Source organism: Chiloscyllium plagiosum, unplaced genomic scaffold, assembly GCF_037043375.1.
Source record: "Chiloscyllium plagiosum isolate Xiang-an unplaced genomic scaffold, Cpla_swu_hap1 HiC_scaffold_8, whole genome shotgun sequence".
Lineage (NCBI taxonomy): Eukaryota > Metazoa > Chordata > Chondrichthyes > Orectolobiformes > Hemiscylliidae > Chiloscyllium > Chiloscyllium plagiosum.
This window is the reverse complement of record NW_028270146.1, coordinates 2551697-2623785: the sequence shown is the minus strand read 5'-3', so window position 1 is coordinate 2623785 and position 72089 is coordinate 2551697. Positions and strand designations below refer to the sequence as shown.

The 72089-nt window shown below is 46.3% G+C and overlaps 1 protein-coding gene and 1 long non-coding RNA gene across 2 annotated transcripts; one reads left to right on the top strand and one right to left on the bottom strand.

Moving 5' to 3' along the window:
* Positions 1–47339: 47339 nt before the first annotated feature.
* LOC148149331 (uncharacterized) lies at positions 47340–48655 on the bottom strand. Its single transcript, XR_015757818.1, has 2 exons — positions 47967–48655; positions 47340–47521 (listed from the first exon to the last, which is right to left on the bottom strand). It is a non-coding gene; the product is annotated as an uncharacterized LOC148149331 (long non-coding RNA).
* A 150-nt stretch (positions 48656–48805) lies between these two features.
* LOC122555597 (protein c-Fos-like) lies at positions 48806–51584 on the top strand. Its single transcript, XM_043701628.2, has 4 exons — positions 48806–49072; positions 49738–49911; positions 50193–50300; positions 50684–51584. The coding sequence occupies exons 1-4, from the start codon at positions 48944–48946 to the stop codon at positions 51176–51178; spliced, it is 906 nt and encodes a 301-aa protein (XP_043557563.2). The 5' UTR covers positions 48806–48943; the 3' UTR covers positions 51179–51584.
* The last annotated feature ends 20505 nt before the right edge of the window (positions 51585–72089 follow it).

Here is a 72089-nt window from a genome sequence, read left to right as displayed (position 1 = left end):
ACACATAATCTTCCACCTCAGGACCCTGCAACCAAAAGGCATCGATGTGGACTTTGCCAGTTTCCTCAGTTCCCCTCCCCCCACCTTATCCCAGACCCAAGCTTCCAACTTGGCACCGGCCCCATGACCTGTCCATCCTGTCCATCTTCCTTCCCATCAATCCGCTCCACCCTCCTCGCTGACCTATCACCATTACCCCCCACCTTCATCCACCTATCGCATTCTCAGCTACCTTCCCTCCAGCCCCACCCCCTCCCATTTATCTCTCCACCCCCGAGGCTCCCAGCCTCATTCCTGATGAAGGGCTTTTGCCGGAAACTTGATTCTCCTGCTCCTCGGATACTGCCTGACCTGCCGTGCTTTTCCAGCACTACGCTCTCAACTTAATGGTAAGGTCCTGGAGAGTGTTGCTGAACAAAGAGACCTTGGAGTGCAGGTTCATAGCTCCTTGAAAGTGGAGTCGCAGGTAGATAGGATAGTGTGGGGCCTTGTCATTAGCAATATTGTGGTGTGAGAACCTTTGGGGCAGAGTGACCATAATATGGTAGAATTCTTCATTAAGATGGAGAGTGACACAATTAAATCTGAAACTAGGGTCCTGAACTTAAAGAAAGCTACCTTTGATGGTATAAGGCATGCATTGACTAGGATAAGCTGCCCAAGCATACTCAAAGGGTTGACAGTGAATAGTCAATGGCAGACATTTGAAGAATACATGGATGAACTTCAACAATTGTACACTTTAACCCTATCACTGACTTCCCTTGTTAGTCATGGTTGAGCCACCCTCTCTGGTTTTCAGACTATGTATTCAGTTCAACAATTTTGGATCACAATGTGTTGCCCCATTTTTCCAGACAGCAGTCATTGGTAATTATTCCAGTTATTTAGTTATTCTTCCTCGATGTTGTTTCTTTACGATACATCCTTCCTATAGTGTGGGGACCAGAACTGCCCACAGTACTCCAGCTGTGGCCTCACTATAGTCCTGTACATCTCCAGAATCACCTCCTTGCTCTTACAATCTATGTCACAACTGATAACGTAGTGTCCCAATGCCGCCTTAACCAGCCTATTAACCTGCTGTACGTCGTACAGGGATCTGAGGACAAGCTCCCCAAGATCCCTGTGTCCCTCTGAGATTCCCAGTGTCCCTCTGAGATTCCCAGTGAACTTCTGAGATTCCCAGTGTCCCTCTGAGATTCCCAGTGACCCTCTGAGATTCCCCGTGACCCTCTGAGATTCCCCGTGTCCCTCTGAGATTCCCAGTGTCCCTCTGAGATTCCCAGTGACCCTCTGAGATTCCCCGTGTCCTGCCATTCATTGAGTGCTCTCTTGTCATGTTAATTCTTCCAAAGTGCATCACCTCACATCAGTCAATGTTAAATCCCACCTGCCACTGATCCCATCTGACCAATCCGTTTATATCCTCCTGTAACCTAACACCTTCCTCTCATTATCAACTACCCAGCCAATCTTTGTGTCATCTACAAATGTATTTATCATCACCACACATACCCCCCCTCCATATTCTCATCTCCATCATTTATGAATATCACAAACAATAAGGAACCCAGCATTGATCCCTGTGGGACACCCACTGCACACCGAGCTCCAGTCACACAAACAGCTGTCTATCACCACCCTCTGTCTCCTGTCAGTAAGTGAAGTTTGGATCCATTTTGTTATATCTCTACCTTTTTCCTGTTCTGATGAAAGGTCACCAACCTGAAACATTAGTATATCTGGTCAAAAGTCCAATATAGAATCAAAGAGATGTGCAGCACAGAAACAGACCCTTCAATTCAACTCGTCTATGCCAACTGATATCTTAAATTAATCTAGATGCATTTGCCAGCAATTGGCCCATATCCCTCTGAACTCTTCCCATTCATGTACCCATCCCAGATGCCTTTTAAATGCAGTAATTGTACCAGCCTCCAGGGAAGATCTGGTCCCACCTGGGGCAGGGGGTGGTGGCTTGCTGATGATTGCAGAATGTTCAGCACCATTTGTGATTCTTCTGATGCTGAAGCAGTCCATAGGGATGTTGTGAAACTCGAAAGGGTTCAGAAAACATTTACATGGATGTTGCCAGGGTTGGAGGGTTTGAGCTATAGGGAGAGGGTGAACAGGCTGGGGCTGTTTTCACTGGAGCATCAGGGCTGAGGGGTGACCTTATAGAGATTTATAACATCATGAGGGACATGGATACGGTAAATAGACAAAGTCTTTTCCCTGGTGTGGGCGAGTCCAGAACTAGAGGACATAGGTTTAGGGTGAGAGGGGAAAGATATAAAAGAGACCTAAGGGGTGGTGTGTGTATGGAATGAGCTGCCAGAGGAAGTGGTGGAGGCTGGTACAGCTGCAACATTTAAGAGGCATCTGGATGAGTGTGGACGTTAGGGGCTGAATGGCCTCAAACTGCACTGTGGGAATTCAGTGGTTCTACATAAAAACAGTAGCTATGAAAGCAGGTCAGAGGCTAGGAATACTGCAGTGAGTAACTCACCACCTGACTCCCCAAAGTCTGTCCACCATCTACAAGGCACATGGCAGGAGTGTGAGGGAATACTCCCCACTTGCCCTGGATGGGGGCAGCTCCAACAACACTCAGGAAACTTGACACCATCCAGGACAAAGCAGCCGCTTGATTGGCACCACATCCACAAGCATCCACTCCCTCTACCATCGAATGTTCCAGATTCTAGGAAATTGCCGATTAGAAGTTTTAATTTGTCAGATAATTCCCTCGGAGTCTGTTACGTTGATGATGCCACGAGACTCTTGACATGTAACTACACTTCTTCTGCAAGAGTGACTGTCTGAGCATCGGCATATCCCAGTTGTTAGCTCTCTCCCTCTGTTTCTCTCTCTCTCTCTCCCTCTGTTTCTCTCTCTCTCTCTCTCCCTCAGTCTCTCTCTCTCTCTCTCTCCCTCAGTCTCTCTCTCTCTCCCTCAGTTCCTCTTTCTCTCTCTGTTTGTCTCTGTTTTTCTCTCTCTCTCTCTCTCCCTCAGTCTCTCTCTCTCTCACTCTCTCCCTCAGTTCCTCTTTCTCTCTCTGTTTGTCTCTGTTTTTCTCTCTCTCTCTCTCTCTCCCTCAGTCTCTCTCTCTCACTCTCTCCCTCAGTTCCTCTTTCTCTCTCTGTTTGTCTCTGTTTCTCTCCCTCTCTGCACAGCGGCCACCTGACCCATGAGAATTCACATCATTTTCGGAGTTGGTTTGACATCGCCAACACCCAATAGTTTGGTTGTTAATATTTAAGTGGACTGTGTTTTCTGAACACGGCCCACAGTTACCACGAGTTAGTGTTGAGCTTTTTCTTGCTTCCACGCTCATTTTATTTCCTCCATATTTCTCGGTAAATATCCCACTCCCATCCTCTCAGCCTGAAACGTGTTGCCTCTGTGCTGTCAACATTGCCTCATGTGTTTGGTTAGTTTTCTTTGCCCAGAGACACATTCCGTCAGTAATACACCCGCCTATTCGGCTCTGATGCCAAGACCTAATCCATGGCAACATAACATTCCCACCCCAAACTGGAGACATGTTAATTGATGGGAAAGGGGTGCAGACTGACTGTAACCAGATCTGGCCTGGAACTGCACAGACACAGAGGTTACAGCAGCATTGAAGGTAATATTCAGGACCTGAGTGTGTGTGTGTGAGAGAGAGACAGGGACAGAGAGAGAGGCAAAGAGATGGAGAGAAAGATGTAAAGACAGGAGAGGGAGAGACGGAAAGGCAAAGAGGGGAGAGGCAGAAGGCAGGAGAGAAAGAAGGAAAGACAGAGGGAAAGACAGAAGGAGAGAAAGTTAGGGAGTGGGGAAAGAGAGGAAGGGAGAGGCAAAGGGACAGAGAGATCAGTCGACATGACGTAAATAGGCCAAAGTAACACCCACACCCACCTTCAGCAAAAATACCACCTTTTCCCAGTTACTGTTATTTATAGGATCACAGAATCCCTCCAGAATCGAGGCAGCCTTTTGGCCAATGGTGACCAGACCAGCCCTCTGAAAAGCATCCCACCCACACTCACTCCCCTACCTTCTCCCTGCAGCCCTGTATTGCCCATGGCTAATCCACCCAGCTCACACCTCCCTGGACACTGCAGACAATTTAGCACGGCCAATCATTATTTTTCTTTTATTTTTCTCATTTTTGGTTTGGAACTATGAATTGCACTTGAGAACTGAACTTTGAGCTGTGAACAGCAGTTTGTTTTTGTAAAAAGATGATAACAATAGATTAAGGTTTGCTTTTGGGAACTGGCTTGGAAAGATAATTCAAGTTAATTATTGCTGTTGGAACAGTATTGACAGTCCAGTTCTGTAGAAGGGTCTTAGACCTGAAACATTAAGTTGCTTTCTCTGCACAGACCTGCTGAGTTTCTCCAGCAATTTCTGATTTTATTACAAAAGTAAGTTAGTGCAGATGCTGGAAGATTGAAGCCAGCTCAGGGAATGCTGGGAATATTCAGCACGCACGGCAGTGTCTGTGGAAGCGGAGAGTCCGGTAAGGAGCATTCTTTCCCTTCTCTTCTTCCTAGACATTCCCTCAGGATTGAGGGCAACTTCTTCCACTGCAGCTGAAAGGATTCTGGGATGGGTGGGGTAGGTTAAAGGCCAAAACAGAGCCTGCTTCACCACTCCCCACCCCAAATACACACAGCACATGGTGTCCAAATGGTTAGTTGAGGTTTCATCACTTGTCCCATGCCTCAAATTGATCTCTGCAAATTAGTGATGAGATCTATCTGTGCTCAGTGCGGTTCTGAAAGAGTCTGCTTCTATGTGATTGGTTACTAGCCTATTTCTCCTGGGAGTCAGTGAAGGGTGTTTGACCTCTTTATGGAAGCTGTGAGGGCACTCTCCATTTTGCAGGTCCTGCCTGGGAGCATCCTGCTGAGGTCCAGTTCTGAGTTGAGTCCTTGCTTCGGGAAACTGACATCAGGTACACGAGTGGCAAGTCCGTCACAGCATAGCTGGTTTGGAGTGATTAGAACCTAAAAGTGTAGTGCTGGGAAAGCACAGCCAGTCAGGCAGCATCCGATGAGCAAGAGAGTCAACATTTCAAGCATAAGCTCTTCATCAGGAATGTGTGGGGGGAGCCCGAGAGCTGAGAGATAAATGTGGCGGGGGTGGCGGGTACTGGGAAGGTAGATGAAGGGGGGATGATGGTGATGGGTCAGAGAGGAGGGGGGAGCAGATAGGTGGGAAGGAAGATAGACAGGTAGGACAGTTCAAGAGGACAGTGCCAGGTCGAAGGATTGGAACTGGGATAAGGTGGGGGGAGGGGAGATGAGGAAACTGGTGAAATCCACATTGATCCCATGTAGGACAGCAGATGTTGGAGATCAGAGTCCTCACTTTCTCCTAGTGATTAGAACCTGGATGCTGGGCACCTTTCCCTCATGTAGGTGCAGCAGGCAGTAAAGAAGGCAAATACTATGTTCATAGTGAGAGGATCCGAGTACAGGAGTAGGGATGTCTTGCTGCAATTGTTCGGAGCCTTGGTGAGACCCCACCTGGAATACTCTGCGCAGTTTTGGTCTCCTTATCTGAGGAAGGGTGTTCAGTTAGGAGAAACTTGTTCACCCAGAAGAGTGTTGGGCCTGTGGAAATTCTTGACCACAGAAAGCAATTGGAGCCAAGCTTTCAAGAACGACTTAGACATAGTATTTGGAGTTAAAGGGGTCAAAAGATATGGGATAAAAGCAGGCACAGGCTATTGAGTTGGATAATCAGTCATCAAACTGAATAGCACAGCCGGCTTGAAAGGCTGAATGACCCACTGTGGCTAGTTTCTATGTTTCTATATTCTAAAGCTTTGTACAGAATCTAGATTTTTCTAATCTATTACAAAATTGTGGTGAACAAAACATCTTTTTTTTATTTAAAGAGGTTGAGGAATCCAATAATGTGTGTGGGTGGTGGGCATTACGTGCAGATTCATTCCTGCTCTTATAAGGTTCTTGTGGCACAGTAGTAGTGTCATTACCTCTGGGCCAGGAGTATATGTACTGGGTTTATGTGCAACCTGTTTCAGAGGTATGTCATAACACACCTGAACAGCACAATTACAAAATGTAAAAACCATGCATGAGCAGGTGGTCTGTGCTTATACTATCAAACTCTCTAAATACCTGTATACTGTATATGAATGCTAAAACCTGGCTACCATCTCCCACCACCGCCCCCCCACCCCCCCCCTCCCAACCAACCCGTTTTCCACAACTGAACATTGGTATGGGGATGGTCTTTCTCTATCATCAGAATTCCCCTTCTCTTTCACAGAATTCCCTCTGTCTGTGTTCGGGATTGCCCTTCTCTCTAATTGGGACTCCGTCACCCTCTGCTTGGAATATCCTCTGGAAGAGGTTCCTTATCCCTACACAGCCAGCACTTTGTCTTTATCTCTGTTTGGTATTCTGTGTTTGTTTATGTGTCTGTGTTAGGTGTTCCCCACATATTGGCTAGGATTTGGCATCGTCGACTACGTCTGGCGGGAAATTGTGGTCCTTGAAGAAGGAGGCCATCTGGGTTGTACAGTTTTGAAGAAGGGCTTATTCCTGAAGAAGGGCTTATGCCCGAAACATCGATTCTCCTGTTCCCTGGATGCTGCCTGACCTTCTGCGCTTTTCCAGCAACACATTTTCAGTTCCCCACATATTGTTAACCAGATTTATTAAGATGTGTTTGTGTTATTGTTCAGGTTAAAGGGTATTAATTGTCCTTAATTATATGTAAACAAAGGGTGATGGGGGCTAGTTGCATGGGAGTAGTGAGACTGCTTCTCAGTCAGAAGGTCCAGATTCACATTCCTGCTGCTGGGGTGTGACATAACATGTCCACAAAGTTGATTAAAAAGAATTATAAATACAGTGTACAGGTTAGCTGAAATACTGGCTGGATGAGGTATGTAAGTTTCAGCAAGTCAATAAGCCCTCTCCACAAAGAAAAGGTTCATTTTTGTTTCAGTCTCACCAGCCAGCTTGGAATCTGGGGTCCATTCTCTCTCACACACACTCTCTGATCAAGATTTTAGACAATTCTCCCAATGACCCTAAAGGACTGCCCATCCTCTTCCCAATGACTGTAAGAGTCTTCCTCCATTCCCTGCCACGATTATGAAGAACACCTCCAGCCCAGAGGAAAGTGCTGAGAAATAAGCAGATTCTCTTCCCCTCCAGCAGTTTTAAAAAGTGCTGATCAAATCTTTCACAGTTACCCTGAAGGACAGGCCACGTGCTGTACTTGGGGGACATCCCAGAGCCTCCCTCAGTGCCTGGGTGGGACTTCCCCAATTGCTCCTGGTAACTGAGGGACTCCCCTTTCCACTTGCTTTCAACCTGATACTTTAGCTGCAGAAACATTCCCTGTTTCCTCATGTTGAAATGGACTCCCTGAATTCCTCATTCTAGGCAGGAATTATGTGGTTTTCAGTTTAATGAGCAGTGTGTGAACTACGAGCAGGAAACAGGTAATGTTGGGTTATTTGTGCCTTGCCTCGGGCTAATAGCACATTCTATTCGGCTGTCTGACAAGGGAGGCTGAACAGGCACAGGCAAATCGGGTCTGCAAGGTACAGATAGCTGGAGGCCATTCTCTTAGACACTGATGCAATCAAAGTGCAATTGGCAAGGAGCCCTGATCTTCGGAAGGTACCGGAAGAACGGGATGTGGGGTTTGAACAGTTGTGGTTGTAATATTTCTGTTTGGGGTTTGGTCAGGGTGTGCCTTACTCAAGTACGTACCGTTCTCATGTGGGCACAATTTATTTTCATCTACAATCCCAATCACTGATTGTGTATGGAATCAGACAGAAGAATCCATTTCTCTACACCATTATAAACAAAACACAATCACTCATCAGACAGTGTTTAAACGCTCCCATTGCTGAGAAACCTACAGCACAGTTTGAGTTTTTGTTTGCCCAATCAAAGCTACTTCCTAAACCTAAGCCCAGAGATCACAGGAACAGTTAATGACAGGAGATCTTTTGGATCACAAATCTGTGCACAGCTCAGTTTATCCTGCTCAATCTACACAGCTACCAATGGGGTTTAACTAGTTCAAACCACAGCAGATCTGAGGCCAGGTTGGAAGCCTCCAAGGCTCCATTGTAAGGTTTACTCCCACAGACAAATGGTCTAGTTGACTGCAGTGCTACAGTTATACCCTGCCCAGGTCCAGAACTAGATTAACCATCTCTCACACCAGTAACTCAAAGCTTCCAATTTTGAACCAATTTGTAACCCAAAGAGATTCTTACAGTATCTCCTATGTGAGTTTGCTTGCTCAACTGCCAAGCAGTGTCTATAGGAGCTCTTCATGATTACGACAACTCATGTAGGAGTGACCTGTTTGCAGCAGAGACACACACACACATCCCAGTGAAGAGGGGTTACACCACATTGGTAGTGCATATTTCAGGAAACAGCTGTTTTCATGTCAGATGCTGATCTCTTCATTACCTCAAACACTGGACAATGGATTTCAGCCAGGAGATCTTGCTTCATCACTGTCACATTGAAACTCATAGATTGTGCAATACACACCGGCCCAGCCACCTGAGAAATAATGTTTTAAAACTGCTGGAGGGGAAGAGAATCTGCTTATTTCTCAGCACTTTCCTCTGGGCTGGAGGTGTTCTTCATAATCATGGCAGGGAATGGAGGAAGACTCTTACAGCAGGAGGCCATTCGGCCATTGTGACTACACTAGTCAACAAAGATCCAGCAAACAGTTCTGGCAAAACTTCAAATAAATGCAAAATACTACAGACATGGGCAATCTGAAACAAACACAATGTGTTCTGGAGAAACTCAGCGGGTCTGACATAATCTTCTGCAATGCAGTTCTGAAGAAGTCTTATCAGACTAGAAGTATGAACTCTATTTCTGTCTCCAAATTGGCTGCCAGATCTGCTGAGTTTCTCCTGCATTCTCCATGTTTGTTTCAACATAACCTGCCTGCTCTTGTATTCTATACCTCAGCTAATAAAGGTAAGTATTTCAATTGCTTTCTTGTGGAGGTGCTGGTGTTGGACTGGGGTGGATATGGTCAGATGTCAGACAACAACGGCTTATAGTCCAGCAGGTTCATTTGAAATCACAAGGTTTTGGAGCATTTGCTGCATGCCTTCTTAACCACTTTATCAAACTGCCCTTCTATCTTCAGTGCGAATGCTGCATCAAGGACCCTTTGATCTTCAATATTTTCCAGGGTCCTACATTCACAGTGTAATCTCTTGCATTGCTTGCCCTCCCTAATGCATTACCTCCCACCTTTCCAGGTTGAGTTCCATTTGCCCACCTCACCAATATGTTAGACACCTTATCACAAGTCTTGCTAAAGTCCATGTAGACCACATCAAATTCATTACCCTTATCGACACTGCTGGCTACCTCTTCAACATGTTCAATCAAATCTGTCAAACATAATCCTCCCTTAACAAATCTATGTCATCCATGAATAATTCATGTCTCTCCAAGTGCAGATATATTCTGACCCTCGGAATTCTTTCTAATACCCTCCTTACCATTGAAGTTAGACCGACTGGGCTGTAATTTCCTAGTGTATCCCTCCCTCCCTTTTTAGCAGAATGGGACGATGTCAGCAGTTCCAACTGCAAAAGGTTTTATAGATATGTGGAGAGAAAAATACTGGTGAAGACCAATGTAGGTCCCTTGCAGTTGGAATCGGGTGAATTCATAATGGACAACAAAGAGATAGCAGACCTGCTGAACAAATACTTTAGATAAATCTACACTAAGGAGGGAGCAGGGAGAGAGAAAAAGCAGGGAGAGAGAAAATGGGTTATGAAAGGCTGGTGAGCCTGACATCAGCATGGGGACATTGCTGGAGTCAATCATTAAGGATATAATAACGGAGCATTTGGAAAGAGGTGACAGAATCAGGCCCAGTCAGCATGGATTCACTGAAGGGAAATCATGCTTGACAAATCTTCTGGAATGTTTTGAGGATGTGACCAACAGAGTGGATGAGAGTGAATCAGTAGATGTTATGTATCTGGATTTTCAAAAGGCTTTTGACAAGGTTCCACATAAGAGGTGAGTTAAAAAAATATTAAAGTTCATGGTATAGCAGGTAATGTATTGACATGGATAGAGAGTTGAAATACACGGTTCCTTTTCAGAGTGACAGTGATGATGGGGTACCGCAGGGTTCAGTGCTGGGACCCCAGCTGTTCACAATATACGTTAATGATTTGGATGAAGGAGCTGAATGCAGTTTCTCCCCATCTGCAGATGACACTAAGCTGGGTGGCAGTGTGTGCTATGGGAAGGATGCTAAGAGGCTGCAGGGTGACTTGGACAGACTGACTGAATGGGCAGATACTTGGCAAATGTAATATAATGTGGATAAATGTGAGGTTATCCACTTTGGTCACCAAACAGGAGGGCAGATTATTATCTGAATGGTGGCAGTTTAGGAAAAGGTGAGTTGCAGTGAGACCTGGGTGTCATGGTGGAACAGTTGATGAAGGATGGCCCGCAGGTGCAGCAGGCAGTGAGGACAGCTAATGGCATGTTCTCTTTCACAGCAAGAGGATGAGAGTATCGGAGTAAGGATGTCTTGCTGCAGTTATACAGGGCCTTGGTGAGGCCACACCTTGAGGATTGTGTGTAGGTTCGGTCTCCTAGTCTGAGGAAGAACATCCTTGATATTGAGGGAGTCCAGCGAAGGTTCACCAGACTGATTCCCGGGATGGCAGGACTGACAGATGGGGAAAGACTGGATTGACTGGGCTGGGCTTGTACTCACTGGCATTTAGAAGAATGAGGATGGAATCTCACAGAAACATAAAATCTTGATGGGTCTGGACAGACTAGATGCGGGAAGAATGTACCCGATGTTGGGGAAGTCCAGAAGGGCCTCAGTCTAAGGATAAGGGGTAAGCCATTCAGGACTGAGATGAGGAAGAATTTCTTCACCCAGAGAGTTGTGAACCTATGGAATTGTCTTCCACAGGAAGCTGTTGGGGCCAGTTCATTAGATAGACTCAAGAGGGAGCTGGACATGGCCCTTGCAGCTAAAGGGATCAAGGGGTATGGAGAGAGAGTGGGAATGGGATACTGAGATTGCATGATCAGCCATGATCATATTGAATGGTGGTACAGGCTCAAAGGGCCGAATGGCCTACTCCTGCAGCTATTTTCTATGTTTCTCCAGTCCTCTAAACACCTCATATTTGATCAGAGAGAATTTGACAATTACTGCTCGGGCCTGATTATCTCCTTCCTTGCCTTCTTCAATAATTTGTGATACATCTCATCCAGGCCTACTTTGAAGCTTGCTATAACTACTAGTACATCCTCTCTCTCTCTCTCTCTCCCTCTCACTCTGTTAATTTCTTCCACTTTCTTAGTGAGGACCCTGGTGTACAATCCAAAACCATGCATTAATTTTATTTGCCTGTTTAATCTACGTCTTTACATGAGATGTTTCCATAATTGAAGCTGACCAGCCATCCAAGGCCCTCCTCTGAGCAACCACTCTGCCTGCTGGAGCTGATCTGCCTTGAAGACTGAACTGGGATGTCATACCTGAACTGCAGAAAGACTTACTATCATATGGTAGTACGGGACTTGTGTGTTGCTGAAAAAAAAAATTTTGTTGAAGCTTTTCATCTTCACTCATCAGGACACCTTGCAAGAATACCAACTCATTGGGGGAAACCAATGTTCAATGTTTGAGAGAAGAGTGCTGATTGGTTGGGAGTTATACTCTGATCGATAGAGGCATTGCCATGGAGAATGCATCTATTAATGACAATTAAGATTTGGAGTCCTGAGCCTTTTGGAGAACTTCACTGCTTTCTGTGTCACAAATTTACAGGAGGAACAGTCAAACATGGGTTGAAAGACAAAATTGTCATTCATCTCTTGATTGCTGAGAACAGTATAGATTCAATTTGTCAGCTACTGACTTAACTCATCAATTGGAACAAACATCCCAGCAGATTCTAATTAATATCGTTGTGACCTTCTCTTGCAATGTGTAAATGCTGCATCACACATGACTGATGTGGGTAACCACAATCTCCAGACTGCAGGTTGCCTCTTTACCCAGAGAAACACAGCAAACTGTGCAAAAACTGCAAACCATGACGAAATGGTTCCACGCATAACAGGGGTACCCAGGTAACAGAGAAACAACTCTTCTGTGGGTTAAGGCAAGGCCCTATGTGTGATGGGTGCTAAACATAGGGGAGAGCTGCAGTCAGATCTTTTACTTCCTGTGTGTAAGGGTAGTTTTTAGTGTGTATTCAAAACTAGAATTATGTGAATTTCAACAAGACATTGCAACATCTCAAAGAGCTGGGCTGTGGCCAATTACTGAGGTCTTCACCAGGATGTGGTTTTTCTATTGTAGCCGGATCACCAATACTGATTCCGTCAGTTTGACCCATTCAGATTCATTCCAAACAGCTGATCTTTAAGCACTTTCTGCTATTGGCTGCCCTGTAATACAGCATTTGCAAAACACAAATGGGTAATATCTCCCTAGTTGCTGTTTGAGTAAAGTCAGAAGTCATACGTCATTAGGTTATAGTCCAACAGATTTATTTGAAATCACAGGTGGCGAAGGAGCAGCACTCTGAAATAAACCTGTTGGACTATAACCTGGTATCGTGTAACTTCTGACTTTGTGCACCCCAGTCCAACACTGGCACCTCCACATCATGGCTGTTTGAGTAGAAATTGGCAGAACCAGAACGATGCAGAGCATAAAGATATCCCGATTCCCTCTATGTTGTGTTATTTAACAGCTCATGGTCTTCACTATGCCCCTGGAAATTCAAAGGCAGTTTTTTACAGATTCCTTAGTGGGATGTGAGTCTCGCTGGGTGGCCAGCATTTATTGCCCTTCCCTAGTTGCCCCTTGATTTCAAAGCAGGTTGACTTGGATGATCCCTGACATGGAGGATTGCCTTATGAGCAAAGGTTAAACAGGTTGGGACTCAAATCGATGGAGCTTAGAAGAATGAGAAGAGACTTAATTGAAACATATCAGATTCTTAAGGGGCTTGACGGGTTAAATGCTGAGAGGGTGTTTCCCCTCATTGGGGTAGTCTAGGACCAGAGGGTATAGTCTCAGTTTAAAGCAGCACCAATTTAAGACTGCGATAAGGAGGAATGTCTACTCTCAGAGGGTTGTGAGTCTTTGGAACTCCTTGCCCCAGAGAGCTGTAGGGGCAGAGTCCTTCTGTATATTTAAGGCTGAGACAGATAGATCCTTGATCAGTCGAGGAATCAAGAGTAAATGGAAAAATGTAGGAAAATGGAGGTGAGGAATGTCATATTGGCCATGATCTTATTGAATGGCGGAGCAGGCTTGAGGGACTGAACGGCCAACTCCTGATCATATTCCTGATGGTCTTATAGAGTATTAAAAAATTCATTTCACTTATTTATACAGGTGATCACTCCTTTAACAGATTTAATCCTATTTTTCTGTTTTAACGTACTATATTTTATTTTGAACAGGGATAAATTGATCATCAAAAGATGAAAACTTCAGGGCTCAAGAGAAAATGCAGAAAAACACTGTAATACTTGGAAAGGAATGTTCTAGTTTACTGGACATCCATTTTGAATGATACAAGTTGAGTATTCCTTATTTGCCAGGTTTTTTTTATTCACTTGCAAGATGTGGGCCTTTAGTTGCTTGGCCAGCATTTATTGCCTCTCCCTAATTGCTGAGAAGGATATTGTGGTGACCTTTCATTGCTTTCTCCTTCTGGTGGAGCAAAATGAGCATGAGAAACAGTCCTACCTGGGGTTAGAATAAGTGTAGGTTGAGAGAGAAAAGAATAAAATGAATCAAAATGATCTTTGAGGTCCATTGTCCTTCTATCTAGTGGTTTAATCCTCCCATTGAAGAGCAACCCTCTGAGGCTGGGAAAATTGTGGAAACACCTGCATGATTTATTTTCATCTCATCTTGTTAGATTGATTAGGAGAAAGTGAGGTCTGCAGATGCTGGAGATCAGAGCTTAAAAATGTGTTGCTGGAAAAGCGCAGCAGGTCAGGCAGCATCCAGGGAGCAGGAGAACCGATTGATTAGATGGATTGTCTACCAGTGTTGATGGGTGCCTTTACCACTAAATATTTTGTAAAGTTTATCACAGAATAGAGATTTTAAATTCGCTTTCCCATGGTTTTCATAGAGACTGTTACACCCTATTGTACGCATGTTGCAATGTAACCACTTTACGCACGGCGCTGAAACTAATTTCAGCACTTACATCTGCTTGCAGCCGGAAGAAGCAGAACATTATGTACATTGAGTCTTACACAACTCAGAAAAATCCTTCCTCTTTACCCTCCAGTTCTCCCTAGTCTGTGACATAAATCAGTGTTACATCATTCCACCAAATGTCTCTCTGGCCTGCTCACAGGGTGCCTTAGAGCTGCACAAAATCCTGGTAACTCCTGGAAAAGACTGCAAATGTGTAGCATCAGAGACATTAAAAGCAGGCTCAGGGTCATCAGTGCCTCAACGTGTTCACGAAACACTATCACAGATGCAAGTCGTCACATAATTCAATTCATTCCACATGATATTAAGAAATCTCCGAAGGCAGCAATATTCTGGCAATGGTACTGAGGACTTGTGTCCCAGAACCAGCCATGGCCCAAGCTAAAAGCTGAATTCCGAAGGTGAGGTGAGAGTGACAGCCCTTGATATTAAAGTTGCATTTCACCAAGTGTGGCATTAAGGAACCCGAAACTGGAATCAATTGGTATCAGGGGGCAAAGTCTCCAGTGGTTGGAATCATATCTGACACATAGGAAGATGGTTGTGGCTGTTGGAACTCAATCATCTCAGTTCCAGGACATCTCTGCAGGAGTTCCTCAGGTAGTGTACTAGGCCCAACCATCTTCAGCTGCTTCATCAATGACCTTCCCACCATCAATAAGGATATAACTGGGGATGTTCGCCAATGATTGCACAACGTTCAGCACCATTCACAACTCAGATACTGAAATAGTCCGTGTCCATTTATAGCAAGACTTGGACAATATTCAGTTTGGGCTTGTATGTAACAAATAATGTCTGTGCCACACAAATGCCAGGCAATGATTGTCTCTAACAAGACAGAATCCAACTACTACCCCTTGACATCCAGCAACATTATCATTACTGACACCCTATATCATCATCCTGAGCAATACCATTGACCAGAAATTAAATTAGACACACCACAGAAACTCAGTCAAAAATCACACAACACCAGGTTATAGTCCAACAGGTTTATATGGAAGCACTAGCTTTCGGAGTGCTGTTCCTTCATCAAGTGATTTTGGAGAATAAAATTGTAAGTCACAGAATTTATATTAAAAGTTTCCAGTGTGATATAACTGAAATTATATATTGAAAAAGACCCAGATTGTTTGTTAAGTCTCTCATCTTTTAGAATGACCATGTTGGTTTCAGTTCTTTCACATGTAAATTGCAAAACCTTTTTTAAAAGTTAATCCTCAAGGGAACTTTAACAATTGGTGTCATGTCGGCCCAGATAAGGTATTGAAGGTGTGAGCTTCCCTGTGTGAGGTTGTCTGTGCCACAATGGTCAGACTGATTCTCATCTAAAAAATGAATCTTACATGGGTTCATGCAGTTTTTGAGCAAAGTAAAATATAATTTGCAAGTATAAAGGACCTCCAACCAACATTGTACACCAGGTACATTGATGACATTTTCTTCCCCTGGACCCGTGGCGAGGAGTCACTGATAAAATTACACAGTGACATCAACAAGTTTCATCCCACCATCAAACTCACCATGGACTACTCTTGACTGTCTCATTGTTGGACAGATAGATCTCCATCAAGGATGGACACCTCAGCACCTCACTCTACCACAAACCCACGGATAACATCACGATACTACACTTCTCCAGCTTCCACCTGAAACATATTAAAACTGCCATCCCCTATGGACAAGCCCTACACATACACAGGATCTGTTCAGATAAGGAGGAACGTGATGGGCACCTGGAAGTACTCAGGGATACCCTCATAAGAACGGGATACAATGCTCAACTCATCAACCGCCAGTTCCGATGTGCCACAGTGAGGAACCATAATGACCTCCTCAGGAGACAGACACGTGCTGCAACTGACAGGGTACCCTTCGTTGTCCTGTATTTCCCAGGAGCCGAAAAACTACACCATGTTCTTTGCGGCCTGTAACACATTATCAATGAGGATGAGCACCTCACCAAGACCTTCCCCACACCTCCACTGCTCGCCTTTAAACAACCACCAAACCTCAAAGAGATCATTGTTCGTAGCAAACTGACTGGCTTTCAGGACAATACCATACAACCTTGTCACGGTAGACACTGCAAGACGTGTCAGTGTCGACATGGATACCACCATTGTGCGCGGGGACATCTCCCACCATGTACGTGGCAGGTACTCATGTAACTCAGCCAACATTGTCTATCTCATACACTGCGGGCAAGGATGCCCTGAGGCTTGGTACATTGGTGAGACCGAGCAGAGACTATGGCAACGAATGAATGGGCACCGCACAACAATCAACAGACAGGAGTGTTCCCTCCAAGTCGGGGAACACTTCAGTGGTCCGGGGTATTCGACCTCGGACCTTCGGGTGACCATCCTCCAAGGCGGACTTCGGGACAGGCAACAACGAAATGTAGCTGAGCAGAGGCTGATAGCTAAGTTCGGTACCCATGGGGATGGCTACAACCTGGACCTTGGGTTCATGTCACATTACAGGTGACCCCATTGCACTATACACACATACAGACAGATGGACACACACACACACTCAGACCCTCTCTCATGTACTGACGCATACATTCCCACACACACCCTCTCACAGACTTAAACCCCTTTACACTCACGCTCACACACATACACACATCCTCTCACAAACACTCATAACCCCACCACCACCCCTCCCCCCTCCCCACACACACACACACACATACACATATAAGTTTGTGGGTTGAATTTGTACTTGCAGAATTACATTTTACTTTGCTCAAAAACTGCATGAATCCATGTAAGATTCTGTAAATCCATTTTTTTGGTTAGAATCAGTCTGGCCATTGTGGCACAGACAGTCTCACACAGGGAGCTAACACTTTCAATACATTATCTGGGCCAATTTACAAATGAAAGAACTGATGGTCATTCTAAAAGATCAGAGACTTAATAAACAATCCGGATCTTTTTCAATATATAAATTCAGTTAAATCACACTGGAAACTTTTGCTATAAATTCTGTGTCTTACAATCTTATTCTCCACAAACACCTGATGAAGGAGCGTCGCTCCAAAAGCTAGTGCTTCCAATTAAACCTGTTGGACTATAACCTGGTGTTGTGTGATTTTTAACTTTGTCCACCCCAGTCCAACACCAACGTCTCCAAATCACGTAAACATAGTGGCTGCAACAGAGACTGGAGATTCTTCAGTGAGTAACTCACCGCCTGACTCCCCAAAGCCTGTCCACCATCTACAAGGCACAAGTCAGGAGGGTGATGGAATATTCCCCACTTGCCCGGATGTGCACAGATCCAACAACACTCAAGAAACTTGACACCATCCAGAAAAAGCAGCCCACTTGATTGGCACCACATCTGCAAGCATCCATTCCCTCCACCAATGCTCAGTAGCTTCAGTATGTACCATCTACAAGGTTCACTGTTGAAATTCACCAAAGATCCTCAGACAGCACCTTCCAAACCCACAACCACATCCATTTAGAAGGACAAGGGCAGCAGATACATGGGAGCACCACCTCCTGCAAACTCCCCTCCACACTACACATCATCCTGACTTGGAAATATATCACCATTCCTTCATTGTCACTGGGTCAGAATCCTAGAGTTCTCCCCCTAAGGGCATTGTGGGTCAACCAACAGCACATGGACTGCTGCAGTTCAAGGAGGCAGCTCACCCCCACCTTCTCAAGAACAACTACATTAACTCACAGTCAGGCAACGCGTCTATTTTACAACCAAATTTGTTTCCAAGTCCCTCTGTGGCCTGTCTTTATCTTTTCTATCCCCACAATGCTCTGAGATCTTTGCACTCTTTGAATTCTGAACTTTTGGGCATCTTCCATTTCCTATTCATGGCTGAGCCTTCAGTTGCAGAAACCCTCAACGTTGCCTTCCTTAAATCTGTCTCTCTACCCCTCCTCTTGTCCACCAGTCCTTATGGCCATCTGCCATTAAATCACAACAATCCAGAGTAAGAAGAATTAGTTGGCATAGAGCCAATTTCAGTGGGGTAAGAACTGCGCTGAGCAGGATGGACAGAAACAGGAGGTTTGGCAGGAAAAACATTAACACAACAAAATGTCACCGTTAAAAAAGAATGCTTTAGGTACAGTCAAGATATATTGCATCAAATGGGAAAGATATGAAAGGACATAGAAATAAGGATAATGAAAATGTATGCTTTTGATAGGTGTCAGGCTGAAAATACAACTGAAATACAGAAGGTTCGGAGCAGAGGTGAGAAACAAATAAAAGAATCAAAGAGGAATTAGGAGAAAGGATTGGCAACCAACAGAATGGGTGTCCAAAAGCATATCAATAGGCAAAGAGTCATCTGAAATCGGTCAAGTGTCAGGAGTCAAACTGGATGCAATGGAAACTGGTTGTAGCCAGGCAGCACTGTTGATGAAGGGCTTTTGCCTGAAACGTCAATTTTTCTGCCCCTCGGATGCTGCCTGACCTGCTGTGCTTTTCCAGCACCACTCTAATCTAAGCACTGCAACAATTGATCATGGAAGTACATCCAATCATCTTCCATGATGCAGTCCTGACCTTTCCTCCATCAAAAAGTCACAGAGTCATAGAGATCTACAGCACAGGAAAGGGCCCTTCAGCCCAATGCATCCAAATTAGGGTTTTTGTGATGATTTCAGGATTCAGTTTAACAGACAATGACCATCTTCAGTAGACCCTAACTTTTCCCTTTTTGCCTTCAACAGCGCAACCTCCCTCCACCCTTATTCATTTCTCCAGCTTCTAGCCCCATAACACTCCAGCACTACTGTATTATTTAAAGTGCAGGCTCCCGTGATTATATTCACTCCATCATTGAAATGTGTGTCATTGTCTGCACCCAATGTCCTGCAATTCCCTCCCTAAACCTCTCCATGTCATGTTCCTCTGATTAGATGCTTACTTCTTGAGCCAGGCTTTTGATCATTGGGTTCTAAAATAAGGAGAAAGTGAGGACTGCAGATGCTGGAGATCAGAGCTGAAAAGGTGTTGCTGGAAAAGCACAGCAGGTCAGGCAGCATCCAAGGAGCAGGAGAATCAACATTCCTGAAGAAGGGCTTATGTTCTAAAATGTGACCAGTGTCAAGCTTCATTTGATGTAGCACCTATGAAGAATCATGCAGTGTTTTTACCATATTAAAAAGTGATAGAAATGTAACTTGTAGATAACTAAAAGGTGAGAGGCAAGATTGCACATTGAAGCACAGGAAACTGAGGCTTAAAAAGTAGTAATAGGGAAGAAAAGAATGGCAGAGGAACTGAATAGGTACTTTGAATCAGTTATCACAGTGGAAGATACCAGCAGCATACCAGAACTTCAGTAGAGTCAGAGGGCAGGGTTGAGTGTAGTGGGGGCAAAGTGGGAGGGAAAAAAATGCTGGGGAAGCTGTAACATCTGAAGGTGAACCAATCACCCAGTCCTTACTACACCCAGAGTTCTAATAGAGAGAGCTGAAGAGATTGTCGAAGCACTGGAGTCAGGGAGGGTCCCAGAGGATGGGAAAATGGCTAATGTAACACCCCTGTTTAAGAAGGGAGGGAGGGAGGCAGAAGCCAGGAACCTATAGGCCAGTTAGCCTGACCTTGGTCATTGCTAAGATATTAAAGTCCATTATTAAGGATGAGATTGCAAAGTACTTGGAAGTGCATGGTAAAATAGGGCTGAGTCAGCATGGCTTCGTCAAGAGGAGGTTATGCCTAACAAATCTGTTACAATTCTCTGAGAAGGTACTGAGCAGATTAGACAATGGCAAGTCAGTGGATGTAATGTATTTCGATTTCCACAAAGCCTTTGGCAAGGTATCACATGGGAGGCTGCTAAAAAAGATAAGAACCCATGGTGTTAGGGGTAAGGAGTTGGCATGGCTAGAAGATTGGGTGACCGGCAGAAGGCAGAGGGTAGGGATAAAGAAGCCTTTCTCAGGATGGCACCCAGTGATTAGTAGAGTTCCACAGGAGTCAGTGTTGGGGCCGTAGCTGTTCACGTTATATGGGCGAAAGAGCAGAGGATTTGTTGCTAAGTTTGCAGATTACACAAAGGTAGAAGGACAGTGTTGAAGATGTAGGGAGGCTGCAGAAGGACTTGGACAACCGAGGAGAGTGGCCAAAAAAGTAGCAAATGGAATACAATGTGTGTGAGGTCATACACATTCGTTGGAAGATAGAACGTAACAACGCCCATAACAGTACAGGCCCTTCGGCCCTCGAAGTTGTGCTGACCTATGGAACCAATCTGAAGCCTACACTATTCCATTCTCTTCCATATGCCTATCCAATAACCATTTAAATGCCCATAAAGTTGGTGAGTCTACAACGTTCCACACCCCTATACTTTTGTTTAGATTAGAGTGGTGCTGGAAAAGCACAGCAGTTCAGGCAGCATCCGAGGAGTAGGAAAATCGACAGTTCGGGCAAAAGCCCTTCATCAGGAATAGTTGAGGACTCTTAGAATCATGGAGATGTAGAGCACAGAAACAGACCCTGCAGTCCAACTTGTCCATGTCGACCAGATATCCCAACCCAGTCTAGTCCCACCTGCCAGCACCCGGCCCATATCCCTCTAAACCCTTCCTATTCATATACCCATGCAGATACCTTTTAAATGTTGCAATTGTACCAGCCTCCACCACTTCCTCTGGCAGCTCATTCCATACACACACTACCCTCTGCGTGAAAATGCTGCCCCTTAGGTCTCTTTTATATCTTTCCCCTCTCACCCTAAACCTATGCCCTCTAGTTCTGGACTCCCCCACCCCATTTGTCCATTTATCCTAACCATGCCCCTCATAATTTTGTAAACCTCTATAAGGTCACCCCTCAGCCTCCAACGCTCCAGGGAAAACAGCCCCAAACTATTCGACCTCTTGCTATAGGTCAAATCCTCCAACCCTGGCAACATCCTTGTAAATCTTTTCTGAACCCTTTCAAGTTTCACAACATCCTTCTGATAGGAAGGAGACCAGAACTGCACGCAATATTCCAAAACTTGATGAAGTTTAGAAGGATGACGGGGGGGAATCTGATTGAAACTCTCAGAACACTGATACACCTGTAAGAAGTGGATATGGAGAAGACATTTCCACTAGTAGGAGAGACTAGGACCGAAGAGCACAGTCTCAGAGTGAAGGGACAACCCTTAGAACTGAGATGAGGAGAGAGTTCTTCAGCCAGAGAGTGGTGAATCTGGGGTACTTAGGCCAAGTCATGGAATGTATTTAAGACTGAAATTAATAAGGGGATCAAGGGTTATGGGGAGAAAGCAGGAGGATGAGGTTGAGAAACCTATCAGGAGAAAGTGAGGAACTGCAGATGCTGAAGATCAGGGTCAAGAGTGTGGTGCTGGAAAAACACAGCAGGAATTCCTGATGAAGGACTTATGCCCGAAACGTCGATTCTACTGCTCCTCAGATGCTGCCTGACCAGCTATGCTTTTTCAGCACCACACTCCCGACTCTGACTCCCATCTCCCTACAAGTGTATTCTCTTTCCTTGACTGCATCTCCCATTGATTCCTCTCTCGCTCCATCCTTTTCATTGCCGTCTTCCCCCATCCTCTATTCTTCCCCCTCTTCACCAACCTCCTTAAAGGGTGTCACAGTGGCTAAGTGGTTAGCGTGGCTGTTGGTTTGTGTGCCGTTATGAGTCCTAGGGGTCGCAGTGACTGCCAGACTACTGCGACCCCGAGGACTCATAACGGCACACAAACCAACAGCCACGCTCAGACAACTCACCAGAACGAAGGACCCGATACCCAACATGAGCAAAACGAATGTAGTGTACAAAATACCATGCAAGGACTGCACTAATCACTATATAGAACAAACAGGAAGACAGCTAACAATCCGCATACATGAACATCAACTAGCCACGAAACGACATGACCAGCTATTCTTAGTAGCCACACACGCAGACAACAAGCAACATGAATTCGACTGGGACAACACTACTATCATAGGGCAAGCCAGACAGAGAACAGCCAGGGAATTCCTAGAGGCATGGCATTCATCCACAAACTCCATTAACAAACACATCGACCTGGACCCAATATACCAACCACTACAGCGGACAGCTGAAACTGACAACCGGAAGCGGCAGGGACAGACCACTATAAACACCGGAGGAAACATCAAAGAAGCGCTTCGCAGGAGGCTCCCAAGCACTGATGATGTCGCCTAGCCAGGGGACGAAACGTTTGCAACAAAAACTTCCAGCTCGGCGAACAGAACCACAACAACGAGCACCCGAGCTACAAATCTTCGCACAAACTTTGAACACTCAGAGGTAAATATAGGGTAGGAGAATGGGTCTGGGTGGGTTACTCTTCGGAGGATCGGTGTGGACTTGTTGGGCCAAAGGGCTTGTTTCCATTGTGTAGTGAATCTAGTCTAATCTAATCTAAATGTATTCCGTTTTCTAGCAGTTCACTTCATTGGCAACATATTCACAGGGATCCAGACCCTCCACCACTGATCCAGTAGCAGCAGTGTGTACTGTTGACAAGATGCAATGCAGAAATTCACGAACAATTCTCAGGCAGCACTGCCAAAACTTACAACAACTTCCAACTCGAAGGACAAAGGCAACAGACACGTGGGCACACCATCACCTACAGGTTCTCCTCCAATCCACTCACCATACGGACTTGAAAGCATAATGCTGTTCCTTCATTGTCGCCGAGTCAAATTCTTGGAATTCCGTCCTTAACAGTATTGGGGATCAACCTATAGCATGTGGACTGCAGTGGATCAAGAAGGCAGCTCACCCCCACCTTTGACCAGTGAGCCTGACCTCAGTGGTGGGCAAGTTGTTGGAGGGAATCCTGAGGGACAGGGTGTACATGTATTTGGAAAGACAAGAATTGATTTGGGATAGCTAACATGGCTTTGTGCGTGGGAAATCATGTCTCACAAACTTGATTGAGTTTTTTGAAGAAGTAACAAAGAAGATTGATGAGGACAGAGCAGTAGATGTGATCTATATGGACTTCAGTAAAGTGTTCAACAAGGTTCCCCATGGGAGACTGATTAGCAAGGTTAGATCTCACGGAATACAGGGAGAACTAGCCATTTGGATACAGAACTGGCTCAAAGGTAGAAGACAGAGGGTGGTGGTGGAGGGTTGTTTTTCAGACCGGAGGCCTGTGACCAGTGGAGTGCCACAAGGATCGGTGCTGGGTCCACGACTTTTCATCATTTACATAAATGATTTGGGTATGAGCATAAGAGGTATAGTTAGTAAGTTTGCAGATGACACCAAAATTAGAGGTGTAGTGAACAGCAAAGAGGGTTACCTCAGATTACAACAGGATCTTGATCAGATGGGCCAATGGGCTGAGAAGTGGCAGATGGAATTTAATTCAGATAAATGCGAGGTGCTGCATTTTGGGAAAGCAAATCTTAGCAGGACTTATACACTTCGTGGTAAGGTCCTAGGGAGTGTTGCTGAACAAAGAGACCTTGGAGTACAGGTTCATAACTCCTTGAAAGTGGAGTCGCAGGTAGATAGGATAGTGAAGAAAGCATTTAGTATTCTTTCCTTTATCGGTCAGAATATTGAGTACAGGAGTTGGGAGGTCATGTTGCGGCTGTACAGGACATTGCATATTGCATGCAATTCTGGTCTCCTTCCTATTGGAAAGATGTTGTGAAACTTTAGATTAGATTAGATTCCCTACAGTGTGAAAACAGGCCCTTCGGCCCAACCAGTCCACACCGACCCTCCAAAGAGTAACCTACCCAGACCTATTTCCCTCTGACTAATGAACCTAACACTATGGCCAATTTTGGACTGTGGGAGGAAACCGGAGTACCAGGAGGAAACCCACGCAGACACAGGGAGAATGTGCAAACTCCACATAGGCAGTTGCTCGAGGATGGAATCGAACCTGAAACCCTGGTGCTGTGAGGTAGCTGTGCTAACCACTGAGACACTGTGCCGCCTTGAAAGAGTCAAAAAAAAATTACAAGGATGTTGCCAAGGTTGGAGGATTTTGGGGGGGGGGGCGGTAGAGTGGTGCTGGAAAAGCACAGCAGTTCAGGCAGTATCCGAGGAGCAGGAAAATCGATGTTTCGGGCAAAGGGACGGCTGGAAAATGGGAAGCCTTCACAAATGAGATAACAAGAATCCAGAGAAAGTATATTTCTGTCAGGGTGAAAGGGAAGGCTGGTAGGTATAGGGAATGCTGGATGACTAAAGGAATTTAGGGTTTGGTCAAGATAAAGAAGGAAGCATATGTCAGGTATAGACAGGATAGATCAAGTGAATCCTTAGAAGAGTATAAAGAAAGTAGGAGTATACTTAAGAGGGAAATCAGGAGGGCAAAACGGGGACATGAGATAGCTTTGGCAAATAGAATTAAGGAGAATCCAAAGGGTTTTTACAAATATTTTAAGGACAAAAGGGTAACTAGGGAGAGAATAGAGCCCCTCAAAGATCAGCAAGGCGGCCTTTGTGTGGAGCCACAGAAAATGGGGGAAATGCTAAATGAATATTTTGCATCAGTATTTACTGTGGAAAAGGATATGGGAGATATAGACTGTAGGGAAATAGATGGTGACATCTTGCAAAATGTCCAGATTACAGAGGAGGAAGTGCTGGTTGTCTTGAAACGGTTAAAAGTGGATAAATCCCCAGGACCTGATCAGGTGTACCCGAGAACTCTGTGAGAAGCTAGAGAAGTAATTGCTGGGCCTCTTGTTGAGATATTTGTATCATCGATTGTCACAGGTGAGGTGCTGGAAAACTGGAGGTTGGCAAACGTGGTGCCACTGTTTAAGAAGGACGGTAAAGACAAGCCAGGGAACTATAGACCGGTGAGCCTGACCTCTGTGGTGGGCAAGTTGTTGGAGGGAATCCTGAGGGACAGGGTGTACATGTATTTGGAAAGGCAAGGACTGATTCGGGATAGTCAACATGGCTTTGTGCGTGGGAAATCATGTCTCACAAACTTGATTGAGTTTTTTGAAGAAGTAACAAAGAGGATTGATGAGGGCAGAGCAGTGGATGTGATCTATATGGACTTCAGTAAGGCGTTCGACAAGGTTCCCCAAGGGAGACTTATTAGCAAGGTTAGATCTCATGGAATACAGGGAGAACTAGCCATTTGGTACAGAACTGGCTCAAAGGTAGAAGACAGAGGGTTGTTTTTCAGACTGGAGGCCTGTGACCAGTGGAGTGCCACAAGGATCGGTGCTGGGCCCTCTACTTTTTGTCATTTACATAAATGATTTGGATGCGAGCATAAGAGGTACAGTTAGTAAGTTTGCAGATGACACCAAAATTGGAGGTGTAGTGGACAGCAAAGAGAGTTACCTCAGATTACAACAGGATCTGGACCAGATGGGCCAATGGGCTGAGAAGTGGCAGATGGAGTTTAATTTAGATAAATGCGAAGTGCTGCATTTTGGGAAAGCAAATCTTAGTAGGACTCATACACTTAATGGTAAGGTCCTAGGGAGTGTTGCTGAACAAAGAGACCTTGGAGTGCAGGTTCATAACTTCTTGAAAGTGGAGTCACAGGTAGATAGGATAGTGAAGAAGGCATTTGGTATGCTTTCCTTTATTGGTCAGAGTATTGAGTACAGGAGTTGGGAGGTCATGTTGCGGCTATACAGGACATTGGTTAGGCCACTGTTGGAATATTGCGTGCAATTCTGGTCTCCTTCCTATCGGAGAGATGTTGTGAAACTTGAAAGGGTTCAGAAAAGATTTACAAGGATGTTGCCAGGGTTGGAGGATCTGAGCTACAGGGAGAGGCTGAACAGGCTGAGGCTGTTTTCCCTGGAGTGTCGGAGGTTGAGGGGTGACCTTATAGAGGTTTACAAAATTATGAGGGGCATGGATAGGATAAATATACAAAGTCTTTTCCCTGGGGTGGGGGAGTCCAGAACTAGAGGGCATAGGTTTAGGGTGAGAGGGGAAAGATATGAAAGAGAGGGAATGAGCTGCCAGAGGATGTGGTGGAGGCTGGTACAACTGCAACATTTAAGAGGCATGGACAGGTTGGACCAAAGGGTCTGTTTCTGTACTGTGCATCTCTATGACTCTATAACATTTCATGCTTATATTTACCTTAATATAACACAAAGAATTGTGGATGCTGAAGATCTTAAACCTGAACAGAAAATGCTGTGGAAATTCAATAGGTCTGGTAGTATCTGAACGGCCCACTCCCAGACAGATCTACCTGCACAGATACCACTCCCCCCCCAAAGACAGTGCCTCCCATCCCTGAGCCCTTCCCCCATCACCACCCCTCAGACACCAAAGCAAGGGTGAGGGGTGGGGGAGGTTGTGAGTGAGGACTGTGGGGGTGGGTGAGGGCTGTGGGAGTGGGGGAGGGTGGGGGAGGGTGTGGGTGAGGACTGTGGGAGTAGGGGAGGGTGAGGGCTGGGGGGAGTGGGGGTGAGTGGGGGATGGGGGGAGTGGGGGTGGGTGGGGGATGGGGGGAGTGGGGGAGGGTGTGGGTGAGGACTGTGGGAGTAGGGGAGGGTGAGGGCTGGGGGGAGTGGGGGTGAGTGGGGGATGGGGGGAGTGGGGGGTGGGTGGGGGGATGGGGGGAGTGGGGGAGGGTGTGGGTGAGGACTGTGGGAGTAGGGGAGGGTGAGGTCTGGGGGGAGTGGGGTGAGGGCTGTGGGGGAGGGAGTGGGTGAGGACTGTGGGAGTAGGGGAGTGGGTGAGGACTGTGGGAGTAGGGGAGTGGGTGGGGGCTGGGGGGAATGGGGGAGGGCTGGGGGGAGTGGGGGAGTGGGGGAGTGAGGGAGTGGGGGAGGGTGGGGGATGGGGGTGTGGGGGAGGGTGTGCGTGAGGGTTGTGGGGAATGGGGGAGTGAGGAGGGGGGCGGGGGAGGGGCGAGGGCTGTGGAGTGGGGGAGGGCTGGAGGAGGGTGGGGGAGGGTGTGGGTGAGGACTGGGGGGGAGGGTGGGGGCTGGGGGGAGTGGGTGTGGATGAGGACTGTGGGAGTAGGGGAGGGTGGGGGTTGAGGGTAGGGGGAGGGTGTGGGTGAGGGCTGGGGGGGAGTGGGGGAGGGTGGGGGTTGAGGGTAGGGGGAGGGTGTGGGTGAGGGCTGGGGGGGGAGTGGGGGAGGGTGGGGGTTGAGGGTAGGGGGGAGGGTGGTGGGTGAGGGCTGGGGGGGGAGTGGGGGGAGGGTGGGGGTTGAGGGTAGGGGGAGGGTGTGGAGGCAGTGGGGGAGGGGGAAGGGAAAGGGACGTGACAAAGCCCCGCCCTCGGTTGCTGAGCGACGGCGCACACCGTCTGCGTCACGTGCCCTGACGGCGACGTCACACGGTCTAAACGTCACAGTCTCCATGGAAACACGGAATGACGACAATGAGGTGTGCGCCGAATGAACCATCTCCAAGGCAACAGGATCAACAGAGACACAGCAACCCCCACCCCCACCCTCACAGGAACCCCCACCCTCACAGCAATCCCCACCCCCACCGTCACAGCAACCCCCACCCCCACCCTCACAGGAACCCCCACCCTCACAGCAAGTCCCCACCCCCACCGTCACAGCAACCCCCACCCCTACCCTCGCAGCAATCCCCACCCCCACCCTCACAGCAATCCCCACCCCCACCGTCACAGCAACCCCCACCCTCACCCCCACAGCAACCCCCACCCTCACCACTACCCTCACAGCAAACCCCACCCTCACACTCACAGGAACCCCCACCCTCACCCTCACAGCAACCCCCACCCTCACCACTACCCTCACAGGAACCCCCACCCTCACCCTCACAGCAATCCCCACCCCCACCGTCACAGCAACCCCCACCCCCACCCTCACAGCAATCCCCACCCCCACCGTCACAGCAACCCCCACCCCTACCCTCGCAGCAATCCCCACCCCCACCGTCACAGCAACCCCCACCCTCACCCCCACAGCAACCCCCACCCTCACCACTACCCTCACAGGAACCCCCACCCTCACCCTCACAGCAAACCCCACCCTCACCTCACAGCAACCCCCGCCCTCACCCCCACCCTCACAGCAAAACCCACCCTCACCCCCACCCTCACAGCAACCCCCAACCCCCACAGCATTCCTCACCCCCAAACCTCACAGCAATCCCCACCCTCACAGCAACCCCCTCCCTCACCCCCACACCCACCCTCACAGCAACCCCCACCCTCACCCCCACACCCACCCTCACAGCAATCCCCACCCTCACCCCCACCCTCACAGCAACCACCACCCTCAACCCCACCCCCACCCTCACAGCAATCCCCACCATCACCAACAATCTTCACCACCAACACCCACCGCAATTTCCAATCCCGACAGCAATCCCACCCTCACCCCATCCTCACAGCAATCCCCACTCACCCCAACCCTACAGTAACCCCCACCCTCACCCCATTCCCACAGCAATCCCCACTCACCCCAACCCTACAGTAACCCCCACCCTCACCCCATCCTCACAGCAATCCCCACTCGCCCCAACCCTACAGTAACCCCCACCCTCACCCCATCCCGACAACAATCCCCACTCACCCCAACCCTACAGTAACCCCCACCCTCACCCCCACAGCAACCCCCACCCTCACAGCAACCCCCACCGTCACCCTCACCCCCACAGCAACCCCCACCCTCACCCCCACAGCAACCCCCACACTCACCCTCACAGCAACCCCCACCCTCACCACCATCCTCACAGCAACCCCCACCCTCACCCTCACAGGAACCCCCACCCTCACCCTCACAGCAAACCCCACCCTCACCTCACAGCAACCCCCGCCCTCACCCCCACCCTCACAGCAAAACCCACCCTCACCCCCACCCTCACAGCAACCCCCACAGCATTCCTCACCCCCAAACCTCACAGCAATCCCCACCCTCACAGCAACCCCCTCCCTCACCCCCACACCCACCCTCACAGCAATCCCCACCCTCACCCCCACCCTCACAGCAACCCCCACCCTCAACCCCACCCTCACAGCAATCCTCACCCTCACCAACAATCTTCACCACCAACACCCACCGCAATTTCCAATCCCGACAGCAATCCCACCCTCACCCCATCCTCACAGCAATCCCCACTCACCCCAACCCTACAGTAACCCCCACCCTCACCCCATCCCGACAACAATCCCCACTCACCCCAACCCTACAGTAACCCCCACCCTCACCCCCACAGCAACCCCGACCCTCACCCCCACCCTCTCCCTCACAGCAACCCCCACCCTCACCCCACCCTCTCCCTCACAGCAACCCCCACCCTCACCCCCACAGCAACCCCCACCCTCACCCCCACACTCACCCTCACAGCAACCCCCACCCCCACCCTCACCCTCACAGCAACCCCCACCCTCACCCTCACAGCAACCCCCACCCCCACCCTCTCCCTCACAGCAACCCCCACCCTCACCCTCACAGCAACCCCCACCCCCACCCTCACCCTCACAGCAACCCCCACCGTCACCCTCACCCTCACAGCAACCCTCACCCCCACACTCACCCTCACAGCAACCCCCACCCTCACCCCCACAGCAACCCCCACCGTCTCCCTCACCCTCACAGCAACCCCCACAGCAACCCCCACCCCCACCCTCACAGCAAACCCCACCCCCACCCTCACAGCAACCCCCACCCTCACCCCCACAGCAACCCCCACAGCAACCCCCACCCCCACCGTCACAGCAACCCCCACCCTCACCCCCACAGCATCCCCCACCCTCACAGCAACCCCCACCCCCACCGTCACAGCAGCCCCCACCCTCACCCCCACCCTCACCCCCACAGCAACCTCCACCCTCACCCCCACAGCAACCCCCACCCTCACCCTCACAGCAACCCCCACCCTCACAGCAACCCCCACCGTCACCCTCACCCCCACAGCAACCCCCACCCTCACCCCCACCCTCACAGCAACCCCCACCCTCACAGCAAACCCCACCCTCACCCTCACAGCAACCCCCACCCTCACCGTCACAGCAACCCCCACCCTCACAGCAACCCCACAGCAACCCCCACCCCCACCCTCACAGCAACCCCCACCGTCACCCACACCCCCACCCTCACCCTCACCGCAACCCCCACCCCCACCCTCACAGCAACCCCCACCCTCACCGCAACCCCCACCCCCACCCTCACAGCAACCCCCACCCTCACCCTCACAGCAACCCCCACCCTCACCCTCACCTCACAGCAACCCCCACCCTCACCCTCACAGCAACCCCCACCCTCACAGCAAAACCCACCCTCACCCCATCCTCACAGCATTCCCCACTCACCCCAACCCTACAGTAACCCCCACCCTCACCCCATCCCGACAACAATCCCCACTCACCCCAACCCTACAGTAACCCCCACCCTCACCCCCACAGCAACCCCCACCCTCACAGCAACCCCCACCGTCACCCTCACCCCCACAGCAACCCCCACTCACCCCAACCCCCACCCTCACCCCATCCCCACAGCAATCCCCACTCACCCCAACCCCTACAGTAATCCCCACCCTCATCCCATCCCCACAGCAATCCCCACTCACCCCATCCCCACAGCAATCCCCATGCTCACCCCATCCCCACAGCTACCCCACTCTCACCCCCAACCCCGACAGCAACCCCCACCCACACCACCAACTCCCACAACAACCCCAAGCTCACCCCCCACAGCAATCTCCAATCCCCAAAGCAATGCCTACCCCACGGTGCCTACCAATCCTCACCCCCACCCCTACAACAATCCCCACCCTCACCCTCATCCCCATAGCAATCCCCACCCTCACTCCCAGCAATCCACACCCCAACCCCATTCCACACACCAATCCCCACCCTCACTCCTCACCTGCACCCCTTACAACAGTCCCCACGCTCACTGCCCACCCCTACAGCAATCCCCACTCTCACTTCCAACCTCCCACATCCACCCTCACCACCATCCCCACAGTCACCCCCACTCCCACCTTCACCTTCAGTCTCTCTCCCACTGCATACCTGACCGCCTCACTCATCCTCAATCTAAACTCCACCCACACCTTCATGCCCAACCTCACGCCACTACCTTCTTAAGGGGAAGTAGGGATGGGCAATAAACGTGGCTCTGCCAGTGACGCCCACATCCCACAAATGAATACATAACTTACAGGTATACACCCATCCCCACTGTCACCTTCTCCCCCATAATTAACATCACCTTTGCTCTCAGCCCATCAATAAACCCACCAACACACACCACCACCCTCAAAACCTGCGCCCAGACACTCAGTACTACCCTCACTCTCTCCCTCAAACCCTCACCCTGTCACTGACTCTTACCCTGACCCTCACATTCAACCTCACTCTGACTCTCACCGTCAATCTGATCTTCACCCTCACCCTGACCCTCAGTCTCACTCTAACCATGACCCTGATCCTAATCCTAAACCTCAACCTGAGCCTTTTAATTTCTTTCATGGGATGTGGGCATCGCTGGCTGGGCCAGCATTTATTTCCCATCCCTAGTTGCCCCTTGAGAAGGTGGGGGTGAGCTGCCTTCTTGAACCACTGCAGTCCAAGTGCTGTGGGTTAACTCACTCCCTTAGGGAGGGAATTCCAGGATTCTGACCCAGCAACAGTGAAGGAACGGTGATATATTTCCAAGTCAGGATGGTGAGTGACTTGGAGGAGAATTTGCAGGTGGTGGTGTTTCCATGTATCTGCTGTCCTTGTTCCTGATGGAAGTGGCCATGTGTTTGAAAGATGCTGTCTAAGGATCTTTGGTGAATTTCTACAGTGTATCTTGTAGATAGTAAACACTGCTGCTCCTGAGTGTCAGTGGTGGAGGGAGTGGATGTTTGTAGATGTGATGCCAAATGGTGTCAAGCTTCTTGTTGGAGCTGCACCCATCACACTCCTGAATTTTTTTTACCTTCATTCATTCATGGGATGAGAGCGTCTCTGGCTAGGCCAACATTTATTGCCCATTCCCATTGCCCTGAGGGCAGTTAAGAGTCATCCACATTGCTGTGGGTCTGGAGTCACATGTTGGCCAGACCAGGTAAGGATGGCAGTTTCCTTCCTGACAGGACATTAGTGACCCAGATGGGTTTTCCCAACAATCCACAATGGATTCTCAGGCATCGTTAAACTCTTAATTCCAGATTTTTATTGTATTGAAATTCCACCATCAGCCGTGGCGGGATTTGAACACGGGTACCCACAATATTACTTGGGTTTCTGGATTAACAGTCATGAAATGATACTACGAGGCCATCAACTCCCCACTTATATCTTGTAAAAGGTGGACAGGCTTTGGAGAGTCTGGAGTGAGTTACTTACTACAATATTCCCAGCCTTGATATGCTGTTGTGGCCAATGTGTTTATCTTCTGAGTCCAGTTGAGTTTCTGGTAAATTGTAACCCCAAGGATGTTGGAGGATTCAGTGACAGTAACACTATTGATGTCAAGGGCGATGATTAGATTGTTTCTTATTTGTGATGGTCATAGCCTGTCATTTGTGTGACGTGAATGTTACTTGTCACTTGCAAACCCAAACCCAGATATTGTCTAAATCTCATTGAACGTGGACTGCTCAGTATCTGAGGAGTTGTGAGTGGTACTGAACATTGTGCAATGATCGGCCAACATTCCCACTTCTATCCTTATGATGGAGGGCAGGTCATTGATGAAGACACGACCCTGAGAACACGACCCTGAGAAACTCCTGCTGAGATGACTGACCTCCATCAACAACAACTCTTCCTAGGTGCCAGGTATGACTCCAATCAATGAAGAGTTTGCCACTGATACTCATTGATTCCCATTTTGGTCAGGGCTCCTTGATACCACAGTTGGTGTAATGCAGCCGTGATGTCAAGGGCTGTCCCTCTCCCCTCCCCTCTGGAATCCAGCTCTTTTGTCCATGTTTGAACCAAGGCTGTAATGAGGTCAGGAGCTGAGTGGCCCTGGGGGAACCCAAACTGGGGGTCACTGAGCAGGTTATTGCTGAGCAGATGCTGCTTGATAGCACTGTTGATGATACTTTACTGATGATTGAGAGTGGACTAATGGGACGGTGATTGGCTTGGTTGGATTTGTCCTGCTTTTTTGTGTTCAATTTTTCACATTGTTGGATGGATGGCAAGAAGAAAGAAGTGACAGAGAGTTAAAAAGACAGAGTGAATGAGACACACAGGGAAAGTAAGGAAGGGAGAGGGAGGAAGTTAAGCAGACAGAGTGAGACAGAATGATAGGAAATGGGAAAGACATAGAAATAAAGGCAAGTGAAAGGCATAGATAGGGAAAGAAAGCTGGAGAGAGAAAGAGATAAGGGTTTAGAAGAGAGTCCAAGTACAAACAAATGAAAGGTGACATTAGGCAAATCGTATAAATTAAGTAGGGTGTGACTTGGCTAGCTATCAGTGTCTATGTACATTATCCTCTGTTGTTATATACAGATTTGTGCCCAGAAGCCTCAGTGACGTCTTTAACGCAGGTTATGCACACCACTCCCTTTTCTTCATGACTTATCTAGAGCACCAGCACACACTTCATCCATAAAATACTTGCACAATGAACACTTTGGTCTGCTTAGCCAGCTACATTCTCAGCAGTTACTTATCAGCCCAAACCTAGGGATGTGTGTACATGGGGGATGAGTTGAGAAATCCTTACCGCTGGGAGCTGTCGAGGTGGGGTCATTAAGTATGTTCATGGCTGAGATAGACAAATATTTAATCAGTAAAGGCTATCAAGGGTTATAGGGATGAGGCAGGAAAGTGGAGTTGAGAACAATGAGATCAGCCATGATCTAATTGAATGGCAGAGCAGGCTTGATGGGTTACATGGACAACTTCTGCTCCTACATCTCATGGTTTAAGTGGCAAATAACATAGAACATAGAACATTACAGCGCAGTACAGGCCCTTCGGCCCTCAATGTTGTGCTGCCCTGTCATACTAATCTGAAGCCCATCCCACCTACACTATTCCATGTACGTCCATTAAATGCCCAGGTGCCAAGCAGTGACCATTGGCAACACAAGAGAATCTAACGTGCCCCTTGACATTCGGTGATCTTATCATTACCAAACCTTCTCAATGTCAGCGTCTTGGGAGATACCTTTGACTAAAAGTTAACTGGATTCGCCATACAGATACTGTTGTAGTCTTAACATCTGAGAAGCAACTCAAAATCAATAAGTGCAAGGGAGGGACAGACTCAAGAAAATCACCAGGATTGTGGTTCTAAATAAAGTGATGGAGCTGGGATCCATCATATGCCAAGTGCCCAGATCCTGATGAACTTCATCCTAGGGTTTAAAAGAAGTGACTTGTGAAATAGTTGATCCGTTAGTTATCATTCCACAAATTCTGTAGATTTGGGAAAAGTTCCATTCAATCGGGAAATAGTGAATATAATTCCGTTATTTAAAAAGGGAGGGAGAGGGACAGCAGGAAATTATAGTCCTGTTAGTGTAACATCTGTCATCAGGAAAAGTGTTAGAAGCTGTTATTAACGTATAATGTGGATAAATGTGAGGTTATTCACTTTGGTAGCAAAAACAGAAAGGCAGATTATTATCATCGCTAAGGATGTCTAACTGCAATTACAAAGGGGTCTTGGTGAGACCATAACAATGTGATACTGTTATTTAAAAAGGATAATAGGGATAAACAGGAAATTACAGGCCAGTGAGTCGAGCATCTGGGGCAGAGAAACTTTTGGATAAAATTCTGAGGGACAGAATTAATCACCACTTGGACTGGTAAGGATTAATCAAGGATAGTCAACATGGCTTGTCAGGGGAGATCATGTCTGATAAGTATAATTGGGTTTTTTCAGGTGATTAGACGTGCGGATGGGGTTAGTGCAGTTGATACTTTCTACATGAAAATAAAACAAAGAACTACAGATGCTGTAAATCTGAAACAGTTAATCAAGGCATAGTGAGACTATATCTGGAATACTGTCAATCGATTCATAGAGATAAATGCGAGGTACTGCATTTTGGGAAAGCAAATCTTAGCAGGACTTATACACTTAATGGTAAGGTCCTGGGGAGTGTTGCTGAACAAAGAGACCTTGGAGTGCAGGTTCATAGTTTCTTGAAAGTGGAGTGGCAGGTAGATAGGATCATGAAGAAGTATTTGGTATGCTTTCCTTTATGGTCAGAGCATTGAGTACAGGAGTTGGGAGGTCACGTTGTGGCTGTATAGGGCACTATTGAGGCCACTTTTGGAATATTGCATGCAATTCTGGTCTCCTTCCTATCGGAAAGATGTTGTGAAACTTGAAAGGGTTCAGAAAAGATTTGCAAGGATGTTGCCAGGGTTGGAGGATTTGAGCTATAGGGTGAGGATGAATCGACACTGGCTGTTTTCCCTGGACCGTCGGAGGCTGAGGGGTGACCTTATAGAGTTTTATAAAATCATGAGGAGCATGGATAGGATAAATGGACAAAGTCTTTTCCCTGGAATCGGGGAGTCCAGAACGAGAGGGTGAGAGGGGAAAGATATAAAAGAGACCTAAAAGGCAACTTTTTCATGCAGAGGGTGGTACATGTATGGAATGAGCTGCCAGAGGAAGTGGTGGAGGCTGGTAGAATTACAGCATTTAAAAGGCACCTAGATGGATATATGAATAGGATGAGTTTAGAGGGATATGGCCCAAGTGCTGGCAAATGGGACTAGATCAACTTAGGAATCTGGTTGGCATGGACGAGTTGGACTGAAGGGTCTGTTTCAGTGCTGTACATCTCTAAGATTCTATGACTCTTGGTCACTTTATTTAAGGAAGAATACAAAATGAATTGGAAGTATATGAAACATTTTAGTTCCTGAGGGGTCTTAACCAGGTGCATGTGGAGAGGGTGTTTCCTGGATGTAGGCTTGCTCGCTGAGCTGGGAGTTTCATTTCCAGATGTTTCGTCACCCTACTAGGTAACATCTTCAGTGGGCCTCAGGCGAAGCATTGTACATGATTCCTGCTTTCTATTTACATGATTGGGTTTCTTTGGGTTGGTGATGTTATTTCCTGTGGTTCTGTCATTTCCTGTTCTTTTTTCAGGGGATGGTAGATGGGGTCTAACTTGATGTGCTTGTTGGTAGAGTTCCAGTTGGAATATCATGCTTCTAGGAATTCTCATGCTTGTCTCTGTTTGGCTTGTCCCAGTCGAAGTGGTGTCCTTCCTTATCTGTATGTAAGGATATTAGTGAGAGAGGGTCATGTCGTTTTGTGGCTAGTTGGTGTTCATGTGTCCTGGTGGCTAGTTTTCTGCCTGTTTGTCCAATGTAGTGTTTGTCACAGTTCTTGCACGGTATTTTGTGAATGACATTAGTTTTGCTTGTTGTCTGTATCGGGTCTTTCTGGTTCATTAGCTGCTGTTTTAGTGTGTTGGTGGGTTTGTGGGCTACCATGATGCCAAGGGATCTGAGTAGTCTGGCAGTCATTTCTGAGATGTCTTTGATGTAGTGGAGAGTGGCTAGGGTTTCTGGGTGTGTTTTGTCTGCTTGTTTGGGTTTGTTGCTGAGTTAGCAACACATCAAGTTAGACCCCATCTACCCTGAGAAAAAGAACAAGAAATGATATCACCACAGGAATAACATCACCAACCCATAGAAACCCAATCATATAAATAGAAAGTAGGAATCATGTACACTGTTTTGCCTGAGGCCCACTGATGATGTTACCTAGTATGGTGACGAAACATCTGGAAATGAACCTTCCAGCACAGTGAGCAAACCTACATCCAGAACCTCAACCTGAGCTACAAATCTTCTCAAAACTCGCTAGGATGTTTCCTTTTATGTGAGAATCTAGAAATTGGGGACATAGTTTAAAAATCAGATGTCACCCATTTAAAACCGAGATTAGGCAAGTGGTTTTCATCTCAGAGGGTCATGAGTCTTTGGAACTCTCTTCATGAAAAGAAGATGGAAATAGAGTCTCAGAATATTTTTAAGGCACAGGTAGATAGATATTTGATAAGCAAGGTGGTGTAATCAGATAAACCATGAGCATATTTGATAGCACACTAAGATCAAGGGGCTGAGAGGCCTACTCCCACTCCTAATCTGTGTGTTCATATGTATGGCTACAAGTGCACGTCAGAGGCTAGCAAATAAATCATTTCCTTACCCCCTCGCCAAAGCCTGGCATAATTTCATAAGAGATTAATGTATAAAATTAAAGCCCATGCGATTGGGGGTAGTGTATAGAAATATAGTGTATAGAATAAACTTTCCAAATGACAGGCAGTAACTAGTGGGGTACAGCAGGGATCAGTGCTTGGACCCCAGCTATTCGTACTATACATTAACGATGAGGAAACTAAATGTAACATATCTAAGTTTCCAGGTGACACAACGCGAGGTGGAAAGGTGAGCTGTGAACAGGATGCTGAGATGTTACAGTGTGAATTGGACAGGCTGACTGAGTGGGAAAATGCATGGCAGATAATTTGGATAAATATGAGGTTATCCAGTTTGGCAGCAAAAATAGGAACACAGATTATTAACTGAAGGGCTAGAAATTGAGAGGGTGAATGTACAATGCGACTTGGGTATCCTTGTGCTGAATGTAAACCTGTCAGTGCGGCAGGTGATGAAGAAGGCAAATGGCATGATGGCCTTCATAGCAAAAGGGTTTGTGTGCAGGAGCAGGAATGCCTTGCTGTAGTTATACAAGACCTTGGTGAAACCACACCGGAAATATTGTGTGCGGTTTTGGTTAACTTATCAGAGGAAGGATGTTCTGGCGATTGAGGGAGCGCAGCAAAGGTTTAACACTGATTCCTGGGATAGTGAAACTGATATTTGAGGAGAGGTTGAATTGGTTAGGAGTGTATCTGCAGTCCTCACTTTTGCCTAGTGTATTCACTAGAGTTCAGAAGAATGAGAGATATTTCCTAGAAAATTCTAACAGCATAAACATAGGAGGGATGTTCCCAATGACCGGGGCTTCCAGAACCAGGGGCTCACAATTTAAGGATACAGGCTAGACTATTAGGCCACATGGATTGCAGTGGTTCAAGAAGGCAGCTCACCATCACCTTGTTGAGAGCAACTGGAGTCATGCAATGCTGACCTACCAGTGACACCCAGGCCCTATGAGTGAAAAACAATTAGCGTTGAGGTGTGGAGGAATGTCTTCACCCAGAGAGTGGGGAGTCTGTGAAACTCTGCCACAGAAAGTAGACGAGGCCAAAAAATTTTCTGATTTTAAGAAAGAGGTGGATATAGTATTTGAGGCTTAAGGGCTCAAAGGATACAGGGAAAAGCAAGAACAGGCTATTGAGTCGGACAATTGGCCTTTATTATACCAAATGGCAGTGCAGGCTTATTTTCTGTGTTTCTACGTAGTTCCCTGATTCTACCAACCTCTCAGTCAATGCGTTCCAACTCATTGCATGACAAATTTATATATTGTCCAACAATACAAACCTGTGTTCTCTGGTTATCATCACACTCAGAAGTGGAAATGATTTTTCTTTGTTAACGCCATCAAAACTTTTCTAATATGGATATCTTGAATAAATCTCCCATTTAACCTTTGCTTTCAGGAGAATAATCCCTCATCTGCTGCCATTCTGGTAAATCTCGTCTTCACCCTCTCTGTGGTCTTGACATCTTTTCTAAAGTATGATGTCCAGTATTGAGCACAATATTATACTAGATTACTTTTATAAAGGATTGGAGTACAAGAGTAAAGTCTTTCTGCAATTATACAGTAACTTATCGAAACCACACCTAGAATATTGTGTACAATGTCGCGGTCTGTTCCTCAGGAAGGAATTATTTGCCTTAGAGGGAGTGAAGTGATAGTTATCTTGACTGTTTCCGGGGAGGAGGGGATAAGCCTAGTCCCATTGAAATATAAAAATCATAAGGAGTTTGATGTGGGGGGGGGGGGGGGGGTGGTGCTGGGGAGGTGAGGAGGAGGAGAGGTGTTTGCCTTGACGAGAGAGTCTAGATCATAGGGTACCAGATTGTGACAGATGCTTTCTTGATGAGATTTGGATCAGCAGGATTATGTTTATAATGTGGGATGGTGGCGTTGAAGTAGATTATCAGACATTTATGTTTAATGGCAGAACTGGCTTAATGGGCTGAATGGCCTACTCCTGCTCCTACTCTGCTAGTGCTTCTAATGCATACATTGCATTACATCGACTGATCCCTTCACCACAAAAATGGGCCAATTTCAACTGGTAAATGCCTGTAAATTTCCAGAGTATCTAGGGCAAAGATTTATAGGATTCAATTTTCATTAACTTATGAAGGGCTCAGGATCTATGAATTACTTCCATAAAACGTACATCTACAATACAATACATCAAGTTGCATTCATATGAAACCTTTACTAAATTAAATTGCCACATAAGAAGATATGAAAGTAGATGAGTCAAAACCTAGTCAAAGAGGTAAGTTGTGAGAGCATCTTGAAGGAGGGCAGAGATATGGAGAGATTTAGATTAGATTAGATTCCCTACAGTGTGGAAATAGGCCCTTTGGCCCAACCAGTCCTCATCGACCCTCCAAAGAGTAACCCACCCAGACCCATTTCCCTCTGACTAATGAACCTAACACTATGGGCAATTTCCCATGGCCAATCCACCCTGACCTGCACATCTTTGGACTGTGGGAGGAAACCAGAGCACCCAGAGGAAACCCACGCAGACACGGGGAGAATGTGCAAACTCCACACAGACAGTCGCCCGAAGCTGGAATCGAACCTGGGACCCTGGTGCTGTGAGGCAGCAGTGCTAACCACTGAGTCACCGTGCCGCCCCTATTTAGGGAGCGAGTTCAAGATGTTGGAGCCAAGCAGCTGAAGGCATGCTCTCTGATAACAGAATGATTAAAATCCAGGAGGTTCAAGAGCCCAGAGTGAGGAGAGTGCAGAAGAGCTGAAGGAGGCTACAGAAAGAAAGAGAACTGTGGGGCAATGGAAGGATTTGAGCAAAGAATTGTTAAAATCAGACATTGCTATAAATGGAAAGCACAAGAATGATTGGTACAACTTGGTGCCAAAGAGTTGGCTAGGGATGGATTTAGAAACCATGATGAAAATGTCAAAATTGGGCTATTACTTAAATGGAAGCCAGCACAGAAGGTTATGGACAAAAAGGAACTACTGCAAGTTTAGACACATCCAGCAGTTCCAGTGGAACTACAACCAGCAAGTTCCACTCGAAGCCACATATTATCTCCATTCTTCCATATTGTTTTTCCATTATGTATGTCTAAAGTCAGCGCACAGCACCAACTTCCACATGCTGAAGGCAATTTGTTGGCATGCCAACCGGTGTTCACAAAACCTTCAACTAGCAGTCACACAGCATACAAATAATGTTGTACACCATCTTGACTTCACAGAATTCCTACAGTTTGGAAGGAGGCCATTCGGCCCATCAAATCCACACCGACTCTCTGAACAGCATCACACCCAGACCCACTCCCCCACCCTATCCCCATAATGTCACATTTCCCATTGCCAATCCACCAAACCTGCACATCTTCAGACTGAGGGAGGAAACTGGAACATCCAGGGGAAACCCACACAGACGTGGGGAGAATGTGCAAACTCCACACAGTTGCCTGAGGGTGGAATCAAACCTGAGTCCCTGGCATTGTGAGGCATCAGTGCTAACCATTAGGCCACCGTGCCACCCAACGTAGAAATATTTTAATGTTCCTTCATCACGGCTGGGTTAAAATGCTGGAAATGCCTCCATAATAACATTGTGAGTGTCACAATACCCCAGGCTCTGCAGCAGTTCAAGAAGGCAACTCATCACCACCTTGTCCAGAATAACAGCAGAAGGGAATAAATGTTGGCCCAACCAGTGACTCCCACATTATAAATGAATAAATAAAAGGTTGGGTGAGAATGAGAGTTTTCAGGCACACTTAACACATGGTCAAAGCATGCTGAATAATTTATGTTTGATTCTGGTAATCAATAAAATATGTGCATACATAATGACCAAGACAGCCTCATTAACAGCACAGTACACTGTATGAATATAAAGTTTTACCGCACGGGACTTGGTTTACTGTTAGTGAAAGTTATTGGACAAATATTTCTGGCATTACTTGTTTAGCTCTAATTAATTCCACATGTCGGTCTCATTCTTGCTGCTCTTTACACGATACAGTGTCATTTGGTCAGATTATATTCTGAGGAAGTGCAGTTTTTCAATTTAATGTTTACCAGCTGCTTACAACTCAACCACAGGAGGAATTTCTCCCTGGGGTAAGGCTGGACACTGCTAACACAGTTGATGTATTGCTGTGATCATTGTAAATGTCTGGGATTGGAGCCAGTAATCGAAGCTTGTGTTGTGGTAAAGATTGGAACTCACAGACTATTTCTGGTTCTCCTGGAGAGGGATTCCCAGAAAACACAAGGCTGTCAGTCAGGGAGTGCGGTTGGAGAGGCCCAATCTGGGGCCAGTATGCTTACTCCTGCCAGACTGCAGTTACTGGCAGCTGCTGGTTCCTGGGAGCAGATAAACCTAGTACTCAGACAGCAAAAACTACGAAAGATAACCAGGAAAATTTCAAAGCCCACATACACAAACTTGCACCCCTCAAACTTCTACAATCTCAGTGCAGCCCCATCTCCTCTCATGTAAAACCTCACTTCCCTGACTATATCCTCCCAAATTCCCTCTGCCTCAGACCCTGTCAACGCTCCTTGTCTCCTCAAATGCCACATGCCGCCACCCCAGAAGCCCACCACACAACACAACCCACTTCCATCCTACACTTGCCCATGTGCTCCCCCACTGCCCTCGTAGTCTGCCCATACCCATTCCCCTGTTGGTATGTACTCTTCCAAACACACTTCCAGCTCTTGCTTCTGTAACTGTGCATCTTACCTCTTGAATCATTTCCCCTTTGTCCAAAGCTTTTTCCAGTTGGTGCCAAAACATCGAATGTAGAAATTAGCCACTGTTCTTAGGGCTATAGGGATCAAAGAGTATGGGGGAAAGTGGGAACAGGAGTCTGAGTTGGATGATCAGTCCTTGATCATATTGAATGGTGGAACAGGCACGATGGGCTGAATGTCCTACTCCTGCTCATTTGAGAATGTAATGCTGGAGAAGCACAGCAGGTCAGGCAGCATCCGAGGCAGAATCTTTGTTTTAGGCATAAACCCTTCATCAGGAAGCCCGTAATTCCTGATGAAGGGCTCTTGCCCGAAACTTCGATTCTCTTTCTCCCCGGATGCTGCCTGACCTGCTGTGCTTTTTCAGCACCACACTCTCAACTCTGATCTCCAGCATCTGCAGTGCCTCACTGTCTCCACACGTGAAGGCCTCTTCTGACATGAAGGCTGCAATAACTCTTAGGTGTGAAGCCATGGCAAAGTGCATTAGAATATCCCAATGGGCAGCTGAAGTTTCCTTTCCAGTTTGTACACAATGACCTATGTCTGCATCCTGGCCAAAAACATTGCAGATGAATAAATTTACTATCAGCTTCCACAGATTCAGCCAGCTGATGGCATAAGTAACCATCAGAGGTCACTGAATGACAAATCACCTGGTTAACATTGTAATTTCACCTACTGCAAACGCTATCACTCAGACAGAAACAGTGAGGAGTAAGGGAAGAAGCAAACTAGGTAACAGATACAACCTGGCAGGATGTTGTACTTTAAGTGAAAAATGAGGCGTACATAACTGGAATATACACTTAACAGGAATATATATTCAATGAGTGCATATACTCCATAGGAATGTGTATTCACTGGCATTATTGTCTCAAGTAGTGTGTATATATTCAATGCAAATATATACTCAAAGGAAATTTACAGTTGATGGGAGGATATACTTCATGGAAATATATACATAATAGGAATATACACTCAATAGGATTACACATTAAGTGAGGTTCTAAGTTTGCTCGCTGAGCTGGCAGGTTTGTTTTCACCTTAACAGACCAAGACACATAAATAGAAAGCAGGACAGAACACCAGCTCTTCACCAGAGGCTCACTGACGTTGTTATCTAGTATAGTGACAAAATGTCTGAAAACAAATCTTCCAGCTCAGCGAGCAAGCGTCCAACCTGAAACTCAACCTGAGCTCCAAATCTTCTCAGAAATCGCAAACACTAAGTGAGCGTATATACCCAATAGGAACATACATTCATTTGAAATATAGACTCATTGAGTGTACATATATATATATATATATACACACAGGGTATATTATAGTCATTAAGAATATATACTTGATGGGAATTTATGCTGAATAGGTGTGAGTGCCCATGGAAATATATATTCAATGGGAGTATATGTTCCATGTAATGCATTCAATGAGTATATATACTGCATGGAAATATACAGTCAATGAGAATATACACTCAGTGGGTGCATACGCTCCATAGAAATATGCACCCAATGGAAATTTACACTCAACAGAAAAGTCTATATGGTGGCGAGTTTCGAGATTTGTAGTTCAGGTTGACATTCTGGTTGTAGGTTTGCTCACTGAGCTGGAAGATTTGTTTTCAGATGTTTCGTCACCATACTAGGTAACATTATCAGTGAACCTCTGGATGAAGCACTGGTGGTATGGCCCACTTTCTATTTATGTGTTTAGGTTTCCTTGGGTTGGTGATGTCATTTCCTGTGGCTACGTCATTTCCTATGGATGTGGATCACCGGAAATGACATCACCAACACAAGGAAACTTAAACACATAAATAGAAAGCGGGCCATACCACCAGTGCTTCATCCGGAGATTCACTAATAATGTTACCTAGTATGGTGACGAAACATCTGAAAACAAATCTTCCAGCTCAGGGAGAAACATAGGAGAGGCAGCTGACTTAACACTTTCAATCTTTGTGACAGAGATGTCCATGAGTTCGTTACTCCTGTTTTTGGCGGAGAGGCTAGAAGAGACAGGGTAAGGAGATTGTTTATAGTACGAACAGGAAGGTGAGGATTCTGTTAGCATCTTAAAATGATGATGACATAGTGAACATTTTTGATAAATGAGAACATAACCTGATAGTGTTTTAAGTTGCTCTGTCAGATCTGAAAATGGAGAGCTAAATCATTTGTCCATCAGCAGGCTGCTTTGTCCTCGGTGGTGTCGAGCTTCTTGAATGTTGTTGGAGCTGCATTCACCCAGGCAAGTGTGGAGTATTGCATCACACTCCTGATCTGTGCCTTGCAGATGGTGGAGAGGCTTTGGAGAGTCAGGAGGTGAGTTAGTCACCACAGAATTCTCAGCTTCTGACCTGCTGTTGTGGCCACTGTACCTGTATGGCTTGTCCAGTTCAGTTCATTTCTGATCAGTGGTCTCCCCCAGGTTGTCAATTACAGAATTAGAGTCCCAGAGCCCTACATCGTGCAAACAGGCCCTTTGACCCAAACTGGTCCGTGCTGACCAAAATGTCCATCCATGCTAACCCCATTTCCCTGCACTTGACCCATATCCTTCTAAACCTTTCCTATTCATGTTTTTGTCTGAATGGCTTTTAAATGTTGTTAATGCGCTCACCTCAACCACTTCTGCTGTCAGCTCATTCCACTACTCTCTGAATAAAAATATTGCCCCTCAGGTTTCCTTTTATTCTTTCCCAAATAATCTTAAACTTAGAACATACAACATTATGGCGCAGTACAGGCCCTTTGGCCCTTGATGTTTATGATTAGAGATTACATTACAGTGTGGAAACAGGCCCTTCGGCCCAAAAAGTCCACACCGACCCGCCGAAGCGCAACCCACCCATACCCCTACATTTACCCCTTATCTAACACTACGGGCAATTTAGCATGGCCAATTCACCTGACCTGCACATCTTTGGACTGTGGGAGGAAACCGGAGCACCCGGAGGAAACCCACCCAGACACGGGGAGAATGTGCAAACTCCACACAGTCAGTCGCCTGAGGCGGGAATTGAACCCGGGTCTCAGATGCTGTGTGGCAGCAGTGCTAACCACTGTGCCGCCGTGCCGCCCACCTGTGTTGCGCCAAACTGTGGAACCAGTTGGAACCCTATCTATCCGACACTATTCCATTTTCATCCTTATGTTTATCCAAGGCTGTGATGAGGTCTAAAAGTGAAAAAAAAACTTCTCACATCACCCTTGCTTCATTTGTACATGACTTTAAATCTATGCCATTAGATCAGTAGGAACAGCAGGAGGCCATTTGACCCCTTGTGCCTGCTCTGCCATTCAATGGGATCGTGGCTGATCTGACATTCCTCATGACCACTTTCTTGTCCTTTCCCCGTAACCACTGATTCTCCACCTGATCAAGAATCTATCTACATCAACCTTAAATATACTGAAGAACTCTGTCTGTGGCAAGGAGTTCCAAAGACACTCAACACCCTGAGAGAAGAAATTCCTCCTCATCTCAGTCTTAAATTCACACCTCTTTATTTTGAGACTATGCTCTCTGGTCCTAGACACTCCCACGAGGGGAAACATCCTCTCAGCATTCACCCTGCCTAGCTGCTTAAGAATCCCATGTGTTTCAATGAATCACCTCTCATTCTTATAAACTCCAATGAGTAGAGTCCCAACCTATTTAACCTTTGCTCATAAGACACCCCACCATGCCAGGAATCACCCTAGTGAACATTCTCTGAACTGCATCCAATGAAATGATCCTTTCCTTAAATAAAGAGACCAAAACTGCTCGGAGTACTCCAGATGTGGTCTCACCAGCATCTTGACCAGTTGCAGAAAGACTTCCCTACTCTTATACTCCAAACTCTTTGAAATAAGGGTCAACATTCCATTTGCCTTCCTGATTGCCAGCTACACTTGTGTGCTTGGTTTCTGTGTTTCATGCACAAGTTTCTCCAAATCCCTTTAGTTTGCAGCTTTCTGCAGTTTTTTTCATTTACATAATATTCATTTCTTTTGTACTCCCTTCCAAAATGACCAACTTTGCATTTTCCTACATTATATTCCATTTGCACACTATTTAACCTATCAATATCTCTCTGTAAACTATCCGTATCCCTCTCAGGACTTGTCTTTCCACCTATTTTTGAGTCATTTATAAACTTCATCATTTACTTCCTTCCTTCAAGTCATTAATGTATGTTGTAAATGGTTGTGGTCCCAACATTGATCCCTATGGAACCTCACTGGTTACAGGTTGCCAACCTGAAAAATAAAACCCTTATCGCCATTTGTTGTTTCTGCACAAAAGTGAATTCCTTGTCCATGCAATATACTACCTCCATCACCGACTTAACCTTTTGTGAGGTACTTTGTCAAATACCTTCTGGGAGTCCAAATAAACACATCCACTGGCTTCCCTCTATCCACTCCAGCTGACACTCCTTTGAGAAACTTAGTCAGATACTATTTCTCTTTCATTAAGCGATGCTGACCCCGCTTGATTAGATGATGGTTTTCCAAATGTTCTGCTCGTACTTCCTAAATTACTGATTCCATTATTTTTCAAACAATTGATAAACTTAACAGTCCCAAATTCTTCAATCTGGCCTCTTCACTGAAGTTCCCATTCCTGGAACCATTCTTCTACATTGCTTCTACACTCTCTGTTAGTATTTACATCTCTCCATGGTCCTTTATAAAGTGGCCCCACAACTCATGTGGGTTCCAGCGATGGCATCGCCATTGACTGTCAAGGGGCAATGGTTGCATTCTCTTTGATTGGAGGTGGTCATTGCCTGGATGTGAATGTTATTTTCCACTTTTTAGCCCAAGCCTGGATATTGTGGAATCAAGGGTTATGGAGATAAGGCAGGAACAGGATACTGATTAAGGATGATCAGCCATGATCATATTGAATGGTGGTGCAGGCTCGAAGGGCAGAATGGCCTACTCCTGCACCTATTGTCTATTGTCCATGTTTTGCTGCATTTGGATATGGACTTCTTCCGTATCTAAGGAATTGCAAATGCATCAAAATGCTGTTAAATTAAAAAAAAATGTTTCAGTCTTAAAATTATTTTCATCCTTGTTTTCAAATCCCTCCATGAATTCCCATCACCACTCCACCCCACCCCACCACCCTGTCTGGTCTCCTCCAGCCCCAGATTGTTTGTGCTTCCCCAAAACAGCCTCAATCAGTGATTGGTCCTTCAGAAAGCTGGGTATAAATTCTGGAATTTTATTCCTACGCGTTACCACCTCTCTGTCCTCCTTTCAGAGGTTCCTTAAAATGTTGCTCTTTGACCAAGCTCTGGACATCTCTGAAGATTTCCTGTGTGTGAGTGTGGCTGTAAAAAGATACACTGTTGACATTTCTCTTTATCTTCACTCATCAGGGCAGCTGCAAGAATAGAAAATTTCAAAGTAAATAATTTATACGGGATGAAAAAGTGTGCTGATTCTTAGACCTATGGTCTTCAATTGGTTGAAGTGTCAAGTGCACATAAAAGGGACCCATAAATAAGCACTACTGCAGTTAGGCAGTAGTGTGGGGGTAAAAAATAAAAAAGAGAAATAAAAAGAAAAAAGAATAGACATATTCTATTCATTCTGTTCTGTTCATTCTAAAAAAAGTCATTTTTTTTCTCTTTCGATTGGTACTTTCGCAATTGTCCTGATGAGGGGAAAAAAAGAATAGAAAAAAAGAGAAAAAGACAGGGACCCATCTCTGTGCTTTTGTTATTTCAAATAAGGCACAGTGCCTTTTCCTGCAGTGAGCAGGTCCTTGTGTTTATACATAAGTTTGACAATACTACCAGTCCGTCTCATAATGTTAAAGTACTTGCCGTAGAGAATAAATCACATAATATCCTGGCTTGGAAAAATGTTGGTATTCCTTCACTGTCACTGGGTCAGAGTCCTGGGCCGCCCTCCCTCACAGCATTATGGACGTACCAATAGCACGCAGACTGCAGCAATTCAAGCGATATCCACAACACATGAATATGATATGAATGGTGCAAAGGTATCAGTCCATACTAGGCATGGCAGCTTCCACTGCGCATTGTTTACACGTTGCATACGGACAGTTGAGAATAAGTTATAAATGTTTGGTGATGGGTCAGGGTGACGAAGCCGGGTTAAATGTAAATACAGGCTAAAAACAGAGAGATGTGGCGCTGATGAAACTGAGACAGAATACTGGCTGGCTGCAGTTCTGAGCCACAGAGACGGCCTCAGTTTTATTTCTGTTCCTGCCCAAATGTTTGTTGTTGTTTTGCAGGGTCCAGGCTAAGAACCTGGGATCTTGCTGTGCCACCAGCTCTCTCTCCCCTCCCCCCACCCCATTTCTCTTGCTTTCCGGACCTCGCTCCAAATAAGGGCATCTACGTCAGTGGATTCCCGGTGCAGGGCCGCACCAAGTCAGCGCGGGGGTGGGCGAGCGGACAAGACCGAGCACAACCGGCGGTTCAGGCGGCTGCTCACTGAGTCATGGGGCTGACCTAGACTCTGAGTCCCTCTGACCGTCCGGAGCCTGCCCTCCCTCCTGTCTCTGGTGTTTGTGTGGAGGGGATTCCCCCCCCATTCTCTCACACATGATGGAACCGTCCAGGCTGCATCATCCGCCGCGAACCCAATAAAAGGCGGCGGCTCCGAACCTGCCACAGCAAACATTGGAGTCAGAGGCTGGCCGTGACATCCCGGGATCTACACAGACAGAGAGCGACAGCCGCAGGCAGTGATACTCCCCCCTCCTCCCCGCCACCACACAGAGCTCCAGCACCGGCACACACAGGCAGACAGCCCGGGGGACTCCTGCATTATGTTCCAGGCTTTCAGCACCGAGTATGACTCCGCTTCCCGCTGCAGCAACTCTCCGTCCATCGGCGATCCGTTTTATTTCTCACCCGCCGACTCCTTCTCCAGCCTGGGCAGCCCGGCCCGCGCCTCGGTAAGTGGCCGAGAGAATACAGGAGGTCGGGGGGAATGGGCTGGGGGGGGGCAAACCTCTCCCACCGGGGGAGGGGGAATGAGGGGGGAATGGGCTGGGGGGGGAGGGGTTAATGGGCTGGGGGGGCAGGCGGTGAACATTCTCTCCTCGGAGGAGGGGAACGGGATAGGGGTAAACATTGACCACCAGCGGAGGGAATGGGATAGGGGGTAAATAGTGACTCCGGGGGTAGGAGGGGGAATGAGCTTGGGGGTAAACCCCCTCCAGCGGGGGGAATGGGATAGGGGGTAAACACTGACTCCCCGGGGGAGGGGGATGGGCGGGAGGGTGACCAATCCCCCACCCGGGGGGACTGGGACAGGGGGGTAAACAATCCCTCCCGGGGGGAGGGGCAGGTCACTCCGGTTCCGGGAGAATCCACGTAAAGTGTGACGTCTGGGGCGGGTGACGCGCTCGCTCTGAACCAATCAGCGCCGCTTTATTAATAACCCGCGTGACGTCAACTCCATTCATAAAAACAGTCTCTTCTCCTCTCACCCCCCCCCCCCCCACATTGTCCCCCCCCCGGGGGAGGGGGGATGGTCACCCCACATTCCGTTACCCCCCCGGGGAGGGGGAGTGTGTGCCGGCTGTTTGCTCATGTGTGTGTCTCTCTCTCTCTGCAGGACGCCGGCTCCGAGCTCGCCCCCACTCTGACCGCCCTAAGCCGCCGGCCCGAGCTGCAGTGGATGGTGCAGCCCACCCTGAGCCCCGGCTCCAGGCACGACTACAGCCCTGGAGCCCCGTACCGAGCCCGGCTCACCAGCAGATACTCTGGCCGCAGGGGCAAGACTGATCAGGTGAGACCTGCTGTCACTCAACCGGGGGTGGGGGAGTGTTCCTGGGTATCTTCGTGTAAAGCCACCCTGAGGTGTGGGAATCTCTCTGCCCTTGCCCCCTCTCCATTGCCTAGTGCAGCCTGGCAAGGGGGGCACCTGGTCTCTAAACCAGGGTCGGTCTGTCTGTCTCCCCTCGGTATTGCAACTGAGGGGGTCAGTGTTTGGGGGGTGGGGGTAAGTGGTGCTGTGGTCTGAGCCTCTGAACCAGGGTCTCACTGTTTTCCCCTCCCCTTCTATTGCAGCTGAGTCCCGAGGATGAGGAGAAGCGGAAGGTCAGGAGGGAGCGGAACAAATTGGCGGCAGCCAAATGCAGGAACCGCAGGAGGGAGCTGACCGACAGCCTGCAGACGGTGAGTGTGGCTTACGGTGCGATGGAGTGGGGGGGGAAAAGAATGGACTGCTCCGGGGGGGGGGGGGGGGTTGGAGAAACCGGAATCCCCACCGTGCGGGAAGAAGCCATTCAGCCCATCGAGTCTGTACCGGCTCCCATGGCCCACTGATCCAGGAGCAAGCCCCCTCCCCAGCTGCACATTCCTGGCTCAGGAGCAGGGCTTGGCTGAGGCTGATACCTGAGCCCCACCGTCTCGCCCCGGGGTGGATGGGGGGGGGGGGGGTGAGGACGCTGACGTGCCTGGGAGGAGGGGATTGGGTCGGGGGGTTAGGGGTGGGGAATGTCTGACTCTCTGCTGTGAGCTGCCCTCTGACTCTCCCCGGGTTTGTTTGTTCCCCGCAGGAGACGGAGAAACTGGAAGGGGAGAAGTCTGTTCTGGAGACGGAGATAGCGGAGCTGCTGAAGGAGAAGGAGAAGCTGGAGTTTATTCTGGCCGCTCACCGGCCGGTGTGTCGCCTTCCAGACTCCGAGGCCCTGGGACTCCCGGCCAGCAGCATGGGAGGAGCGGACTCTGAGCCTGCAGCGCCCCCGGCTGCAGCCCCGGGCCTGGACACTAACCTGGGAGCAGACTTACTGAGCAGCATGGACACAGGCCGCTCAGTCCCCGATGTGGATTTGATCAACCTAGCCGACTGGGAGCCTCTGTATTCCTCACTGCCTGCCGACTGTGAGCCGCTGTGTACCCCTGTCCTGCCCGCCACCCCGAGCGGCTCCTACTCGTCTTCATTCGCCTTCAGTTACCCGGAACTGGCGGAGTGCGGCTCCTCTCTCGACCCTGTGATTGGTAGTGACCATTCCTCCGACTCTCTGAACTCTCCCACCCTGCTGGCTTTGTAGGAAGATGCAGGACATGGACATAGACATGTACACGCCAGCTCTCCAGAGCTGCATGCACCAGCCTGGGAAATGCATGAGACTGGCTTTCATATCCCACCCCCTGGACTGGAGCTCCACAGTCTCTCTCTCTCAGCCAGAGACACGGTGCTAGACTGGCCTCCAGACAGTGTTTAGTCGGATCTACATTACTGCGATTTTGTGTTATATAATATATCTAACTTATTGTAAAAGTTTATTTTTAAACTTATGTACCCTGCTCTTCATTGTGTTCAGTGGTCTTGGATATTGACATCAGTTTTCCATGAAAACGGTTTAATTTATTTGTACAAATATTTATTTTTTCTATTTTCCATGAGATTCCAAGTGTTTGCCTTGTGCTAACATTAATAAAATGATTTAAGTCAAAGATTGGCGTTGCTATCTGTGTGGGTTATTAATCACCAGGCTGGTTATGGGTCCGATAAAAAGGGACATACACTCTTTTTAGGAGCAGGACAACTGCAACTTGAATAGTCAATTGGCTTCCGAAACAATGACATACTATTAGCTCTCCTTATTCCTCGCTGGATACTAGTCATGTGACTAGGGCCTTTCTGCAGCTGTTTGTGCTGACCATCATACAATTCTAAACTAATCCCAGTTGCTGCATGTGATCCATAATCCCTGTATTCTGTTTTGCATATTTAAATACTAAAACTTTTAACATCTGTGCTTGGCACAGTGCCAGGCACTTACCACCCTCTCACATTTCACTTAAAGTTTCCCCTTCGCCTTTAAACTATGCCACTGAGTATGGCATCTCCACCTTTGGGAGGTGGGGAAAGAGGACGACTGACAATTCATTGCATTCTTCTCCCAGTTTATAAACGTTTATCAGGTCACCTATTTTCACTAGAGCATCAATGAGGTATATCTAATCTCTCCTTGCTAATCCATGGTAGGCAAAATCATGGGAAACGTCTTCAGCAATCGCTCAACTAATCACACCTCAGGTGAGGAGAGAGGTTGAGTAGGAAAGTCCTTCATTGAAACTGCAGACAGTGCAAGAATTGAACCCGCACTGGTGGAGTCCTTCTGCATCATAAACTAGCTATCCCACCACCTGGACTAAACCACCATCAGGTGAACAACAGACTGAACAGTATAGACAGCCTGTATTGCTCAAAGCTCAGGAACTTATACCCCAGTAATGACTATTACCCAGGAACTTGTATCCCAGTAATGGTTCGTTTCAGGGGAAACTTTCTGTATTGTAACTGTCAGAGTGAGGGAGATTTCACCCGTTAAACTGAAAGAGGAGTTCAAATAACTGAAATTCCTCAGCTGAATTAGGTGTTGATTACTGTCGTGGGAAATTGATGTTAGCGCCACTGAATCCCCCACTACCAACATCTATGGGATTACCATTGAGCAGAACCTGAACTGGACTCGCCAATAAACACAGAAGCCACAACAGCAGGTCAGAGGTCAGGAATACTGTGCACAATACCTCTCCTGACTCCCCAAAGCCTGTACACCATCTACAAGGCACAAGTCAGGAGTGTGATGGAATACTCCCCACTTGCCTGAGTGGATGCAGCTCCAACAACACTCTTAGAAGCTTGACACCTTCCACGACAAAGCAGCCGCTTGATAGCACTACATCCACAAACATCGATGTTTTGGGTCAGTGACCCTTCCTCAGACCTGCTGAGTAATTTCTGTTTTTGTTTCTTATTTACAGCATCTGCAGTTCTTTCGTTTTTTTCTCTTTATCTACCCGGTCTTTTCCTGTAATATCCTGAAGACTTTGATCAGATCATCCTTTAACCTTCCAAATTCTAAATAAAAGCCTAATTCGTACACATGTAATCTCTCCTCAGAACTTAACCCCTGAAGTTCAAGTATCATTCTCATAAACCTGTAGTGTACTACCTCCAATGCTCCCTCTCTCACATTCTCTTTTCCTCTGTTTTTCTTCTCTTGCTCAGGGATTCCCAAACACGGACCAGGAAACGGTGTCCATATATGGAGTGACATGGCGTCATCGTTTCCAGGCCAACGACGCAACAAACAGGCGCCAAGGGATTCCCGGAACATCCGACAGCCCAGCGCCACTTTCCCGCAACCAGCGGAATTATATTCGTAATTAATGAAATCGTCCACAATTAACGGATTTTTATCCATAATTAGCAGAATTACATCCTAATTAATAGAATTTGATTCACAATTAGCGGTAATTTCTTCATTCACGGGATGCTCGGCCAGCATCTGTTGCCCAGAGGGCAGTTGAGAGTCACCCACATTGCTCTGGGTCTGAGTCACATGTAGGCCAGAACGGGTAAGGATGGCATCTTCCTTAAAGGATATTAATGAACCAGATGAGATTTGCCCACAGTGCACCATAGATTTATGATCAACATTAGAATCGACGTTTCGGGCATGAGCCCTTCTAAGGGCTTATACTCGAAACATCGATTCTCCTGTTCCTTGGATGCTGCCTGACCTGCTGCGCTTTTCCAGCAACACATTTTCAGCTCTGATCTCCAGCATCTGCAGACCTCACTTTCTCCTCGATCAACATTAGACCCTTATTTCCAAATGTTTATTGAATTGAAATTTCACCATCTGCCTTGGCATGATTTGAACCCGGGTTCAGTAATTAATGGAATTATATTGATGATTAGAAGTATATTCATACTGCATGGACTTACATCCATAATTCGCAGAACTGTACACACAATTTGTGGAATTATATCTGTAATTATTGAAATGATATCTGTAATTAGTAGATTTACGTCTGCAAGTGATGGAATTATGCCCTTAATTAGTGGAATTATATTCACTATTAGCGGAGTTATACTCCCACCACTGCTGACCTCCCCACCCTGGGAAGGGGAACATCCCCGCTGCTGCTGACATTCCTGGAACAGGAAACCAGAGGAATGGGAAAGTTTTAAACTCTACTAAATATAATCAAAACATAACAGAGAAAGAATCTTCTAGGAGAAAGTGAGGCCTGCAGATGCTGGAGATCAGAGCTGGAAATGTGTTGCTGGAAAAGCACAGCAGGTCAGGCAGCATCCAAGGAGCAGGAGAATCGACGTTTCGGGCATAAGCCCTTCTTCAGGAAAACATAAGCCCTTCTTTCCTGAAGAAGGGCTCATGCCTGAAACATCGATTCTCCTGCTCCTTGGATGCTGCCTGACCTGCTGCGCTTTTCCAGCAACACATTTTCAGCCATAATAGAGAGAGAGAGACAATAAAAATTGAGGTTAACCTAGCCAGTAATATCAAGATGGACCACAAGAGCTTCTTTAAATAAATATAAACAAAGAGAGAAGCCAAAGTGAACACTGGGTCCTCAGAGAATGAGGTTGCGGAAATAATGAGAAACCAGGAAATTGCAAAGGTGTTGAACAAATACTTTGCATCAGTCTTCACAGGAGAAGGCAGTGATAGCATCCCAAAATTACTAAATATTTAAGGAGCAAACATAACACACAGTGATGGAATTTTTTTTATAACAACAAAATGATAATAAAATTTGAATACTCCAAACTATCTACTTAAAAAATAAATATTTTAAACATATTTTTAAAGTATAATCCCATTTAGCCTAAAACATTTATTCATAAATTGAAAAGAAACAAATCAGATTTTGTATAGAATCCAAAACACCATTTATCCAATACACCAGTGTCCCTGTACCTGACACGGAGGTAGGTTTAAATCACTGTTAACTTCAACTATTAGATTGGAGCTGCAGATAGCTTCTTCATAAAATGATCATACACCTGAGCTTCACTGTCCTCAGTTTGAATAATCATTTCTCGGTTGTCATCCCAAAACTTCTGGTCTAGAACTAACACTAACTTCTCACTCCAAGGTAATCTATTTCACTCAATCTAGCATTCCATTCTCTGAAGTACATCTCTGCTGCCATCCTGTTCAAGGTCACAAGACTAAAACATTAACCAATGTCAATAGTGAAACTAGAAGTCTCTCAGCCGTGGATCATGTTTCCCTTCAGTTTAAAAAAGCCCAGATTGCAGAACTGTGAAGCCCCAATATTTACAGCTGGTTGCAAACAATGTCAAATAAGCAAAAGTCTATTAGTGCACCCTCCTGTTTTTAAAATGAATTACTATGGTTACAGAAATACTTACAAGTTAACTAAACAGTTCAGCCATGCAGAAAAATCTATGAATTACTAACTGATAGAGTCATAGAGATGTACAGCATGGAAACAGACCCTTCAGTCCAACCCGTCCATGCTGACCAGATATCCCAACCAATCTAGAGCCACCTGCCAGCACCCGGCCCATATCTCTCCAAACTCTTCCTATTCGTATACCCATCCAAATGCCTCTTAAATGTTGCAATTGTACCAGCCTCCACCACATCCTCTGGCAGCTCATTCCATATACGTACCACCCTCTGCATGAAAACGTTGCCCCTTAGGTCTCTTTTATATCTTTCCCCTCTCACCCTAAACCTATGCCCTCTAGTTCATAAACAGACCCAAGCACTTACAAAATAACAAAAAATACATGTATAAAAACTTTTACAAATTATATTTGATTAGGTTCTCTACAGTATGGATACAGGCCCTTCAGCTCAACAAGTCCACACCAACCCTCCGAAGAGTAACCCACCCAGACCCATACCCCTACATTACCCCTGACTAATGCACCTAACACTATGGGCAATTTAGCATGGCCAATTCACCTGACTTGCACATCTTTGGACTGTGGGAGGAAACCGGAGCACCCTGAGGAAACCCATGCAGACATGGGGAGAATGTGCAAACTCCACACAGACAGTCACCCAAGGCAGGAATCAAACCAGGGTCCCTGGTGCTGTGAGGCAGCAATGCTAACCACTGAGCCACTGTGACACCATAAAAATTATATGTATAACTCCCACAGTTTATATCACAGTAGCTACAGAGATAATGGATGCACTGGTAGTATTTTTGCAGAAATCATTAGATTCTGGAAAACTCCCAGAGGACTGGGAAACTGCCAATGTAACACTTTTTAAAAGAGGGAGTCAAAAAATAATTTTAGGCAGTTAATTTAACACCTGATATTGAAGAAATGTTAGAGTCTTATAAAAAGATGTTATAGCAGAGCATTTAGAAAAAAACACAATATAATCAAGCAGCATCAGCATGACTTCATGGAGTAGAAATCATGTGTGATAAACTTACCAGAGTTCTTTGAGGAGGTAACAAGCAGCATATATAAAGGACTAACATTGGAGACAAACCAGAATGTTACTCCTTACTAGGGTAATGCCCTAGAAATCAAACCCCAATATTTCTGGAGTCATTACGGACGTTGGAGATTTTCTATAATACACAAAGTTTCCAGATTTACCTGATTTTCTGACCCAGCACAGACTATGTTTCCAAACTGATTAAGAATTATTATTTATGCCAAGTAATTAGACTTTGGCTATTGGTAAACAAAAAGCATCAGCATACAACACTACTAACCAAAACTCCAATTCCCTTATGAACTCTTCTTTACACACACATACATACAAAAAGACAGGTTGATATAGGATATAGGCAGAAAGGAAAGATTGAAGACACGGTCCAGTCTTTGATCTCAGGTTCTGTTGTTGAGATGATCTTAACTCTTCTGCTGGCCAGCACATTTCTTCAGTCATTTTTCTCCAGATGTTTCCACTAGTTAGTGAGAGACACAAATTGGTTGGTTCCCTTATCAAAAGCCTCTCACTTATTAGTTAAAAGTCACAGTTTACAACAGCTGTTGTAAGAAAGATAAACTCGGTTTCTTCAGGTTAACAGTTTTGATTAAAGAGAACAGAGAGACTGCTCCTGAGCTGGGAAAGAATGAAACAATTCTCTCTCTGCAACTTGTCCCCTACTGCTTAGTTACCTGAGAACCAATCACAGAGTTCTTGGCATATATATACACGTCTCTGTCATTGATAACTGGACACTAGTCCCTCGAGTAAACAACTTTTTGTTGTCAGTGAAAACTTCATCAGTAACCCCCTCCCCAGCTCCAATGGTCTGTAACTTTGCAATTGCTGATTGTTCACACAATCATTTACAAAATTCCTGGTGTGACTGTCAGGTTGCTCACTTTTAAAATTGCAGCCATTGTTTCAATCACTGGTTTTCAAACCACACTTTCTCATTTCAATCCCTAGATATTAAATACACAAAAAGCAACAGTCATTACAAGAGAAGGTTCATTCGACTGATCCCGGGTTTAGACAGACTGACTTTTGAGAAGAGATTGAGTATGTTTGGGGTCTTTACCCATTGGAGCTTAGAAGATTAAGAGGCAACCTTATTGAAACAGACCATATTCTTAGTGGGACTTCACAGGGTTCGATGTGGAGGGGTTGTTCCCTTGTGGGAGAGTCTGGCACTAGAGGGCATCATCTCAGAATAAGGGGTCATACATTTCAGACAGGAATGTGGAGGAGTTTCTTCTCAGAAAGAAGTGAATCTGAGTGATGGTCAATCAGTGATGGTCAGTGCTGGTCAGTCAGTGATGGTCAGTCAGTGTTGGTTAGTCAGTGTCGGTCATTCAGTATTGGTCAGTCAGTGTTGGTCAGTGAGGGTCAGTCAGAATTGGTCAGTTAAAGTCAGTCAGTGAGGGTCAGTCAGTGAGGGTCAGTCAGCATTGGTCAGTTAGTGATGGTCAGTCAGTGTTGGTCAGTGAGGGTCAGTCAGTGATGGTCAGTCAGTGTTGGTCAGTCAGTGTCAGTCAGTGGTGGTCAGTCAGTGTTGGTCAGTGAGGGTCAGTCAGTGATGGTCAGTCAGTGTTGGTCAGTCAATGTTGGTCAGTCAGTGATGGTCAGTCAGTGATTGTCAGTCAGTGTTGGTCTGAGAGTGTTGGTCAGTTACCATTGGTCAGTTGGGGTCAGTCAGTGATGGTCAGTCAGTGTTGGTCAGTCAGTGATGGTCAGTCAGTGATGGTTGGTCAGTCAGCATTGGTCAGTTAGGGTCAGTGTTGGTCAGTGAGTGTCAGTCAGTGATGGAGGGTTAGTGCTGGTCAGTCAGTCAGGGTCAGTCAGGGTCAGTCAGCATTGTCAGTTAGGGTCAGTAAGTGATGGTCAGTCAGTGTTGGTCAGTCAGTGATGGTCAATTAGTGCTGGTCAGTCAGTGTTGGTCAGTCAGGGTCTGTCAGCATTGTCAGTTAGGGTCAGTCAGTGATGGTCATTCAGTGTTGGTCAGTCAGTGAGGGTCAGTCAGCATTGGTCAGTCAGTGTTGGTCAGTGATGGACAGTTAGTGCTGGTCAGTCAGTGTTGGTCAGTCAGTGTTTGTCAGTGTGGGTCAATCAGTGATAGTCAGTGAGGGTCAGTCAGTGCTGGTAAGTCAGTGTTGGTCAGTGAGGGTCAGTCTGTGATGGTTAGTCAGCATTGGTCAGTCAGTTGGGGTCAGTCAGTGATGGTCAGTCAGTGTTTGTCAGTCAGTGATGGTCAGTCAGTGATGGTCAGTTAGTGCTGGTCAGTCAGTGTTTGTCAGTCAGCATTGTCAGTTAGGGTCAGTCAGTGATGGTCAGTCAGTGTTGGTCAGTCAGTGATGGTCAGTCAGTGATGATCAGTTAGTGCTGGTCAGTCAGTGTTGGTCAGTCAGCATTGGTCAGTCAGTATTAGTCAGTGATGGACAGTTAGGGTCAGTCAGTTTGGTCAGTGAGGGTCAGTCAGCATTGGTCAGTCAGTGTTAGTCAGTCAGTGTTGGTCAGTGATGGACAGTTAGTGCTGGTCAATCAGTGATGGTCAGTCAGTGCTGGTAAGTCAGTGTTGGTCAGTGAGGGTCAGTCTGTGATGGTCAGTCAGTGCTGGTCAGTCGGTATTGGTCAGTTGGGGTCAGTCAGTCAGTGATGGTTATTGAGGATCAGTCAGCAATGGTCAGTCAGTGTTGGTCAGTCAGTGCTGGTTAGTTGGTGTTGGTCAGCTTTTATTTGTTAATCTCGCAGTAAAAGCTGTGGAGTGCAGTCACTGGGTTGTAGCTGATGGAGTTACTCTGGTTCCTGCCAGTTGCTGCCTTTGGGCAGAGTTAGTTTGTTTCATCGTGAGCTCTGTCACACACTGTGTCTTACAGCTTTCTAAATGACTGAGACAGCTGGATGGAGGTGATGCTGGGACTGAATCCAGATCCCTCAATTATTGCTGGATCATCCTCAGTCACTAAAACATTGTCCAGATTATCCACAGATACCAAAAGGAGGATCTGAGAATCTCAACTCTCCAGCACATCACTGCAATCATCTCACCTTGACAGTTCCTCAGAGTGACATACAATAAACCAACACTGCCTTCGAAGAGAGGGGTGAGACTTCACTCCTGTATCTAACCCTGTGCTGTACTGAGTCATTGTTTCAGCCCTGCATCCCTCCCCAGGTAAGGGAAACAAATTTATATGCAATACTCCAGGTGTGGTCTCACTAATGCCTTGTACAGTTCCAGCAACACTCTTTTTTATACTCTTCCTTTAACAATAAATGCCAAAATTCCATTTGCCTTCATTATTACCTGCTGTACCTGTTTTTATGTTCCCTGTAAATTTACTCTCATCCCCTTTGATCAAACTATTTGTCCTCTTTTGCAGAATTCTAAAATACCCCCAATCCCCAGGCTTGCAACTTTTTCTGACAACTTTATTTGTCTCCGCTTTGCATTTATACTCTCCTGAATTTCTTTTGTGAGCAGTGATTGAGCCACCTTTCCTCTTTTATGTTTGGATTAGACAGGAAGAATAATTACTGTAATTCGTGCAAATGTTCTTTAAATATGACAATTGCCTAACCACCATCAATCCCTTTCAGTAAGGTCCCCCCTTCCATCCTTGCCAATTAAAGCCTTATACCCTTATAGTTCCCTTGATTTAAATTCAGGATCCTACTTTTAGATCAGATGACTTCACCCTCCATCTTAATGAAGAATTCTATCATATTATGGTTGCTCTTCCCCAAGGGACCCTGCTCTCCAAGATTTGGTTAATCCTTTCCTGTTGCACAACACCTGAAAAAGCCTGCTCTCTGATTGTTTCCTCAACCTATCAGTCCAAAACTCCAACCAATTTTCATAATATCCACAAACTTACTGATCAACCCACCTAAGTTCAAATCTAAATCCTTTATATCAACCACAAACAGCAAGATTCTTGTGGAACTCCACTGGACACAGGCTTCCAAACACAAAAGTCCTCCTCAATGATTACCCTCTGCTTCCTGCCACTCAGCCAATTCTGGATCTGGTTTGCCAAATTTCCTTGGATCCCATGGGTCTTACTTTCGCTATCAATCTCCAATGAGGAATCTTACCAAAAACTTTGCCGTAGTCCAAGTAGACCACTTCAAATGCAAATAATTATAAATGTGATAATGATGATGTGGCGGGCACAGTTGCAATAACGGGAATAGCCAGCTCCTCTGCTCTCTGATTGGCTGTACAGAGGTAAGTATACAATTCTTGTCAGCCAGATCAAAAGGAAGATGAACGGAGACGAGAGGACGATAAAAAGACAGCAGCCCAATGTCGACATGAAAAGAAAGAACACAGTGCCTGCAGAATGTGGGAAATACTGTCTCAATGAAAGCAAACTACCATAGTTGCTGCTTATCTGAAATAAAACCAGAAACTCAGCAGGTCTTGCAGCATTTGCGGAGAGAGAATCAGAGTTAATATTTTGAGTCTGGTGTGACTTTTCTTCAGAACCGAAGAGAAATAAGCAGGTGGTTTAGTGACAGTCACTGAGTCAATATTCTCACAGTCAGTGGTTACCCATGAAACACGGTCTTTGTATGACCCACATTGAATGTGAGAATTGAGGATGTTGCCGAGTGAGTGTTTTCCTGATGCTTTACGTCTATTACTACAACAGGAATTAACTGTTTATGGAAGTGATGGGTCTGTCCATTAGTCAGTTCAGTGCGCAGTTTGTTTCTGATGCAGTCTCCCAGGGCCCTTCCTGGTGGAGATTTGAGTTGCTGCTTGTTTCCTGTGGCAGGTGTTCATTTCGTAAAGTTGCAGCTGTGCGTGTAGTACACCCACCTTCCATCACATTACTTACCGAGTTTTAATGACGGAGGGTTTTGAAATACTGTTAGCTGGTTCCTGTTCCGGCAGATGTTTGTATTTGTGGAAATGTGGAGATTTGTCATGAACTTTGTTTTATTCGAACAGGAATCTGAGAGGTTGCAGCTAATGAACTCTGAGCACAGATCAATCAACTGAAACAAGAACAAGGGCAGCTGATTCTCAGGGATGGGAGTTATAATCATCCAGAGAGGAATAAGTTGATTAGGGATAATCAACATGGTTTTGTGAAGGGTAGGTGGACGAGGGTAAAGCAGTTGATGTGGTGTATATAGATTTTAGTAAGGCGTTTGATAAGGTTCCCATGGCAGGCTATTGCATAAAATACGGAGGCATGGGATTGAAGGTGATTTAGTGGTTTGGATCAGAAATTGGCGAGCTGAAAGGTGGTGGTTGATGGGAAATATTCATCCTGGAGTTCAGTTACTAGTGGGGTACCGCAAGGATCTGTTTTGGGTCCACTGCTGTTTGCCATTTTTATAAATGACCTGGATGAGGGTGTTGAAGGATGGGTTAGTAAATTTGTGGATGACACTAAGGTCGGTGGAGTTGCGGATAGTACAGAAGGATGTTGCAGGTTACAGAAAGACATAGATAAGCTGCAGAGCTGGGCTGAGAGGTGGCAAATGGAATTTAATGCAGAAAAGTGTGAGGTGATTCACTTTGGAAGGAGCAACCGGAATAAAGAGTACTGGGCTAATGGTAAGATTCTTGATAATGTAGATGTGCAAAGAGATCCCGGTGTCCACGTACATAGATCCCTGTGAGTTGCCACCCAGGTTGATAGGGCTGTTAAGAAGGTGTGTTAGCTTTTATGGTAGAGGGATTGAGTTTCGGAGCCATGAGGCCATGCTGCAGCTGTACAAAACTCTAGTACATACAGTTCTGGTCACTGCATTATAGGATGTGAAAGCTTTGGAAAATGGTCAGAGGAGATTTACTAGGATGTTGCCTGGTATGGATGGAAGGTCTTATGAGGAAAGGCTGAGGGACTTGAGGCTATTTTCATTGGAGAGAAGAAGTTTGAGAGGTGAGTTAATTGAGACATACAAGATAATCAGAGGGTTAGATCAGGTGGACAGTGAGTGCCTTTTTCCTCAGATGGCGATGGCTAGCAGGAGGTGACCGAGCTTTAAATTAAAGGGTGATAGATAGAGACAGATGTCAGAGATAGTTTCTTTACTCAGAGTAGTAGGGGTGTGGAATACACTGCCTGCAACAATAGTAGATTCACCAAATTTAAGGGCATTTAAATGATTATTGGGTAAACCTATGGATGATAGTGGAATAGTGTAGGATAGATGGGCTTCAGATTGGTTTCAGAGGTGGGCGCAACATCGAGGGCCAAAGGGCCTGTACTTTTATGCTGAAAACGTGTTGCTGGAAAAGCAGGTCAGGCAGCATCCAAGGAGCAGGAGAATCGATGTTTCCGGCATGAGCCCTTCTTCAGGAATGAGGAAAGTGTGCCAAGCAGGCTAAGATAAAAGGTAGGGAGGAGGGACTTGGGGGAGGGGTGTTGGAAATGCGGGATGTTGGGATGTTGCAGAGTCACATAGGGCTGAAGAAGCCATTCAGGCCTTTGAAAGGCTGGAAGATTCTGGTCAGTCACTCCAGCCATTGCTGCAGTCTGCACACATAGCAGTGCCTGGATTGGGAATCCTGTTTAGAGCTGAGTGGCTCTGATTCAGAGAAGTGACAGTGTGCTAGATTACACAGGCCGTAAGCAGACCGAAGCTGCTCAGAGTGATGGGAGGATGGGCTGTGTATGAGGGGACACAGTATGGTCCTGCCTGTTGTGGGACATCACAGTCAGACTGATATTGTGGGATCCAATGGATCCCCCCCCCCCCCCCCCCCCCCACCCCAGAGCAGTCTTTCCTTCCCAAATAAACCTCACGGAGGGGAAGTCAAGACCCTCCGGGGGGACTATCTCTCTCTCTGAGAGTGGCATCACATATATCCTCATTTTGGTTCAAAGACCATCTTGCTCACACTCTGTCTCTCATTCCATCCATCTCTCATCTCCCTCCCACCACACCTACTGCTGTCCCCCTTTCTAATATTACAAAGGGATCATGATCAATTCGACCAATGGGCTGAGGAGTAGCAGATGAATTTGGATAAATGTGAGGTATTGAATTTTGGTAAAACAAATGGGGGCAGGACTTATACAATTAATGGTAGAGCCTGGATAGTGGTGTAGAACAGAGAGACCTATGGGTTCAGGTTTGAAGTTTGTGTCACAGGTAGACAGTTTAGGTAAGAAGATATTTAGCATGCTGGCCTTCATTATTCAGACCTTTGAGTTGGAACGTCATGTTGAGGTTGTCCAGTACGTTGATGGGGCCACTTTTGGCGTACTGTGTACAATTCTGGTCACCCTGTTTTAGAAAGATATTATAAATTGGAGAGGATTCAGCAAAGATTTATCAGGTTGTTGCTGGGACCAGAGGGTTTGACTTACAAGGAGAGGCTGGGACTTTTTCATGAGAGCGTAGGCGGTTGAGAAGTGACTCTATAGAGATTTATAAAATAGATAGATAGATGGATAGAAAAATACAGCACAGTACAGGCCCTTTGGCGCACGATGTTGTGCTGAGGTTTAATCCTAATGTAAAATATAGTATCTTAACCTACGCACCCCTCAACTCACTGCTATCCATGTGCATGTCCAGTAGTCGCTTAAATGTCCCCAATGACTCTGCTTCCACCACCACCGCTGGCAACGCATTCCATGCATTCACAACTCTCTGCGTAAAGAACCTATGTCTGACGTCTCCCTTATACCTTCCTCCTAATATCTTCAAACTATGATTCCTCGTACCAGTCAATCTTGCCCTGAGGAAAAGTCTCTGGATTTTGACTCTATCTATTCCTCTCATTATCTTGTATACCTCGATCAGGTCTCCTGTCTTTCTCCTTCTCTCCAGAGAGAAAAGTCCGAGCTTATTCAACCTCTCTTCATAAGACAAGCCCTCCAGTCCAGGCAGCATCCTGGTAAACCTTCTTTGCACCCTCTCCGAAGCCTCTGTGTCTTTCCTATAGTAGGGCGACCAGAACTGAGCACAATATTCCAAGTGTGGTCTCACCAGGATTTTATAGAGCTACAGCAAAACCTCGCGGCTCTTAAACTCGATCCCCCTGTTAATGATTGCCAAAACACCATATGCTTTCTTAACAACCCTATCCACTTGGGTGGCAACTTTGAGGGATCTATGTACTTGCACACCCAGATCCCTCTGTTCCTCCACACTGCCAAGAATCCTGTCTTTAATCCTATATTCAGCATTTGAGTTCGACCTTCCAAAATGCATCACTTCGCATTTATCCAGGTTGAACTCCATCTGCCATTTCTCAGCCCAGCTTTGCATCCTGTCTATGTCGCGCTACAGTCTGCAATAGCCCTCGAAGACCCCTCCAACCTTAGTGTCATCTGCAAATTTACTAACTCACCCCTCAACCTCCTCATCCAAGTCACTTATAAAAACTACAAAGAGCAGGGGCCCAAGAACAGAGCCCTGAGGGACCCCACTCAACACTGACCTCCAGGCAGAATACTTTCCATCTACAACCACTCTCTGCCTTCTGTCTGTATTATGGGTGGGGAAATTGGTGAGGAATCCAAAAGGACTGAGAGGGGAATTTCCAGCTAACTGATGAAAGGAAGGTTTGAAAGTTAAACATCCAATCAGAGGCCAGAACCCAAATCCAACAGCCTGATTGGCTCAGGTGTCTCCTCAAGCAGCTTTGTTATTGGGTGACTGGGTGACTGTTTCTCAGAACATCCATCTACCTTCTGTCCATAAACAGGACCCTGAGTTTCCAACTACCCATCACTTCAACACCTCACCCTGTTCCCTGGTGAACATCTCTGCCTCAGACTTGCTGCAGCGCAGCAATGAAGCTTAGGACAAGCTAGAAGAAAAGCGCCTCATTTTCCATTGGGTAACCTGCAGCCTTCAATGTCGAATTCAACCATTCTCGGGCTTGAGGCACCTTCTCCCATGTCCTTACCCCAAACCCACACCACACACACACACCAGGCCTTGTTATCACATGGGCTGCTATTTCATACATTGTTAGCCACTAACAGACTATATTAATAGCTATTCCCCCTCCGAGCTTGATTGTTATTCACTCCTTTGTCTGCTCAATTGATCTTCTCTCTCTTTGGGCTCTACCCCCACCTATCATTTACTCCTTACCCCCCTCTCTTCTGCATAAAGAACAACTTTTTCCTGGATGCATTCATAGAGATGTACACCACGGAAACAGAACCTTTGGTCCAACTTGTCCATGTCGACAAGATACCCTAATCTAATCCAGTCCCATTTGCCAGCACCTGGCCCATATCCCTCTAAACCCTTTCTATTCATATACCCATCCAGGTGCCTTTTAAATGCTGCAATTGTATCAGCCTCCACCACTTCCTCTCGCAGCTCATGCCATACACCCACCATGCTCTGTGTGAAAAGGCTGCCCATTAGGTCTCTTTAAAATCTTTCCCCTCTCACCCTAAACCTATCCTCGTAGCATCCGTAACAAGGTTGATGAGGTAACGGCACAAATCATCGTGAATGAATATGATTTGGCAGCCATCACAGAAACATGATTGCAGGAAGGGCATGACTGGGAATTAAATATCCAGGGGTACTAGGCTATGTGGAAGGACAGACAGGATTGCAAGGGAGGTAATGTCACTCTAATATTCAAGGATGACATCATGGCAGTACTGAAAGATGATATAGGTGCAATGGAGCATGAGGTCAAATCCATTTGGGTGGAAATGAGGAATTCCAAGAAGAAAAACTCACTGATCGGCATAGTGCATAGGCAACCAAATAATAACATCACATTGGGGCGGGCAAAAACAAGTAAATAACTAATGCCTGCAAAAATGGTACATCTATTATCATGGGGATTTTAATCTACATGTCGATTGGTCGAACCAGCTCAGTCAGGGTAGCTTTGAGAAAGAGTTTGTTGAGTGTATCTGTGATAGTTTTCTTGAACAGCATGTAATGGGACCAACGAGGGAGCAAGCTATTCTAGATCTGGTCCTATGTAATGAGACAGGAATAATTAGTGACCTCAGAGTCAAGGATCCTCTTGGAAGCAGTGATCACAGTATGGTTGAATTCAGAAAACAGATGGAGACTGTGTAGACAAAATCCAATCCAGGGTCCTGTGCTTAAACAAGGGGGACTATGATAGAATGAGGGAGGACCTGGCTAAAGTAGACTGGGAACAGAGACTTTATGGTGCGACAGTTGACAAGCAGTGGAGGACCTTCAAAGACATTTTTAAAAGTGCTCACCGAAAGTATATTCTGGTGAGAACGAAGGACTATAAGAGGAGGGGTAATCTGCCATGGGTGTTGAAGGAAATAAGGCAGGCAGTCAAAGTGAAAGAGAAGACATACAAAGTGTCAAAAACAGCAGAAATCTAGAGATTGGGAAAACCTTAAAGGGCAACAGAAAGCCACAAAAACAGCAATAAAGGAAAGTAAGATCGAATATGAGAAAAAACTAGCACAGAATATAAAGACTGACAGCAAAAGTTTCTGTAAATATATAAAACAAAGAAGAGTGGCTAAAGTAAACGTTGGTCCTTTAGAGGATGAGAAGGAGCAGTTAGTTCTGGGAGATGATGAAATGACTGAGGCATTGAACAGGTACTGTGTGTCGGTCTTCACAGTGCAGGACATGAATAACATGCCAGTAAGTGACAAAGAGACGGAGGTGGGTGAGGACCTGGAAACTATCATTATAATGGAACAGCTAGTGTTGGGTAAGCTAATGGAGCTAAGGATAGATAAGTCTCCTGGCCTGGATGGAATGCATCCCAGGGTACTAAAAGAGATAGTGGGAGAAATTGCAGGTGACTGGTGGCAATTTTCCAAAGTTCGCTGGACTCTGGGGCAGTCTCAGCAGATTGAAAAATAGCAAATATGACACCATTGTTTAAAAAAGGAAGTAGTCAAAAGATGGGGAATTATAGACCAGTGAGCTTAATCTCTGTAGTGGGGAAGATGCTTGAGTCTATTATCAAGGAAGAAATAGCAGGGCATCTCAAAATAAATTGTCCCATTGTACAGACGCAGCATGGGTTCATGAAGGGCAGGTCATGCTTCACAAATCTTTTGGAATTCTATGAAGACATTTCAAGCAAGGACAATGGGGACCCAGTGGATGTGGTGTACCTAGATTTCCAAAGGGCCTTTGACAAGGTACCGCACATGAGGCTGCTACATAAAACAAGGATGCATTGTGTTAGGGGTAGAGTATTAGCGTGGATATAGGATTGATTGACTAAAGGATGCAAAGAGTGGGAATAAATGAGTTCTATTCTGGCTGGCAATTAGTAACTAGTGGTGTGCCTCAGAAATCGGTGTTGGGACCATAATTATTTATAATTTACATCAATGATTTGGGGACCACGTGTACAGTGTCAACATTCGCCGATGACACTCAGATGAGTAGCAGAACAAAGTGTGCAGAGGACTGTGAAACTTAGCAGAGGAACATATATATACTGAGTGAGTGGGCAAAGGTCTGGCAGATGAAATATATTGAACATAGAACGTTACAGCGGAGTACAGGCCCCTTGGCCCTCGATGTTGCGCCAACCTGTGAAATTAATCTGATGCCCATTTAAATGCCCTTAACATCGGCGAGACTACTACTGTTGCAGGCAGGCTGTTCCACGCCCCTACTACTCTGAGTGAAGAAACTACCTCTGATATCTGTCCTATATCTATCACCCCTCAATTTAAAGCTATGTCCCCTCGTGCTAGCCATCACTATCCACCCTATCTAACCCTCTGATTATCTTATATGTCTCAATTAAGTCACCTCCCAATCTTCTTCTCTCCAAAGAAAACAGTCTCAGCTCCCTTAGCCTTTCCTCGTAAGACCTTCTTTCCATACCAGGAAACTCCATTTGCCACTTCTCAGCCCAGCTCTGCATGTTATCTATGTTCTTCTGTAACCCACAACATCCTTCGGCACTATCCACAACTCTGCCTACCTTACTAACCCATCCTTCTACACTCAAATCCAGGTCATTTATAAAAATGACAAACAGCAGTGGCCTCAAAACAGAATCTTGTGGTAAACCACTGGTAACTGAGCTCCAGGATGAGTATTTCCCATCAACCACCGCCCTCTGTCTTCTTTCAGCTAGCCAATTTCTTATCCAAACCGCTAAATCACCTTCAATCCTGAAACATCGTATTTTGTGCAATAGCCTACCATGAGGAACCTTATCAAATGCCTTACTGAAGTCTATGCACATCACATCAACCGCCTTAACTTCATCCACCTGTTTTGTCACCTTCTCGAAGAACTCAATAAGGTTAGTTGGGCATAATCTACCCTTCACAAAACCGTGCTGACTATCCCTAATCAAATTATTCCTTTCTAGATGATTATGAATCCTATCTCTTATAACCTTTTCCAACACCTTACCCACACCGAAAGAAGGCTCACTGGTCTATAATTACCAGGGTTACCCCGGCTTCCCTTCTTGAACAAGGGAACAACATTTGCTATCCTCCAGTCTTCTGGCACTATTCCTGTCGACAATGGTGACATAAAGATCAAAGCCAAAGGCTCTGCAATCTCCTCCCTGACTTCCCAGAGAATCTGAGGATAAATCCCATCCGGCCCAGGGTACGTATCTATTTTCAGATCATCCAAAATTGCTAAAACCTCCTCTTTGTCAACCGCAATCCCATCTAATCCTGTAGTCTGTATCTCCGTATTCTCAATAACATTACCCTTTTCCAATGTGAATACTGATGAAAAGTATTCATTAAACGCTTCCCCTATGTCCTCAGATTTCACACACAACCTCCCACTACTGTCTTTGATTAGCCCTCGTCTTACTCTAGTCATTCTTTTATTCCTGATATACCTATAGACGGCCTTAGGATTTTCCTTGATCCTATCTGCCAACAACTTCTCATGTCCCCTACTGGCTCTTCTTCGCCCTCTCTTTAGATCTTCTCTGGCTAACTTATAACTCTCAAGTACACTAACTGAGCCTTCACGCCTCATCCTCACATAAACCTTCCTCTTCCTCTTGACAAGAGCTTCAACTTCTTTAGTAAACCATGGCTCCCTCTCTCGACAACTACCTCCCTGCCTGATAGGTATATACTTATCAAGGACCCGCAGTAGCTGTTCCTTGAATAAGCTCCACATTTCAACTTTGTCCATCACCTGCAGTTTCCTTCCCCATCCTATGCATCCTAAATCTTGCCTAATAACATCATAATTGCTTTTCTCCCAGTTATACCTCTTGCCCTGCAGTATATATCTATCCCTGGCCATTGCTATTATAAACATAACCAAATTGTGGTCACTGTCACCAAAGTGCTCACCTACCTCCAAGTCTAACACCTGGCCAGGTTCATTCCCCAGTACCAAATCCAATATGACATCGCCCCTTGTTGGCCTGTCTATATACTGTGTCAGAAAACCCTCCTGCACACATTGAACAAAAACGGACTCATCTAAACTCCTTGAACTATAGTATTCCCAGTCAATACTGGGGAAGTTAAAGTCCCCCATAACAATTACCCTATTACTCTTGCTCCAATCCAGAATCATCTTTGCTCTCCTTTCGTCTACATCTCTGGAACAATTACGAGTCATAGAGATGTACAGCACGGACTCAGACACTGGTCCAACTTATCTGTGCCGACCAGATATCCCACCCAATCTAGCCCAACCTGCCAGCACCAACCCATATCCTTCCAAACCCTTCCTATTCATATAATCCAGATGCCTTTTATATGTTGCAATTGTACCAGCCTCCACCACTTCCTCTGGCAGCTTATTTCACACATGCATCACCCTCTGCGTGAAAAAGTTGCCCCTTAGGTCTCTTTTATATCTTTCTCCTCTCATCCTAAACCTATGCCCGCTAGTTCTGGACTCCCCGACCCCAGGGAAAAGACTTTGTCTATTTATCCTATCCATGCCCTTCATGATTTTATAAAACTCTATAAGGTCACCCCTCAGCCTCCGATGCTCCAGGGAAAACAACCCCAGCCTGTTCAGCTTCTCCCTGAAGCTCAGATCCTCCAACCCTGGCAACATCCTTGTAAATCTTTTCTGAACCCCTTCAAGTTCACAACATCCTTTCGATAGGAAGGAGGCCAGAATTGCATGCAATATTCCAAAAGTAGCCTAACCAATGTCCTGTACAGCCGTAACATGACCTCCCAACTCCTACATTCAATACTCTGACCAATAAAGGAAAGCATACCAAATGCCTTCTTCACTATCCTATTTACCTGCAACTCCACTTTCAAGGAGTTATGAACCTGCACTCCAAGGTCTCTTTGTTCAGCAACACTCCCTAGGACCTTACCATTAAGTGTATAAATCCTGCTGAGATTTGCTTTCCCAAAATGCAGCACCTCACATTTATCTGAATTAAACTCCATCTGCCACTCCTCAGCCCATTGGCCCATCTGATTAGATTAGATTAGCTTCCCCTACAGTGTGGAAACAGGCTCTTCGGTCCAACAAGTCCACACTGACCGTCAAAAGAGTAACCCACCCAGACCCCATTCCCTCTGACTAATTAACGTAACGCTACGGGCAATTTAGCATGGCCAATTCACCTGACTGGCACATCTTTGGACTGTGGAAGGAAACGGGAGCACCTGGAGGAAACCCACGTAGACACAGGGAGAACATGCAAACTCCACACGAACAATTGTCCGAGGCCAGAATCGAACCTGGGTCCCTGGTGCTGTGAGGCAGCAGTGCTAACCACTGAGCCATTGTGCCACACCAATCTGACCAAGATCCCGTTGTATTCCAAGGTAACCTTCTTCGCTGTCCACAACACCTCCAACTTTGGTGTCACCTGCAAACTTACTAACTATACCTCCCTTATGCTCATATTCAATGATTTATATAAATGATCAAAAGTAGTGCACCCAGCCTCCAGTCTGAAAAACAACCCTCCATCACCACTCTCTGTCTTCTACCTTCGAGCCAGTTCTGTATCTAAATCGCTAGTTCTCCCTGTATTCCATGAGATCTAACCTTGCTAACTATTCTCCCGTGGGGAACCTTGTTGAATGCCTGACTGAAGTCCATATAGATCTACTTCTCTGTCCTTATCAATCCTCTTTATTACTTCTTTAAAAAACTCAATCAAGTTTGTGAGACATGATTTCCCACGCACAAAGCCATGTTGATTATTCCTAATCAAACCTTGCCTTTCCAAATACATCTACATCCTGTCTCTCAGGATTCCCTCCTTCAACTTGCCCAACACTGACGTCAGGCTCACCGATCTATAGTTCCCTGGCTTGTCCTTACCACCTTTCTTAAACAGTAGTACAACATTAGCCAACCTCCAGTCTTCTGGCATCTCACCTGTGACTATCGATGATACAAATATCTCACCAAGTGGTCCAGCAATCACTTCCTGAGCTTCCCACAGAGTTCTAGGGTACACCTGATCAGGTCCTGGGGATTTATCCACTTTTATGTGTTTCAAGACATCCAGCACTTCCTCCTCTGTCGTATGGACATTTTTCAAGAGGCCAACAGAAAACTCCCAACATGGTGACCGCTCCTTTCCTGTTTCTAACTTCAGTCCAAACTACCTCAGTGGACGAGTCCTCAAACATTATTTCAGCTGCTGTAACACTACTCTTGATTAACAATACCACACCCCCGCCTCTTTTACCATCTTCTCTGTTCTTGCTGAAACATCTAAATCCTGGAATCTGCAACAACCATTCCTGTTCCTCCTCTAGCCATGTCTCTGAAATGGCCACAACATCAAAATCCCTGGTAGCAACCCCAT

What these genes read in the sequence shown, in the direction of transcription:
- LOC122555597 (XM_043701628.2), top strand. Translation starts at nt 48,944, where the DNA reads ATGTTCCAGGCTTTCAGCACCGAGTATGACTCCGCTTCCCGCTGCAGC. An exon ending in GCAGCCCGGCCCGCGCCTCG is followed by an intron (nt 49,073 to 49,737) that starts GTAAGTGGCCGA and finishes CTCTCTCTGCAG; the next exon opens with GACGCCGGCTCCGAGCTCGC. An exon ending in GCAGGGGCAAGACTGATCAG is followed by an intron (nt 49,912 to 50,192) that starts GTGAGACCTGCT and finishes CTTCTATTGCAG; the next exon opens with CTGAGTCCCGAGGATGAGGA.